Here is a 72,089-nt window from a genome sequence, read left to right as displayed (position 1 = left end):
TTATATCGGAGACTGTTGCTTGTTTCAAGCATTAGTTCTTGAAAAAGGTAAACATCATTATTAACAGAATATGATATTTATATATAAATACATAAAACATCTAAAACAAGTAAACATCTAGTAATAAGTTAAATAATTTGATATTATTCCTTCTACAGTCTCATAATAAGAAATCTTAGGTATAATAATGAGATTTAAGATTATTGTATATAATAACAGTGACTATATATATTATACAATTTTTTGCAGTGTAGTCATGTAATTTTTGCTCTTGTTCTCAAGGCTGACTCTGTCTAACTGCATACTTAAAGCACAACCTACTAAGCAAATACACATTGTTCACTGATGATTACAGCTCCAAATTGTCATGCTTCCAACAAACTCCCAAACGGACTCCATTTCACAGAACTCCACGGGAGATCATGTGACTGCTCAGCCACACTCAGGATCGGACTCTGACATGAACTCCATTACCCAGGGTTCTAGGAGAACTCACGTGACCTCTGACTCTCCTATCAGCGGTCGCAATCCCCAGAATTCTAACCTGGTTCACCTGTGTAGAATGTCTTGTGATTCATAGATTTAGTATGTAAGCCTGGTAGTATATAAGCCTTAAGTATATAAGCTTAACTTAGGTTAATTGTGAGGTATTGTTTCTTGTGAACCACTGAGTGTTTCAATCTGACTTCCATTGTTTTGTGTTTTTAACACCTGCTTATGACTGCTTTATCCATTTTTGTACCTTTGCCTTTCTTTTTCTTGTTTATGATTTTGTCTTGCCCCTTTTTACCTTTTGGAGATTAAAACATCTCTTTTACTGTGATCTGCTTGTGTCTGAATTCTGTTGCCATGTCACAGAATACCTTGTCATTGGCTCAACTGGTGGCTACCATTAAGGGATTGACAGGCCAGCTACAGAAGATGAGCTTTGCTGAACCAACTACTAGCACTGCTCCTCCCCCGCCACAGAAGATTAACGTCTGTATTTCTGGTTAGTAAACCCAACAGGTTTGGAGGCAACCCTAATAAATGTTGAGGCTTTTTACTACAGTGTGTGTTTTTTTTCTCCTTTAAGTACCAATCAAGCTAAGATTTCTTTTGTATTATCCAGGTTAGCGGATAAAGCTCTGGAATGGGCTACTGCTAGTTGGATGAGCCTGCATCGCATGTCTTATAGTTCATTCGTAAAGTAGTTCAAGTTGTTTTTTGATCATCCATATGAGGGCAAGATCAGTGGAGAACTGTTATCTCAAATATGCCAGGGAAAACACTCTGTGGTAGACTATTCGTTAGAGTTTAGGACTCTAGCTACGAATAGTGGATGGAACGAGGCTGCTCTCCTCATCATATTCTGTCAAGGACTTAACGCGGATATTTTGAATGAACTAGCCAGCTGAGATGATGAACTTACCCTGGATCAATTAATCACCTTAGCCATCAAATTCAATCACTTGTTAAATTCTAGAACGAGACAGAGAAATGAACGGACCAATAAGAGTTACCTTCCTCAAGTCAAAGTGAACAAAGAAACCCATGATGCCCCAGAACCTATGCTGTGCAATTCCTCACATCTCTCCCAAGAAGAAAGGCGGCATTGGCTTCTGCATCACTTCCATCTATATTGTGGTCAAGCGGAACATCAAATCCAGGACTGCACAAGCAGACCCCACAAAATCAAGGTGCCAACCCCTGGAAAGCATGTGGAGTTCAATCCACAAAGGGGTTGTTTTCAAAATCGGTGATGTTCCTGTTCTTATATACTTCCAATTGCAGTCTCTTGTTGTTTCAGCCCTAATCGCCGAAGGGAACTTCATCCATGCTCAACTGAAGGAGATCCCCATCAGGACCCTCCAAAACAACTTGAAGGTCTCTGCCCTGGATGGGGAACCCATTAGAATGGAGACGATTTCTCATGCTACAATCCCTTTAGTTTTACAGGCCAGTGCCATATATCAAGAGAAGCTTGTCATTTCTTGTACTCGAACAGTCAGAATTGGACATGATCCTAGGGCTTCCCTGGTTAGAGAGACACCACCCCACCATTTCATGGCCAGAACGCAGTCACCCACTGGTCCGAGTACTGCCTTCAAAAATGTGTTAAAATCCCTGACATAGTTGTTAACTCGACCACTATCGGAAGCCCCAATTCTGATTCTACCTTTGAGATTCTTCCTGAATACGTTGTTTAACAAGAAGAATGCTGTTGAATTACCTCCTCACAGACATTATGACTGTTTTCTAGAACTGAAGGAGGATCCTGTCCTTCCTAAAGACAGAGTTTATCCCCTGACACATGAGTAACAAAAAGCCCTTGATATCTACATCCAAGAGGCACTGGACCAAGGTTTTTTAAGGCCTTCCACATCTCCCATAGCTTCCAGTTTTTTCTTTATTAAAAAGAAGGATGGAGGGTTGCGCCCCTGTATTGACTATAAAGCCCTGAACCAAATTTCTAAGGCTTATCCGTATCCCCTACCTTTAATGATGGTTGCTTTGGAACAGCTTCAAGTGGCCAAATTTTTCACCAAACTGGATCTTCATAGTGCCTATGACTTAATCAGGATAAAGGAGGGCAATCGTCATGGATGACCACAAAGTGGAGGCAGTTGTCAACTGGGTCAAACCCATAACAGCCAAGTAACTGCAGAGATTTTTGGGATTTGCAAATTTCTATTACAGATTTATCAGAAACTTTAGCACTATTGCTTCTCTGCTTACCTCTCTCTTGAAAGGGAACCCAAAGAAACTCACATGGACTTACAGGGTAGGAGAGGCATTCTAGGATTTAAAGGAGGCCTTCACTACAGCACCTATTTTGATTCACCCTGATCCCACTCAGCCATTCATAGTGGATGGTAGATGCTTCTGAAACAGGGGTAGGAGCCATCCTGTCATAGTGTTCTGGTCTTTTGGCTAAATTATATCCCGTTGCACTTTTTTTTCCATAAACTGTCATCCATCCATCCATCCATCCATCCATCCATCCATCCATCCATCCATTTTCTAAGCCGTTTCTCCATCAGGGTCGCGGGGGGATGCTGGAGCCTATCCCAGCAGTCTTCGGGCGGAAGGCAGGATACACCCTGGACAGGCCGCCAGTCCATCGCAGGGCTAAACTGTCATCCACTGAGGAATTACAGATCTGGGGATAGAGAATTGTTGGCAGTCAAATTGGGTCTAGAGGAATGGTATCACTGGTTGGAAGGTGCCAACTATCCTTTCACAGTGCTGATAGATCACAAAAACTTGGAACATCTTCATACTGGCCAAAGCTTGAATGCGCGCCAAGCCAGGTGCTCTCTTTTCTTTTTACGTTTTGATTTTAATATCACTTATCAGCCTGAATCATGTAACACCAAGGCAGATGCTTTGTCAAGGATGCACCAACAAGAGAACTCCAATGGACCAAATGAGAAACCAGAAACAATTTAGAGCCTCACTGATAACCTGGTCTCATTCCTCCCTCACCTCAGGTCATCCAGGCGAAAACACGCTCTCTCAAGTTGTTAACTAATAGATATTTGTGGGAGTCCATGAACCAGGATATTCATTCTTTTGTCACATCAAGTTCCACATGCTCACAGTATAAGAAACCCAAAGTTTTGCCAGCAGGTAATTTGTTGCCATTGCCCATACCTAGTCAACCTTGGTCTCATATTGCAGTTGATTTTGTCACTGATTTGCCCATATCACAAGGGTTCAATACCGTCCTGACAACTGTAGACAGGTTTTCACTGGGAGTGGGTTTTGTGCCCTTTAATAATCTCCCTAGTGCATTTCAAAAGGCGGAAGCACTGTTCCAGTATGTCTTTCGACTCTTTGGTATTCCAGAGGACATTGTTTCGGACCGGAGCCCTCAGTTCACATCCCAGGTATGGGCGGCCTTCTTTGAACATTTCGGGGTCTCTGTGAGTTTGTCTTTGGGATATAATCCACAATCTAACAGACAACATGCGAGGGTTAATCAGGAACTCGGGAATTCCTAAGACTATATTAAGAATCCTTCAGAATGGTTAAGTTTTTTGTCTTGGGCGGAAATAGCACAGAATTCTTTGACTGTCACGCATCTGACAAACTCCAAAACGGACTATATAAGCCTGGGTTTAACTTGTGAACTTAACTTGTGAACGACTGAGCGTTTCAATCTGACTGCCATTGTTTCATGTTTTTCACCCCTGCTTTGCTTACCTGATTATGACTTTGTGCTTTATCTCTTTTTGTACCTTTGCCTGTCTTTTTGGATCCGTGTTTTGACTTTTGGCCTGTTTCTCGTTTACAATTTTCTCTTGCCCCTTTTTGCCTTTTGGAGATTAAAACATCTCTTTTACTGTGATCTGCTTGCGTCTGAATTATGTTGTCATGTCACACAAATGTTAATATCGGTCCTAGGTTTTCAGCCATTATCCACTTGAAGGTTCTTTAAAATCATTAACTTTGATGACTTTTGCACTATTTTTAAAATGTCTGTATAGCAAAAGAACAAGCAGCGCATGTAAAAGCAGCTGTATCATACTGATTTGGAATAGATGATATTGAAAACATCTCTAGATGTTCTTGTTTGAGAAATAATGAGAGTATACAAATACTGACCAGAGGTCTGGAGAAAGTGAATAGAGATATATGCATATTATGTCATAACAGGCAAACAGTTTGCCTTGCTTGATCAAGTGTCAGTGTTGTGCAATAGTTGGCCACATCTTAGGGGCAGACTGAAGCCAATCATTTTCAGTGGTGCATATAAGCTTGCAAACCGTTTGACTGCTGTCAGCCAGTTGTCTGTACTGTGTCTTATAATGTGTTATTTGTGTTGGAAAAGTGGTGGAACAAGCAGAGTGGTCTCATTTAGCTGCTTAATGAGGCTCACCGTCTTTGCATAAAAACAGGATATTAGGTATAAAACTGCCTCATCACTAAGTCTGTAAACAGCATTTACGAGAATATTGCCTTATTTTGAATATTGAATATTTTCGGCTTATTGTGTGCATGTAAACAAAGAGGATAGGGCAGGTTTCCTGGAAGGTGGTCCACAAAGGGGATTCTAAATATAGAATCAACATTAACATTTTAATATGGCACAGAGTGTGGCTTAATTTGTGTCTAGGGAACAGTGCATAGAATACAATGTCTGTGTACAACTGTACTAGACTACATACACATCTCAGTTACGATTTTGTTTTTTGTTTATTATTTATTTATTTATTTATTTTTTTGCTGTTGATCTGAAGCCTGTCTGCATCTAATTGCACAATACATTGCAATCCAGTGTTCTTTGTTGATTCCTATCAAAATTTGGATGCTGTTTTGCAACTTAAAGGTGCACAATGTGAGATTTTTGTTAAAGTTGAAAGCAGTATCATTACTGAGGCAGGAGAAAAAACACATTCAAATATGCTGTGTTATAAGTCAGTCAGCAAAGCCTGAAATAATAATTTGAAAGTCAGTTACATCAGATTTTGTGAGAGTTTTTCAGATGATGTCATATATCTTTACATATTAACATCATATGCACAGCAGAATCAAAAAGACGATTTGGCTTGATGTTTAGGTCTCAAATACAAAATACTGATAAAGATGTAGTAACAATAGTACAGTAGTTTTCAACCTGTGGGTTGCAGTGGTACTGCCAGGATGCTGAAGCATTGCTTTTCAATGTATAGATGTTTAACCAAATGTAATTTTAAATATGACAAACATGTATATTGTGATAATTAACTGCAAAATATGTAGAACTGTATAACTGAGCCAGAACTCCGTTCACAACTTTCCTTTCTTCAGCCTGATACACAACACTTAGTAGTCGCCAAACAACATTTCATTAGGTCAGTTAGAACACACACACACACACACACATACATTTTCTAAGCTACTTTTCCTGCTGGGTTGCGGAGGGGTGCTGAAGCCTATCCCACTGGTCTCAGTTAGAACATTTTCAGATATTTTTTGGTGTTTATTGTGTTGGGTTAGATTATAGTTTAAAATCTTACTTCTCACTTTCAAAGCTTTGCATAACCTTGCTCCCCCCTACCTCAGAGAACTGCTGACCTCTTACACTCCCTCTCGCTCTCTCAGATCTTCTAGCAATAACTTACTTGCTGTTCCACGCACCAGACTTTCCACCTTGGGAGGGAGGTCCTTTAGTGCCATGGCCCCCAAGCTCTGGAATTCTCTTCCTCAATCCCTCAGGGACTGCTCTTCTCTTTCTTCTTTTAAATCTGACTTAAAGACTTTTCTGTTTAATGCACATTTTTCTTCCTCCTCCTCTGTATAGTTTTTTTTTCTTGCTATGTGAAGCGACCTTGGGTTTGTGAAAGGCGCTATATAAATGTAATTTATTATTATTATTATTATTAGAAAAACAAGTAAAATTTGACAGACTGCATAGACTATTTTTATTATATTTGCATATTAAACAATATGGTCACCACAGAAGCTTTTGTGGTTGGTTGTGTGGGCCAAGAATTGCAAAATTCTTGCAGAGAACTGTTACCACTTATTTGTCTCCAAGTCAGGGGTGTAGCCATAGGTAGGTCTGCAGACTGATCACATCACATGGGACAGAATACTTATATACCCAATTTTTTTAAGATGCAATGTAACTTTGTTTTCTATGAGTACTGTCACCATTTTCTGACCAAATCATTACACTCTCTGCCTTATTTTCTCAGTCCTCTAGTCACTACATGGCAACGGTTACAATTAGCCATTGCCTCAAACCTTTAGTTTGTTATCAATGTGTCGATGTTTGAACTGGACCTTTGAATTGCTGTTAACAGACTAACTGAAGATGTTTAAAAGTGAGATTCTGTCCCTGGAGTATGTGGTTTTCTTTGCCAGTTTTACTACAAAGGCTGAAATGGGCTTTGTTAAAAGGTCAAACATCTAACATTGCTTCAATGAATCAAATGTAAGACACAAAAACCTAAATATAACCATCTAAGTAAAAAACATACAGCTCCAGCAAGCGCTAATAATGTTTATAAACCATGTAAGTTGGCTGTGCTGCTTTTCCTTGTCTTTGCCCATCTCAGCTATCTGATTATATCCTAGTTGTAGCATCTTCTTTGAGTTTTTAACATAACTTAGTTATGTCATCTCCATCAGGCAAATGTGCCTGTGGCAAGCAAACACATGTTTATGGTCTTTATAGTGAAGGGTGTTGCAGTGTTGGTTGCGTTTATGTGAATCTAGTATTCTGGTTGATTGCAAGAATATGATAATGTTACCACAGGGGGTAGAAGCTTTGGAAAAGGAAGGGCGATGACTGCATGACTGCATCAGAAATAATCTGAAGTATGATTTTATGACACTGCAGGATATTAGTGAGTTTGGAAATTGTGTCTATCAAATTGGCCCACACAAATTAGGCCTATCTAAAACTCTATTTCTGCCTAGGCCACTGCTTCAGGGAAAAAGTCTCCAGTTTTTCAAAAGCTGGCTTGTCACTATTCACTAGGCATGGACCATGTGTTCTTTCTGAATTGTTACTTCAGAATGTAAATGTGCTACAATGAACTGCAACTTAAATATTAATTTCACTTATATTAGACATATAAGTAGCCAGGATTTTAAAAAAGCTTAATGAACTTGTTCTCCATTAGTCAGGGTAATACAATGTTAGTAATACTCAGAAAACTTGGCGAAGCTCCCATTTAAAGCTGTCTACAGAGCAGCTAGTATTTTAGGTCTGTAATGGTTGATGCCTCCTTTTAATTATCATGTGCCATAAACATGGGGGGTAGGAGTAGTTAATTGATAGATGCAAGGAGAAAAGAAGGTCTTTGAGAGGCTTAGATCAGGGCCAGTGACATTTAATCATAGCAATTCTACTGAGATACTGCCTTATGTCCCAGCAGCCTTAAAAATGATTTTAGTTAAAGGTCATTTTATAACCTGTCCTAAATTCTACACCAACTGGCCACTGGCTCTTTTACAGATTGCAGTCCATCTGCTTTCTCTTCTGTTAGCCCCCTTTCACCCTGTTCATCAATGATCAGGACCCACCCACAACCCCATCACAGAGCAGGTATTATTTGGGTTCATTCTCAGCACTGCAGTGACACTGACACGGTGGTGGCATGTTAGTGTGTTGTGCTGGTACAGGTGGATCAAACACAGCAGTGCTGCTGGAGATCTTAAACACTGTATCTACTTACTGTTCACTGTCCAGTGTGTTAGGCACTCCTACCTTGGTCCACATTGTAGATGTAAAGTCAGAGACGACAGTTCACCTGTTGCTGCACATTTTGTGTTAATGAAGCGCAAACAAGGCAGCTAATCTAAACAGAGGTTGTTTGCATACAAGTCTCAAACACAGCAACAAGAACAGCCAGATTATTTCTAAGAGATAAAGAAGCATTGGAAGAAGATTATGTACAAATGAATTATGACTCTATTTGAAACAGCCTAAACCCACATGAATGTTATAGGAGGATCTCAGAGACAAGAATAAAATACAACATATAAAATCAGATATATACAATAAGAAATAAGTAGGATATGGGCCCATTAAATAATCAATTAGTCACTCTCAAAATGATAAATACTTGATGTATTGATTAGATTTAGGACAATATCTTTTGCCAAGATATTACTTTTCTGCAGATTGTGCCATTTGGGAGCCCAGAGCCTCAACTCATTTAAAAATGCGCAGGGCCCCATTCCAGTCTTTTGCCTAGAGCAATAAAATCACTAAATCTGTATCATCACACCTAGATCAAAAGAGCTCTCTGATGCCTTCAGAAAGAAGGTTGTAGATGCCTATGAGTCTGAGAAAGGTAAATCAATCATTCCACTGTCTTCAAGATCGTCTACAAGTGGAGAAGTTTTAAAATCACTGCCAACTTGCCAAAAGGTTCTCCCAGAAGATGTCAGAAACTAGTAGACAGTTATAGGAAATGCATATATAAAGTTGTTTCTACCACAGGGGGCAGTACCAGTTGTTACAACTGAAATAATGTTTAGTGGAATAAGGTGGGGTTTTTTTTGTTGTGCTATTACACAATGTTTATCTATAAATGCGGTTTAACTGAAGATCAAATACTAAGATGTCCACAAATGTCAAAAAAGAAACATTTCATGAGGTGCACTTACTTTTTCACATTAGCTTAATTTTTACCATGTGTATATGGTAAATGGAGCTGATGAAATGGACAATGGGTGTAGATATGAGTTGTGTCTATATTTTTCCCCATGAAAAAGAAATATTTTGTAATATTTCTCAATATGTGGTACATTTTTGTACCTATAGTTTTACACATAAGCTTAGCATACTTTGCAAATATTTAATAAATATTATTTTTTTGATTCATTCAAATAGCAAGTGGAGTTATTTTTGTACTGATAAAAAATAGCGATTTCTTTGTGTTTATATACATTTATAAATAGAATTTCTCTTGGTTTGCCATTTACAATAAGCATGGGAAATAGCCTTGGGCTGATAAATGATATTAAGGAATATTGTGATAATTTAAACAAGTGGTTAAATGATCAAATTAGCTTATTAAATTAAATCTAATATTGTCATCATATTTTCATCAGTATGTTGTTTTCGGGCGGCACGGTGGCGTGGTGGGTAGTGCTGTCGCCTCACAGCGAGGAGGGCCTGGGTTCGATTCCCCCAGCTGGGCGACCAGGGTCCTCTCTGTGTGGAGTTTGCATGTTCTCCCCATGTCTGCGTGGGTTTCCTCCGGTTTCCGTCCAAAGACATGCAGTCAGGCCAATTGGACATGCTACATTGCCCCTAGGTGTGAGTGTCTGTCTGTCTGCCCTGCGATGGACTGGCGACCTGTCCAGGGTGTATCCTGCCTTCTGCCCGAAGACTGCTGGGATAGGCTCCAGCACCCCCCACGACCCTGACGGAGAAGCGGCTTAGAAAATGGATGGATGGATGTTATTTTCGCGTTTAAGACCTAAACATAGGGCCAGACCTTCTGAAGTCTGTACATATGGTATTAATATTAGTATTACATAAAGAGCATGTTTTTTTGTCATAAAAAAACAAAACTTGTGTGTCATAAACCTGTATGTTAAATGTTTCAGTGGTTGTGTACCAGCGTACTAACACACTACTGCTCCTTTCATTTGCATGCTTCATTTGCATACTACTCGATATCATATCTTGGAAAAAGTATGTCACACAGCAATGACTGATCTACTGACATTTGCAGTGTCTGCTGCAGGGACTGTTTAGATAAAGATGGTTGTAAAAAGCTCAGTTTTCCCCTCCATATTGGTTTTATGTGGTGGTGCAGGATCACAGTGTGAGAGTTGGCGAGTATACATCTAACTGAGGACAAATGTCTGTTGAAGCAGAGCCAATGATGCTCTGTCATAAAAGAGCCAAGGAACGTAACAAAAATGAGGCATTTGGAATGCTTCTGCTATACTTTTGGCAGTACCAGATCATGCTAAAACAAGCAAGATGCATGCCATCTTCCAGGGAAAACATGTTCATGTCCAAATTCTGCCTGCAGGCTTCAGTTGAGCAAACAGCTAAAATGAGTTTCCTGCTATGGACAGATCTGTCATACTGATGTGGTAGAGCCTACTTGGCATTAATGAATGCATTACACTAAGTTGCAGTTTATTAAGTTCTGTTGGAACTGGATTAGTTTTAACAGAGGAGGTCCTGTAATATAAGCTGTGTCTAGAGCTGGGTATGGAAACGGAATACATGTAATGGCAAAATGCCAAAAAGATAGCTGTATTCTGCTACAGTTACAGTAACGCAATATAATTACTGTATGCCTGGAAATAACTGCCCAAGTCATTGCCACAATGGCCACTCAGTGGACAGACTTTCCTATAAGGATAACATAGCAAAATTTTATATTCTATAAACTACATATGTTTTAATAATAGCTTTTAAACAGTGTGACCACAGTTTACTGATTAAACGAGGAAAGTTGGTTTACAGATTTATCTTCATCTTTATTTATCTTCACAAATCTTTTTGTGTTGTGGTAATAAGAATGATCACATTTGAAAATCATGCAGGTTTATTTCTTTTAACAGGGTTTCACTGTTTGCATAAAAATAACTACAATTGATTCATTTGAAGTAGGTTATCAGAATTGCTCAATTCATAAAAAGAGCCAATCAGGCTGTCCTATGGCAATCCCTTTCCAGTAATTGAAGGGGTACGGGGAGCAAAATTGTGCAGCAACAGCTGCTGTGAAGTCAGTCACTGTAATCCTATGAAGTGTACCTAAATTGTAGTTGTTTCTGATGAAATGGCCATTGAGTACAGCTAAAAGATGTATAAGGTGGGTACCCAATAAACTGGAAACACAGTGTATTATCAATCATGTCTCACATCTTCCGATTACTTCTGATTATTGTCCCACTTCCCGGAAGTGACTTATGCATTACGAGGTGTGTACACAAGGCAGTATTCAATAGCTACAGTTCTAAGCTGAGTCAGTGTTAAGCTGACTCCTTGTCTGACTGTTCTAAACTCCCCGAGCCTTTGAGCTTCCTGTGAGGACACACGGATGCCACCGCGGCGACGTCCAGCTGCCCATTCCCAATCAAAATGACAGAGCACAAAACTTCCGTTAAAGCCAAGCTGTTGGCTGTCCTCGTTTTCTCTTTTCAATTCAGAGGACATTAGAGGAAGCAAAGAGAGAGAGAGCAGAAGATAGAGAGGTTCACCCTGCTGTTTTATCATCTGCATACAGATAGTACAATAAAGTAAACCCCTCAGAAAGACTCTACATCCAATAGCACATAAATACATACTGGAACCTGCTAAGACAAGCAGCCAAAATCAACCATTCTTCTTAAGCAAGTATTTGTGATTCATATGTATAAAACATTTTCCTTTAGGCTCACCTGCTTGAAGTGGAAATTGGCTTATTTAGAAGCACAAAGCTTTAATTAATTGATTGGGCTTCCTCTGGTGGCTTCCCCTGTGTTACTTTTTGTTCCAGGGTGAGTGTCAAGGGAATCACACTGACAAATACAGCCTGAGAACCTTTTTCCTTTTCCACTTATGTAATCAACAACAAGAACCCAGAGACTGAAATCCAACCTGTTTCATACTCGCTCTCTGTGAGACCTGTTGCAGCACAACTTGGCTTAGGATATTGTTTTTCTACATTTTAAGGACAAAATGTTCTGATTTTGTCAGAAATCCAGACAAGAAGAACAAGGTTAATATACAATATTGAAAGCAATAAAATGGTCTGCTTTTTACAAAAGCTACATGTTTTACTAAATGTTTTACTAAAATTATGCAGAAACCTAACCAACAAACATAGTTCAGTATTTATTATGTCCACTGTTTGCCTTCATTACAGCACCCATTCTTTTTAGGAAACGTGCTTTTTTGAAGAAATCTGCAGGGATATTTTTTCACACCTTGAAAGTTCAGTCTTAGAAGTTGGTTACATTATCTGCTCTTCACAATACATACATAATACCAAGCATACTCCTGGATTCTGGGGTGATCAGTCAATTGTTCTGAGAACACCAGCAATTTCTTTGTTTGATTTGCAGAATTTCTTCTTATTGTCTGTTGCCTTTTCTCAGTAGCAGCTTCATATCAGCTTCACCTCCTTTCAGACTCATGATGTTGAGTTGTGTTGTCACAGTGGAAGCAAGGAAAGAAACACCTGTGGGTTGTTAACAGGTTCTTTAAGTACTATTTAACTGATGCTGACTTTTTGGGTGATCTAGAAGGTTTGGACTACTGCTAGAGGTCCCATTTTCCATATATCTTTTAATTATTTCTTAAACTCCAGTTAGGGGAAACTCTTGTTTTTTCACTAATTGGCCACTTCTGTCATTTTCCTTATGCAATCATAATGAGTATCACTAAGGAACACACTGTAAGTGGGTGGATGTGTATAAGCGTCATGCTTTTCCACACCACTTAACTCTGTGACATCAGCATCAGATGTGCGGTGGCTTCAGCTGCTCTTATTACTTCATCTCTGCTCATGCATCAGAACAGTCTTTTCAAATTCATGCAAACTTTGAAAAGTTATGATTGGTTATGTTTAGGGTTAGGGGCTGATTTCTAAATCACTCTCAATTGTACTATTCTTTTTTCCCAAAATTGAGTTTGAGTGATTTTCCATTCCAGACCACTGGCATATTTATGCTGCATTCCACTGAATCTGAATTTCCCACCTCCGACTAGGCTACTAGTGGTGCTCTGTGGGCGACCAGACCCATCTACAGTGATAGCAGAGAAGGGAAAAGTTCAGCAACCTCACTGCTGGGCTTTAGTTACCTTTAGGGTATCATACCTTTCAAAGAGGGGCTATAAGACAATTATTTATCATCACCCGGTGTTAATTCCTTGGTGATAAGCAATTATTTGCCAGCTTCTTGTTCGAATTTTCCTGTTCCACCTTAAATGGTTCATCAGTTACATTCTGGCACATCAGGTGTCAGTACTGCTAGACTATTTAAGGTGGAACATGCTTTTATGCTTGTCATGAAGAAAATGATCATAATACATTGAAACGACATTAAACTAGATAATACGATACAATAAATTAATACGATGAAGATAATATGATGGTTATTGTCATTTTTAACAGAGAAAATATTTACATTTGTGGGTTTCTTTTGCTAGTTTTTCTTTTTTTCTGATAACACTCTGTTTGGAGTGAGCCTTTGAAAAATCTCTGTTTGGAGGGTCATAAAGCCCTAACACTTTGCCCTACCCCTCTATCTCAACAAAAGTTGGGACACCCTAACCCTAACGTGCAAAACAGAGGGCCAAGGGTTTAATGGTAGGGGCAAGGGGTAAAATGGGATTGGGGTGATTTTTTGGCTACCTTCTAACATAACTGTGTGAATTATGATGTATGTCATGTAAATTATATGTAAATGAGATACTGGTAGGCTGGCACTTGATTTCACGCACTGAAGCTTCATTATTTTTGCTCCCCACTTGTTCCCACGTTGTATAGAACTTTCACTAATCAGATGCAGAATAGTTCGAACATCTTTAAAGCCAGTCAGATCTGTACTCTTTTTTTATGTAACTTTGATGAATATAGGCCATTGTTTTCAGAATATTGAAATCCAATCTGCCTGATTATTATGTGAATTCTAGCTAGCCATATGAGCTAGCCATAAAAGTATGAAGTGTGTCACAGAGTAAAGGTTGTTCTGAGGGCAGAGTGAGAAAGAAGTTTCAGTTAAACCTTGAATCTCAGTTATAATTTAGATTTTTCTGTTGCCCTGTACACCATCATTATAAGTGTTAGGGCTACATGACCCTCCCAACTGAAGAATTTCATTTAAAAAGCCAGTCCTGTTAAGATGTTTTAAAGCTGTTGGTGTTAAAATGTTTTCATTGTGAAGGGCTTTCTAACGTTTCCTTTCTGTTGTCCTCAGGGACACTGCCATGTCGCTTGGTAAGCAGAATTGTCCCCTTGTGGCTAACGCATGCGCCCCTGACTGATGATCATGCATTAGCTTGAAATGATCTTTAATTTCTAATTAGCAATTCGCAGAGGCTGGCTTCGGGCGCAGACTGAGAGGCGAATGGCAAATTCGGTATTTATGGTGACATCTGTCTTTTCCTCAAGCATCTGCTCAATTACCCCGTCCCTCTGCTGCCCCTGCTCTGCCTTCTTCAATTCCTTCTTCTTTCTCTCAGGCCACTTGTATAACGTGGAAGGTATTTTTAAAAGCCTGATTAGCATAGTTCCTCTTCACTGCAGATTACAGAAATTAGAGATGTTATAGAAGGTGTGTCAACAATACCTCCACTAAGCCTTGGTCTTACTTTGTATGTTCTCCTGGTTTTGTATGGCAGGTAAATATTAATGACTCCATTATATTTTTGCAAAAAAGTCTGTCCATGATATTATTGCTTCCAGGAAGAATTTCATTCATAGGCCTAGTGTATATTTCTTCTAAGACGCTCGTGCCCCGAAATAGAAACAGACTCTGATCTATTCTTGCCAAGAGCGACTGACCAGACACAATAACTCACCTTAAGCCAGGAGGCTGCCTGCAAGGACTGAGGAGGCTATTTCTGGAGCAGCAGATGACTAAAATAGTAACCAAGCACAAAGAATTAGAGATAAAGCCTTAATAGTTTTACCTTCAAAACATGACTTTTACTTAATATTAAAAATACAAAAAGTTACTACAGACAAACTGGCAAACTGACCCAATAGAATGATATTCTCAATGTCTTATGGCAATTTTAAAGGTCCAGCAGTACATTAATATTAAATACCAAGCTTGCGATTTTGAATTAGCACAGTTTAGAACTGTGATACATTAGCTCAGTAACATAATTAAGGTTTTAGATGGGGAATCCATTTCAACACAGGATATTGACGCACAAGACATATTTAGCCTTGGGGCTGAAGATTAATTAACAGACTGTAGAAGATCCCCCATGAGACAGATATGATTCTTTAACACAATTGAAATCATTCTCAGGAAATTGAAGCTTAGGGAAATGAGCAAGGACATTCAGGTTTGACTGACATGATTGGCTTTATTAATGCTAACACGTCTTAAATGGGAAGCAGCAAATCAAGCGATCTGTTGCAGGAATAGTTTGACAAGAAATTGATCTTCCCCTATACAAATTAGGCATGTGGTGTGAAAAACGTGAGTTTCTGCTCTTCTTACTGCTGTGCTGTGGCCATAAGAGGGATGTGATCAGATCAGGTCACCGGAGCTTGGGAAAGCTCTTTAGCAAAGACAATGGTTCTATATGTAGAACCCTGAACAAGCAACAAGCCAATAAAAAAGCATAAGATGTGGTCTGGGCAAAAGTTACACACAAGGCTTTGACTAACAGCAAGCTCATTAACATTAGCTCATGTGTACACTTTCTCACTTCCAAGCTCCAACTGCCTAGTTCTTCATGTTCTAATGCATAAACAGGAAGGCAAGCCCCACCTTCACAATAACAGTCTTTGTTAGAATGAACCCACAAAATAACTGCTGGAAAACAACAATCCAGAATAAACATAAACATAAACATAAAACCACATTGCTTGAACACTCTACAATATGTTCCCTAAGCAATTACATTTATGGTTCATGATCACTGTATCATTTGCTTTTAGGACCACTCAGGGCAGGTTGAAAATGCTGCCTTTATGATTACATCTTTATAACATCTGACAGTTCAGAGATGTCACATTGATAAACGTCCTGTAGACCTCCAGGCCCCCTGACTGATTTTAATAACAGTGGCCATATGGTCAGGTGGAACCCAATAAAAGCCCTGCTGGTGTTTTCTCACTTCAACTACACCCAACTCAGACCTCACTTCTCACTTGCTGTGTTTTATATGAAAGGTACTGTAAGTAGAATTTTCCATTTAAGCTTTGCTAAATAATAAAGATGGAACAATAGAAAGCTTGGAACAGTCATAAGACCAGAAGACACCCAGGAAACAAAGATTCATGTGAGTCTGATCTTGTCGTGATAATAGCACTGAAAAATGAGCCACTTTTGTAATCACAGCTTTCAGGGCTGTTATAAAGAACTCCTTATTGACTGAATTAGCACTTTTTTTGAACAGGATTATCTTCTTTCATTAGTAGTACAGCCTCATAAAAGCTCATTGTTCCTTCTTTTTCACACTAATATTTGGTTAACAGAAGCTTTAGCTTATCTCATCAGATAAAGGTGCAGATCTGGAGGTTGAAGGACTTCTAAACTGAGATGTTGGTGCTGACCTCCCATCACTTTTGACGGTGGAGCAGAGGGGAGCTGGTGTCACAGGGTGCTCTCATGCCTGTGCTACCTTCTGGCTCTCCCTTATTAGTTAAGGCATTATGTAACTTGTTGGGGCAGAGTGTCCGCTAGCACTGTGGTCACCGTATACACCATGGGGTTTCATACTGTGCTCTTACACAGATCTAACAGTCTTGTTGTCGAGTTGTTGGTGGCAGTGTAGCATTCTGTTGTGGTTCCCCCTGTCCTCTGTATCTGCTTGGCTGCTTGGGGCCAACTGAATGTGTCTGCCTCACTTGGATGTTCTCCAATGAACGTGTAAGTGGTGACTGGCTTATTTCTGTATAATCTGATTATAGTCAAATTATTCAAAGTCACCCACAGGAGGATATGTTGCAGTTGAGTTTTAAGATTTTGAGGTTCGTCTCAGTGGGTGGGTTTACATGCAAACTAATCATACTATCATTATCTGATTTTGTCAGTGACCACAAAGAACACATCTGGATTTTAGCTCAATAATTGGGTTATTCAGTTCATGTATACTATTAATCTGATACATTTCAGTTTTCCAAATCTATGAACACAGAATCAGATAAAATAATAAACATCCATCCATCCATCCATCCATTTTCCAAGCCGCTTCTCCGTCAGGGTCGCGGGGAATAATAAACATTACAGACTTTATTCACCACTGAACTAGGAAGTGTGAACACACCATTGTAAATATATATAAAAAAAACTAAGCCCTACCGTGTGCAGTGGACCAATCAGAATAAATGATACAGTGATTAGGACCAATTACAGACTGGAGGAAATCTCAGTACAAACAATGCGGCATAAGATCTCAAACCATAATGTCATTTTGCCTAAGAAGACATTGTTTTACTTTGAAACATCGTTTTTGTTTGAAGTATACTGCTACATACATATATGCGCATATACAGGTGTATTCAATTGGGAGAGACATGTTTAGTGTCAACATTTTGCTTCTGTAGGTCAGTGCCGGAGCTACACGATTTGCATACATCTGAGGTTTACTCATTATTGGAGTGCTTGTGTGGGTTTTCTAGCAGATTGAAATACTGAAAGTTCATCATAAATTATGTTTTTCTACACCATGCTCAGTGTAAAACTGCACATATCTTTTTTTTTCTTTCCCCAAATTACAACATTCAATTTGTTGCCATGTTTTCAAGCCCATGTTTTCAGTAGGTGGCACATAAACCATTAATATAGCATGAGTTTCATTGCTCATTTTCTGACAGGGGGCAGTAGAAGAGAGTCATCATTCAAAAGAATGAGGCTTGAAAGGACACAAATGGCATCATACATCATAAGACTTTTTTTTCCCAAATGTGACAAAACCTGGACTCCAGACAAGTCCTTTGAGATGCTCTTTGTGTAACGGCAGTAGCACCAATGTTGTTGTGTGTTGGATATTTAATGACACTAGTTCACCCTTTCTTTAATCCTGCTAATTTTAGAGCCAAACAGGTGTCACAGCATTTTGTGTGTGGTCTGTTATAGCTTTGCTGAAACCTCACATATCAACAAATATCAGCTTCAGCACCCATTCAGACATGACCCTCACCCACTCAGCTGCCAACACTACTGAGGATAAAGGTTCAGCTAGAGTGGGAGACAGATAAAAAGGCTGAAGTAGTCAGTTTTGGCCTGTGCCCAAATGGGCTAACAATAAACCTGACATTGAAATGAGTAACAGACCAAAAGTAGCATGGATTTAAACTGCCCTAAGGGCCTGGATGCAATAGAATGGTCCAAATGACAAGAAATTCTGGCCCCAACATCTAATACAATGTGATGAGCAGGAAACCCTAATAAACAGAAAAAACACTTCCTGACACCCAGCAGTACTTTCAGCAATTCTGGATAAACACATATAAGCACATATACTCATTCCCTATTTTATCAGGTCAACTACTATTTGCTAGTGTCAGAACAAAACCTAATGTCTCCATTTTTGTCGTTTTTTAGTTTTTGACATATTTTGAAAATTCCTGTTTACGTTGTGTTTAAAAAATGAAATTGCCCACACTGCCTCATAGCAAGTTAGACAAGGCATATGCAGCACCACAATGGCAGCACTCTACCCATAGCTTTGGCATGTCACCACTATGAGCACACATTTTATTTTGAAATTGAGACAAAACAGTAGAAAGAATATTCCCACATTAATGAATCCAACTACCTATACAACACATCGATACAAAGCATGCATCTATTTTGTTTTGATAAGAAAAGCAAAATTGGACAGTTTCATTGCACATAAATATGGAAAAAACAGGAAACTTAAAAATCCAAACCATCAAGCAGCCCAAATATATTGAAACAGCGAGTGTGTAAATTGTTTTTTTTTTTAATTATTTATTCATAACTTATCTCTGATGAGTATCCCTTACCTCTGTCAAAATTCCAGGCCTCACATTTACAGATCACTCAGGCACATCTTTTGAATACCTGGAGCTTCATATTCACAAGTATATTCACAAGGATGCTAGTGCAAAGTACCCCCTTTGTGGCTTGGGCCCCTTGGCATGCCTCCATAAAACCTATTGGATGATCCAGGTCTGATGATTATTATATGCTTTCTAATTTTTCCTAACAGCAAAATATTAACTGATTGGAAATGAAACAACAGATGGTCTCTGACTTTTGCACAGCACTATAGGTGCACATTGTAGTTCTACAATTACAGATTGTAATTCTGTTTCTCTGAGTAATTTGGTATCCCCTTTTGACTGTTTACCCCCACACTCACAAGATCACCACAGAGCAGGCATTATTTGTGTGCTGCATCATTCTCAGCATTGGAGTGACTCTGACATGGTGGTGGTGTGTTAGTGTGTGTTGCGCTGGTATGAGTGGATCAGTTACAGCAGTGCTGCTATTGTTTTTAAACACACACTGTTCAATTGATTAGACACGCTAACCTTGTTGGTCCACCTTGAAGGTGTAAAAGTAGAAACAATCTTTTATCTGTTGTTGCACAGTGTTAATCATCCTGTAATTTTTTGTCTGATCCACTCTGACCAGCACAAAACTAACTAACTCACCACTACATCAGTGTCACTGCAATGCTGGGAATGATCCTCCACCCAAATAATACCTGATCTGTGATGGTTCTGTGGGGGTCCTGACCACTGATGAAAGGGAGAAAGGAGGCAAAGTATGCTGAGATATAGATGGCCTACAATCTGTAATAAGATTCACAAAGTGCACCTACGTGGTAAGCGAAGCTCATAAAATAGACAAATGTTGTAAATGCAAGCTAGGTATAACTAACAAAGTGGCCAGTGATTGAATATTACAGGTATTTTAAAATGGCATAAATCAGAAAGTGCTGTTTAAGACAGTAAGATTCTGAAAGAAAGATGTCATTCACTCTATTTATTTGATATGTGCCTTCTCTCTGAGAAGTCCATAAAGCATGACTCATGCGTTTATATATATATATATATATATATATATATATATATATATATCCCTTGCTGACCTATATAAACATTTCAAAGCCCAGTGTTTTAGCCTTGAGTGGTTACAAATGGAAAATTCATAGCATACTAATTTTCTCCTCATATAAGGTAGTGAGGAGTCCATTAGTCCTCAGTATGAAAGCATGGCTGCTTTATTGCAAGAGTTTAAAACACAGCGCAGTGTTTTTTTTTCACCCCTGAGTAATTATGCCTTTCAAAACGGCATATCTTTCGCCTCCTGCCTGAGAGGAGAGGAGGAGATTCTGAATGGATGCTATAGCAGTGCGGAGCCTCAGATGGCTGTTGCCGTAGCAACATGGGGCGGGCAAGCAGAGAGAGGGAGGTATAAAACCACCGCCGGTCCCTGACTGAGACTCAGAAACTCTGAAGCTGCCTATCAACAAAAACCAAAGCAGTGCCAAGACCAAGGCTGTCACACTCGCTCTTGTACCCGTGAGGCTTCACCCGGAGAAGAAGGCACTCTGCTATGCTGAGGCCCAAGGATCTGTGCCAGGGCTCTGGCACTAAGACCTTCCTGGATGCCATGAACAACGGCAAGGTGCACCTGGCCCGCTTTGTGCTGGATGCCCTGGATGGGCGGATCATCAACTCAAAGACAGAGAGCAGCCGCACACCACTAATGTTCGCAGTGTGCCTCCAGGATCATGGCACCAGGTCCAAATTCACCCATCTGCTCCTAGAGAAAGGAGCAGATGTTAACAGTCGAGATGAGCATGGACGCACGGCCCTCAGCCTGGCCTGCGAGCTGGGTCACCTGGATGCTGTTAAGATCTTGGTGCAGTTCAACGCCGACCCTGAGATCACCGACAGCTGGGACAACACCGCCCTGATGTATGCTGCCTACGGAGGGCACAGCCAGGTCCTGGAGTTTCTGATCAGGGCTTTCAAGAGGCTTGGGTTGAAGCTGGACCGCACAAACCATGCAGGGCACTCTGCCATCCAGGTAGCCGACTACTTAGGACATATCCAGTGTGTTCAGGTGCTCAGCGGTGTGGGGAAGAAGGGGGTGAGTTCCATCGAGCAAGCTGAAGAAAAAGATGGGGAAGTGCAAGGAGAAACTCCCCAGCCCAATCGTCTCCCGAAGCAAATCCTGGAGCGATTCTCAAAGCAGTTCCATGGCAAGAATGAAGAACCACTGCCAGCTCTGTTTCAGAAGCAGATGTGGATTGGGGATAGTAACAATGAAAAGAGGCGCTTCAGTCAGCAGCAGTCACCTGACAGAACAAACCCAAGCTACCACCAAAGTTTGAGCAGATTCTCAGAGAGCCAGTTCACAGAGGATGACCAGCATACCCTCTTCACCTCAAAACAGATCCAGAACTCTGCTCTAAGAGAGGTTGGTACCACAAGGAAGCTTAACTTCAACTCTCAGAAAGTGGATGACAAGGATGATATGCGGGAAAACACACCCATGTGGGGGAAAGCAAAGTCATTTAACTTGGACCTCAGGACAGGTAGAAAACAGTCCTACCAGGGAGACATGCGAGACATGAGCCAGACAGCCAGCAAACTCAAACGAGCCTCACTTCAGGATGACAAAGCTCTCATTGCCAAGTTTCCCTGCCACAGCAGCACTTCCTCAAAGGCAACATACTTTGAGAAACTAACCAAACCGTCGACAGAACTTCAAAATGGAGGTGAAGACAGAGACTTAAAGCGAGGCACTGCCAGCAAATCTGGAAGGCACAACAAGCTGCTCTTGGGTAGAGAGGAAATTGCACCAGAGAGAATTAAAGCTCGGCCTCAGGGTTTTGGTGGACTTGGGACCAGGCTGCTGCGACGGTTCACAGCACCTGAGTTCATGAGGTTGGTCAGGGACTGCCCCTCTGCCACGGGCTCAAGCAAAGGGAAGATTGCTCGATCAGAGACATTCCCTCTCTCACACACCCATAAGATGGTCAACAGCCAGCCCAGTGTTGACAGCATCAGCGGTGTGAGGTGCGAGTTTGAGGGTAGTCCTCCTGTGAGTCGTCCTACTCCACACTGAAGTCATTTTAGTGGCCATTGGGTAGCAATAACCCAAAAACAGTTCTACAGGGATCACTTGCAGGGATGTCATTTGAAGGCACTTGTTTCGAGCTACATTAGGCAGTTATCAAAAAGGTAAAACCTGCTGTGTAGTTGTGAAGTTGCCTAGGTTACCAGTATATATGAACTTGAATATAATGAATATGTAACAATATGTACATTTGTCAGTTGTGTGTGAGTATGTACATGCATTAGTGTCTGCTTCAATTTCCTGAAGTCAGACTGAAAGATTTTTTAAAGCACTTTTATGCCACAGGTTTACATAAAGTTATCTAAAACTTAGTGTTTGCTTTGGTTTTTAGAAGGCAGACTTAATTATTTGTGTATTTATATATTTATTTACAATTTCATGACCCAGGCTTATGTAAGATAAGTTGTCTAATCCTTTGTGTTTTTAATAGTTTTGCGCCATAGGTAAGAAAAGTGTCTAATGTAAAATTGTCTAAACCTTCTAACTGCTATTTCTAATCATTTATGTTATGATATCTATTCATGTAATTTACTGAGTTCTTGTAATTAATGCAATTTACACTCCTTACTCTTTACAAGATTTCTGTAAAATCAAGGCTTTAAATGTGCTGATATACTGCATTGTATATATTACTGTTTTATGTATGTATGTTATGTATTATGCTTAATTTGTTTGCAGATAAGAGAAATATTGTGTGTAAAATGAACTCCAAACCTTGTGAAATTCAACTGTGGAACCAACATGCAGCAAGCATAAGTGCATAGTTGTGATCCTGTGAAGCTTTGCTTTGCATATTTAACTATGCATATTGCGAATGTCAATCATTTCTATTCTGTAAATAAAAGTTAAACACATATTCAGTACATCTTATTGCATACATTTGTGTGTGTGAGCCAGAGAGAGAGAGTGAGCAAGGGAGAGAGACAGGGGCAGCTAAAGGTCAGACCTCTGCACTGCACCTGAATATTCAATATGCATCCTTTATTCATTTTACAAAATTAAAATTATGTTTCATTTCTCTTTCATCATGAACAACTGACATACAAATACAACCACAATGAATCGTGTCAAGTTGCTGAAAGAATTCAAAGGTGACGTACATAATGTACTTAGCTGGTGACAGACCATTCAGCATGAACCAAACCAGTGTGCTTTACCTACACAAACGTAAACACAGTCACAATCTCACATATTTCCATAGCAGCACACGCACACTCACCTACTGGAAAAAAAAATCCATGACTTGTTAAGAAAGTAAGTCAGTCACAGTACAACAGGTTGGATGTGGAAATGCCAACATGTATGTTACATTCCAGGTGTAAACATACCACACATACACACTGTAAACAAACATACTGAAGCCAGATGACTTATTTCATGTTCTTTTTTTCACTCAGTAATTCAATAACAATGATCAGAATGCAAACACAGTATGGTTATCCATTTAAAACTCAAATCCTTTGAAGCTGAGATGCAATATTTACAATTTGCACATTCTACAAACAATTCACAACACCTTTCAGAAAAGCAGGTGGGTCAGTCCATTGAAAAAAAGAAGAAAATAAAAAAACTCAACAACAAAAAACAACAAAACAATAAATAGCTAAATAATTATTATATATTCAGTTGGTTCCAATGGCTCTTTAAAAACAGTTGCCACCACAGTAGCAGAACGACAGTCGACGTCAATGTTGTAATGTTCATCTCAAGTCATTTCACCAAACTTAAAATCAGCCTACATGTGCCACTGCATAGGCATGCAAGTTGATCCTCTACAAGGTGCAGTAGTATCTCTGTGCTAAGAACACTGGTAAAATATCGTCCCACAGCTTCATTCTTCCTCTGAGTCACGATAATACCTAAGGTTTTTCGCCTAAACATGAAAGAACAACTCTAACACTTTCAGTTGAAGATATTAACACTCTCATATTGTCTAGGCTGCCATTTAAGCATTTGTCCTCAGTGACGTCCTCTGGACAAAGTACATTTGTCACCGTCCTGTGGCGTAACTTCCTCCCACTCTACTGATGCCAGTTGACTGCAGTCATCATCGTCTTGAACGCACAAGGACAAAAGTGCTTGAAGTTTCTGTTTTTTCAAGTCTGCAGCTGCAAAACAACCTCTTCTGCTTGCCACTTTGCAACCAGGACGTACTTATGTAAGTCTGGGGCACAGGGAGCCTCTGGACGAGGGAGCCTGAGGCTCTGCAGTGGTGTAGAGACAGCCTACAGTGGGCATAGTGCTGAGGAGAGAGGCAATGGTGGGCTCAGCAGCGGGACATGCGCTTGCGATACTGCTCCACTAGGGGCACTAGGCACTGCGGAGAGCTGCTCTGCAGGAGGAAAGGGTGCTCGAGGAGGTCAGTGGCGCTCGCCCGCTCCAGTGGGTCTCTGGTCAGCATGCGATCCAGGAAGTCCTTCAGCACTGGAGACACCTATGAGAAAAAAGAGCATTGTAAGACAGCAGTATGGGTTGTTTGCATTGGTGGTGATTATCCAGATGTTGAGTTTATATATGTTTAAACAATAATGTTTACAACACCATCATCAGTAAAAGTCACAGTTGCCCTTGCTTTCAAAAGCATGGTGAAATTTTATATTTCATTCAGAGCACACTGAAAAAAGCAGATCAATTCTCTCAAAAGTGCACATTCTCAACATTCAATCAATACCATTTTTGCTTTAGTAGAGTGGAAAGGTGATATTTTGTTTTGATTTAAATTTAACGTTATTCCACATAGAGTCTCATTTACCACTAAAGAAAAACACATACTTTATATTTTGATATATTTTTGCCATATTTATAGTTTTGGTCATTCGAAAAATGGGGGAAAAAGTGCATCCTGTGTGTGTGTGTGTGTGTGTGTGTGTGTGTGTGTGTGTGTGTGTGTGTGTGTGTGTGTGTGTGTGTGTGTGTGTGTGTGTGTGCGTGTGTACCTGCTGAATGTTTCGGATGGTGGGTGCTGGCTCATCTCTCAGCCTCTTCATGGCAGCCACTGGAGTTTCACTGAAGTAAGGAGGCTCTCCATCCACCATCTCCACCACCATGATGCCCATAGACCACACATCCACCTGAATCAGATTTCAGACCATACAAACCATACAGGCAGTATAATAAACATAGATTGCAGAGTAATTTGTATTTTAAATGGTATGACAAATGTCAAATTGTACTTAATATTACTAGAGACATGAACAAACAAGGCAAAAAAGTCCATTTTGATTTCAGATTGGCTTTAATTATTTCTTGCTTCTGACTCACTTATTCAAACAATTAATGTAACTGTAATTTCTTTGAAAATATAAAGAATATAAATTGTACATGTGAGAAAAGTACTATAAAGTGACAACAATAACAACTTCTAAAGACCACATGATAATAATTCATAGTTGTAGTTGTAAATAGTGTGCATGTTTTAAGGTAGTCATAAGTTATTACACAACTAGGTAAGTATGTAGCAGCCAAGCTGTTCTTCCATGTATTTGCTGTTGTACCATGTCATGTTGGGATTCATTACCTCAGTGCCATATGGTGACTTTGAGATAACTTCAGGGGCCATCCAATATGGAGTCCCTACCAATGATTTCCTCTTAGGAATATCTTTGCTGATCTGGGCACAAAACCCAAAGTCTGACAGCTTGATCTAAATGGGAAAGAAGCACTCTGTTATCATTCACTCACTGCACGCAAACATCACTTTCACATAATTCACTACAGGACAGTGAACTCACCCTTCCATCCAAGGAGAGCAGGATGGAGTCACTTTTGATATCACGGTGGATGACGCCCTGTGAGTGGAGGTAAGCCAGCGCCTGCAGGACAGCCTCACATACTGTGGCAATCTGCTCCTCGCTTAGCCTGCGCAGGCAGTATAGCTCAGTCAGTACAGCAGATCACAGTCTAAACTTGGCACCTGAGTCTAGACCATGTGAACTCCATCCGATGCTAGACCATGTGAACTCCATCCGTATATTGAGATGTCAAAGTGATGGTTTATTTAAGAATAAACACTTTTAAAAAGATTTTAAAGACATTTAAGACGTGCTTTCTGTCTGAAATCTAACAAGTAATGCAAGATTATAGCAACCAGTTTAGCATCATGAAAACTAAATCACACATTGTTAGTGTTGGAAGTAATGTGGCACAAAGTAAAGCGCTACTGCAATTTGAGATGCAGTTTAACATCATGAAAACTGTATCATAGATGTATCAAGAAAAGCATAAACGGCTAATGAAGATGGAAGTTGCTCAATTACTGATTTAGACTTTTTTACTACATGTTCATGATATTCATCATAATCACTGTGATCCTTAATTTCCCAGGCCTGTTCTGAGGTCTGTTTGCAATTTCTGTTTATTTCATGTCAAAGCAAAGGGACATTTTATTTTATATAAGCAGACCAATGAAGTAGTCCATACGCTCACAGTGGGGAAAGTAACATAAGGTAGACAAGCCCTGATCCGAAGTGCCAACTGCCTTCCAACATTTTGAGATGTATCCAGTTCATTTGTAGTCCAGTGCCTGACACTTAGGTCAGCATTTGTCCCATTAACATGCCAAAGCCAATTTAGAGTTGAGTGCTTAAAGAAAAGAGAGTGTTGATGATACAGGCTACAGAATGCCGCATCACTCCACGTAGTGTTGAGCTGGCTGTTTTTGCTTGTGAAAACAGTGCAACTCATACATTAGAACAGGAGTCTCCTTCATGTCATCACAGCACTGACAAATCTGATTACGTAACTGAATCACTGTCCCCCAGCCACAGAAATGGGGGTTACATGTACACAGCAGCATTAGAAGGAACAGTGACTGTCTACATTTCCACACAGCCTCATCAGATGCTGAGTTAACAACATACTGGCCCCTTGTGGTCGAGATAAGCAGGTACATCAAAGGTGCTTGAATCCAGAACACCTTCAGGGACACCTTAAATAAACCCCGCAATATGACATCATCACCCAGAAACCCTCAGGTGCTGTTTACACACAGTGAATAAAGGACACAAATTTTCTAGAGTGGCCATTCATCTCTTTTTTAACAGGCTGAGGTAGGAGTAAAATTAGGATTGGGTTTAGTAGATTTTAACTCAGATGTCAATGAAGTGGCGCTAAGTCACCAAGTCTTTGGGAAATAAATATCTGCAATGTTTTCATTTTCCTGCATTTTTAATTCTACAGAAATGTTACAGGTTATATTTCCCTGAAATGGTAATCCTGGTAGATTCAGTTCTTATTTCTACATATTGTGTATTAATGTGAAAATTATGTATCAGCATGAGCAGATACAATGTATGCATTAAACTTTGTTAATTTTCTAAGTGAAAATAAGGAAACAAATCCTCTACAGAAAAAAAAAAAAAAAAAGGAAAGAACCATTTTAAATGCACCCAAACCGTTTCATACAATTGTGTGTACATGAAAAATATTAGATAACGGCATCACTCACGTTTGAAGTACAACTGCATCCCTACCATTTCTGATTCCCTATAGAACCATTTTTGTAAATGAGATGTGAGTTTAAAGAGACTTTCTGAAGGGCGTCTACGTAAAATAAAAGTGTTACACCAGTTAAAGTCTTTTCCGAGAAATGTATGTTTGTGCCAAGAACCATTCAGGAACCTTTATTTCTAACATTGCCACAAGTACTGATACAATAATCATTTTAGACTACATCAGCTATGATAGCAGGTGTTGCTTTTTGCTTTAACTCTGTATGATGCCTTACCTGGTTTCAGACACTATGTTAGTGAGAGCCCCTCCCTGGAGATACTCCATAATGACCCAGAGCTCCTCCTCCACCAGTGCACTCTTAAACATCTCCACCACATTCTTATGCTGATAGTCCCGCATGATTACTACCTGCAAACACAAACACAATCGTTTAGCCAGTCCAGAAGGGCAAGAGAATTCTTATGCTATAAATATGATTATTATTATTATATAACATTCAAAGGTTGCAGCCATGTATATGAGATACAGCCAATATGTAAATAAAGTTTAAATATATTAGAAATAATAGAATAGTAAGAAACTATGCATGAAGTAAAAGTAGAAGAAGTAGTGAAGTATAGTCCATGTAGAATGTAGGCCCCATAAGTCAGCATTGTTAGGACGTACTGTTTAGCCATCCCTGATATAAGTACACAAGGTGTGTCCAGTAAAGGACTTGCAACTGAAATGACTGTCACAGGAATTAGTGTCTTATATATGTCTAGTTTACTATAGTTTTACATGTTCTGTAATCTTTATCTCTAAAACAGATACATGTATGTGCGTGAATATACCAAATACTATGTGTTCACAACAGCTTTTAATGCAACGAAATTAGAGTAACACATCTGTACAGTGTACTGGACATTTAAAGTGATGTATAGAAACTTTACATTGTACAACAGTTCTAATAATAGTTTAATAAGGTCCTTTAAGCTCAAGACATTTTTTTACAAAAGTGATTCTTTCAAACAACTATTGACCAAACAATTTTTCTCAATTTGCTCTTCAGGGTCCCAGAACGGTCCATAGTTTTTACTCAATTAATTTATGTTGTGGGGATTGATTAAAAATGTGGACACCGCTTTAGGACACTAAAGGAGTTATTTTAATAGTTCTTCTACGTCTGTCTAAAGCCCCTTTTTGGCACCTTCATTTTTTCTAAAATAAGTTATATGACTACATGAGTGAGGAATTGATGTGTAATTCTTCATTTTTGCCCTTGCGAGTGAAATCAGAAGATTTAAATCAAATTTGTTAATTGTCATATGACTTATTATCCAAATAAACTCATTTAAGGGTTTAATTACAAGACATAGAAACTTTCTAACAAGACATACCAAATTCCTCTCATTTCACTACAAAGAATTCCTTACTTCATTGAAGAGCAGTTCCCGCCTCTGCTGCCTCCTCAGGTCCATCATTTTGACCGCCACCAGCCGGCCGCTATGTTTCTCACGAGCGATGCACACAACCCCGGTTGAGCCCTCGCCAATCTTTACAAAGTTCTCCAGGTAAGAACGTGGGTCACCCTTGTCCACCACCATCTGCAGCGCAGCTTTGAACTGCTCATGGGTGACTTTGGGTGGGTCAGGGGGCGGGCGGGGTGATGGGTGCTGTGGGGGTCTGAAAGCAGGGGAACATGTCCCAGGAGGGCTGGTAGCTAAAGATCCAGTGGGCGAGGGGCGTGGCTGTGACGGGCTGTCTTGTCTGGGGTAGAGTCCGGGGTTAGGGCAGCCTGAGTGCCTGAGGAAGGGGTCAGGGCCAGCTGGGCGGAAGCTGATGTTGGGCGAGAGGCCGATGGTGTAGCTGGAGGACGAGCGCACCGTCCTGTGTGGCCGTGTGGCGCTCACCAGAGGACTGCTGGCCCCACTGTGGAAGAAACCTGGTTGCGGCCTCAGAGCAGTGTCTGCCTGAACCTTCAGAAAGACAGGCAAATCAGCACTATTATAAGAAACTCAAGGTGATTTTGTTTTGTGTTCTTTTTCACACCATTTGAAAATTCCTCTGTACCATAATGCTTATCTACACTGCTGTATGCTTTTTTTTTCAACAAATGTTCATATCATCCCATAATATTCAGCATATATTATATTTCTCCTCAATTGTACAGTCACTCCTACTGTATAGACATATGCGTCTCTTTTTAAACTCCTCTCATGTTGGTTCTTCATGAAACTTTTTTATTCTCTATTGCCTTTATTGTATTATTTGATTTGTCCCTTAGTTAAATATTTGGTAACAGTCTGTGTGGTTGTTTGGTCAGTTCTGTATATTTCAAGTCATACATGTGTACTAATAAAGTGACTCTGATTCAAACATCATTGTAGAACAGTAACATTTTATCAAATAGTAAAACCCTTTTCTACTGAGAAACACAAATGTGGTGTCACGATTGAATGTCCAGTGTGCACTTTTTCTACAGAATTTCTCTGCTTGTTTCATATTGAATTCACATATAAATTACACAATTCTTTTGTTATCACTAGCAGTAACTGTGACTTCTAAAGGTTAAACAATAAAAACTTATCATCAAGTCAAGACTCTCCTTCCTCACTCATTCTGACAGGACTTCAGCACATCTTAGAGATTTGGTATATCTTGTAATTATCTCTTAACCATTTACTGTATGGTGTTACCTATACATATAACCCATATGGCAACAATGCTTTATTTTTGCCTGGCCACAATATAACTACAATGTACATACAATATGCTTTTTTCTCACACACACATCACATGGTGACACTGAGCTAGTTTTTTCATAACTAAAACCAGCTTAGATTTGATCTTCTTCTTCTTTCGGCTGCTCCCTTTAGGGGTTGCCACAGCGGATCAGCTTAGATTTGATGAATTTTGTATAAAATGGCACACTATAACTGTCTGTAACTGTCTGTAATCTGCAGTGCATACAATGCAAGTGAATGCATAAACTGCTTGGTGGTGCAGTGGGTAGTGCTGTTGCCTCACAGCAAGAAGGTCATGGGTTTGATTCCCCAGCTGGGTGCCCAGGGGCCTTTCTGTGGGGAGTTTGCATTTTCTCCCCATGTCTTTGTAGGTTTCCTCTGGGTGCTCCAGTTTTCACCCGCAGTCCAAACACATGCAGTCAGGTGATGCAGTAAAGGTTTAAAACCTAAGGGCCTGCATTTGGGCCCACATCCCCACATATGAGAATTTCCCATTCTCATAACTATATATTAGTTTGTCACAACTTAGTATCAGTTTCATAGAAATCACTAAATAATTAATTGTAGTTAATAGTGGTTATTGCATAATAGGCCTTAAAATTAATAACTTCATAATAAACCCAGACTTTAAAAGGTTAAAGACATTTTTTCTTCATCTTGTAGAGTCATTGTTTTGCCAGGTTTTATTACTATAGTACTGAAATGTTGGCTGCTGGCCAAGTGCTCTGCAGTATAGCTGCATGGTAAAGAAATACTGCCATCATCTCATTCATTGCCTTCCCTTGTATTCTGCTAGCATGCTGCACTTTAAACATTTACTCTCAGGAGTGTCTGAGGGCTTCTAAAAATAGCCTGCTAGCACCACAGGGACATTGCTGGTCTAAATGCTTTGCGTCACGTTTTATCACCTTGAGAAACCATCAAAATTAATTAAACAGGTTTACACAGATTGGGGAGTGTGTTGGCATACTTTATCTTCAAAGACACCAGTAATATAAACTACACTGTAAATAGGAATTAAAACCTTACAGCTCACACTGAAGATGTAAAATAGAAGATCTAAAAGATTACTTCAAAGTTACAGTGCTGTTCTCATGCATTGAATGCATATTTAAGTTGTTTTGTACAGGATGTGTATATGAATTCTTAGGTGTTGTAACATAATTAAATGCATATAAATGATCCACTACATGACTTGCAACTGGTTATCATATGTATATATGTATACCTCAATTACACGAAAGTCGGGACAAATATGTGAAATGCAAATAACAGCACAAAGACAAGATTGATATTATTTAATCTTATTGACTTCATTGTTTTTGCAAATGTATCCTGATTGTGAAAATGATGCCAAAAGCACTTTCCAGCACTGAAAAACATCCCGTATACTTCTGTGATGGATATCACCACATGGGCTCAGTTAAGTTAATACTGTGCTGTGCACAGTGAAAGTCACGTCAGCAATGTCCAGAAACGCCACCAACTTCTCTGAGCTCAAGCTCATCTAAAATGGTCTGATGCACAGTGCAAATATGTATTGTAGTCTGACAAGTCACCTTTTAGTGGACATCATCTTCTTCAGTCCAAAGAAATAAAGGACTATCCAAATTGTCTATCCGTCTGTCATAGTATGGGGGTATTGGTGCCCATAGCATGCTCAACTCTAAAACAACCCAAATGTTAAGAAGAGCCATTTTGTCCTGACAATAAAAATCAAACCACCTTGGGAGCCACAACACTGTATGTCCATTTTACCACCTTGGCTGTAAATATGTCTCAGTATGTACTAATGTCCTATGCTATATACTATATAATATAGGCTATAGTTCACCTATAGCTGTTTCTATTGCATCTTCGGTAGGAAACTTCTGCAGTGGAATAGTTTCTTATAAAATGCCTCTCCACATTGTTCAAATTGTGCTGTTCCACCTTAAATTGTGCCTGTGGCGAGGTGAGAATGTAACTGAGGCACCATTTAAGCTGTTTCACAGTTTCCTGTTGCAGATTAACTGTATCAGAAAACCAGCTGATTGTTTATAAAAGCAAACAAGCCCAGTTGTCAAATTGTCAATGTTCATCTTCGCAATCTTTTAGTTAGCTGCTAGCTAGGCAAGACTGTTGTCTGTCGCTATGTGAAAACATCAAAAATGAATACATAATAACAGTTAATACAGGTAAAACAGAATTCACTACTCACTGCTTTCTATTTTCATTAGCATTTCGCGTAGTGTCTCAACGTTTTTGAAATTGAAGTTTGTAAATATGAATTCAACCTAGGCCTGTTAAAGCTTCATTTCACAGCTTTGTTTCTCTAGATGTAAATCTCATCTTTTATGCCATTTCATCATGTTAGAACCTCTAGGTTTCCGATATTTGACTGCTTCTTGTGGTACGACTTGCTGTGCAAAAAAGTGTAAAAACAGTGTTGCAGCAGCCCTTGTTCATTTCAAGCCATATAGAGCACAACCACTTAAACATATGCAGCGTTAACAACACATTTAAGTAAAAACGGGCTCCTGTCTGGAAGGTGTAGCATCAGCTATCTGACCTTGGCTGTTCCCAACTCTTATGCTTATGTCTATTACACTCATGTGTACAGTTCCTCTTTTGCTGAATGTACATTTGCAAGTGATCTGCATTTTGTAGGATCTGCAAACAGTTAAACGTGGAGCTGCAACACATGAATATGAATACAATTTCTTCTCCTTTTTTTTTATTTGACTACATTTTTAGACCTTTTTTCGAAGACACTCCGCTTGTTTCTTCCTCACAACTGACATTTCAGCTGGCAGAAATTCAAACCTTTAATGCTGAGGTTATAGACGCCACTCACATAACCTTCTGCTTCATGTCAAATTTTCCCGAATTTCTTTATGTAGTATGGTTATCCTTGCAATGTTGACATGATCCTTCAAAGTATCCTTCAAACTCAGTAAAGAATCTTGGAGAACCATTTTGGAGGTGGTTCTGTCCTTAATTTCTTTCACATAAACACTAAGAACTGTGCAATGCCACGAGAAACGCTCTAACCTGGTACTTTTTTGAGTGTAGCTTATGCCTAAGTAGACAAGTTCAGAGTACTTTTTTGTTACTCTTTGCTGTTTTAAAAGTTAATAAATCCTCTTGTATTAGGAAACATATTCTTTAGATATTAAATTAGTTACTTTGCTTAATAAACTGTCAGATGTGATTTATTATTGTTTTTTTTGTGATTTTTTTATCAGCCAAATTGGCTGATTTTCTTTTTTAATACTCAACACTCACACTGTATAGTGTACCAGAACATTTTATTAAGTTTTGCTCCATAATTTTCTCTTTAACAGGCAAAACTGGCATTTTAAATATAAAAAAAGAAATCAGGCTATTTAAATAACATGAACCAAATGAAGTGCTTTACCAAAAGCAAGATATAACTGGCTGTTTAGCGCAATGTCTTATGCCTAATTATGCTACAGCATTTCGGTACAGGTGTACCAGCAGCATACAGACACAACATGAGTGCATTTACCTGCCTCATGTAATTTACATTATAATATACACAGATCAGCCAAAATCAAAATAACAAGCTGGCCAATACCTCATTGCTTGTTTGGAGCTATAACTATTATGAATTGAGAAAGAACAATTAAGAACAACCAAGTACAGTCTGACTGGTGGAGAACATTCTAAAACCTGAACCATAGATTCGCCCAGATGGTCCACATTTTTGCTCCAACCTAACTCACAACACATTAGGAAGATGGAAAAATGTGGACCCTTTGGGAGGCTGAAGATCACTACTATTCTAGAACTTTGGGAAGGGAGAGAGAAACAGTGAGAAAGAATAAAAACATTCTAGAAAAGTGTGAATGGAAGAGAACATCCTAGAATGGTGTGAATGGGAAGAGAATATTCTAGAAGCACATACATTGAATTGGGAATTCTGGAACACTGTGAATGGGATGAGAACATTCTAGAATGATCTGACTGGTAGAAAGCATTCCACAACCTTGTGATTAGACCAAATCATCAACTTCTAGGTAGATAACTTGCATCCAGTCAGCACAGAAGCAGCTTAATTGATGGCACAATTTACAATTACATATTAGTTTGAGACCATAATATCAAACATGCTCAAGTATGTAATCGATTGTATTAACATTTTCCCTGTTTTCTAGTGCTTAAAAGAAGGTAGAGCTGCTATAAGAAGTATTAAACCCATTGAAGGATTCTCTGTCTTTGGTAAAACTTACAGCAGAAGCCTAAAACAACTTAACAAATACTTTACTTATACAAATGAAGTTGCCAAGCATTATCACATGAATAATAAGACCAACAGAATGTATTTTTGGAATTATTACTTTGTAGAGAGTTTGGCACAAGGTGACTTCAGCTGTACAAAACTAATGGTATTAGCAATTATGCCAGCAACCGCACAACTATTGTTGTTGCTCATATTTTTACACTCAGCAGAGAAAAAGTGAAGCTTTTTCCACACAATTCTTTTTAAATGTAGACATTTGTGTCTGTGCGTAGAACAGAGCAGAATGTTGCTTCATAAAAGCCAATAAAGGTAAGCTAACTGGCAAGCAAGGTAGTTAATTAGCCAAAAGAAATGCTCTAAAGTGACCAAAAAAATTAAAAGTCAACAAAAAGACCATTAAACTGTTAACTGTGCTTATTATAAACAGTTCCACCTGTCTCTATGGTACCTGTAAAATGTATTGTTCATGAACGCGCAACAGGAAAACACCTTCATAAAATGAATGCTTCTTTATTAAATCTTGCCATGTAATGTGTGGCAATATGTTCATGATTATATGACAAAAACTAATAACACAAACTAGAGAAGAAGCTTTGTATATTCCAGTATCTTGGGTAAATAAATCTCAGGATTAGTACAAAATCCTGTTGTACCAGTGCAGCAACACTTGTGTTTTCCATACAGAGGTAAGCTCTTTGCTTTATCCTATAGGAGTAACATTCTAGATGCATAGAGGAGAACATTCTAGAGTCTCCCAACATTCTCAAACAGGTGTGGCATACCAGCCAAACATTTGGATTTGTTGGTGTTTGTTGGAGAACATTTGGTTGGTGTGCTCTGGGTTGAGTGACACAAAGTAGTTTACCTTTAGATCATATGAAGAGTATGGTCTCCCGGGGCTGTTCTGTGCGTGAACCAGCAGCCTGTCAGTGGTCCTCAGGTCTGGCGGGAGCCCCCCACTCTCTCCTTGGGCATGTTGCATTGGCATAGTGGGGCTGTAGAAGCAGGAAATCGGTCTAGGGTTGTGAGAGAGCACTATGGGAAACTCCCTCCTCATCATTAGTCTCTCATTAGGGCTCCCCAAATCCCCGCCCACGTACACAGGCCGGGGGGGCACAGGGATGGGTGGAGGCGGAGGAGCCGGCAGTGCAGGTGGAACTGGGCGACCCTCCAGGGAGCTGACGCTGACCTCATAAGTGGACTTAGCCCTGGGCAACACACCATTAGGTTGTAGGGTGATGCTCTTCTTCATGCCCATGTATGGCGTCCCACTCTCGCTGTGGACATTCCGCGACTGGTCCCTCCACTTGGCCTGGGCATCAGCCTCAGGGTCACCCTGCTCCAGGTCCTCATACTGGTAGGTATCGCCCTCGATCACCTCCCCCAGACGACCCAATGATTGTGCCCTCTTGCGGGTCGAAGGGCTGCTCTTGCGCAGCGAGTTGGAGCTAGTCACCGACAGGCGGCTCATATCCGACAGCATGGCTGAGATGTAGTCTCCATGGCCCACGAAGCTGCCCCGCACGATTGTCTGAGAAAGAGAGAAAAAGTGAGATGCATTTTGATTAATGTGAGCTGAGCAGTGCAAATTCACCTGGGAATGAGCTTGAAATCACACTTGTTTAAAGCAAGGCTATTCTGGGGTACAGTGTACAAAAGATTCTTTCACAAATGTATGCTGCCTGACAAAAGTTTGGAGACAACTTGCTTTTCAAAACGTATTTAACCCCTTAAATGTCCTGGACTTGCTGGCTGTTCCAGGCTTCTACTCATAACTTAATAGAAACACAATCATATTCCATCCTTTTCATATAATTTCTAAAGAATAAACCCTGGGGTTTTTATTGCTCATGAATTAAGGGCTTTTTTGTTTGTTTGTTTTCAAAAGCTTAACATATTAACACTGCCTTTCCGAAGATGCTGTGGGCTTTGCCTTCTTTAAGCCATTAAAGTCTGCCGCCAGAGTTACTGGGGCACATTCATGTCCACACTGGGAAGTGAATTGGAAGAGCATATGGAGCTTTCTATAAGTTACTGTGTTTCTATCACTGTCTAAAAAAAGCATGATGCTGCCTGTCTGAAAAAGTATGTACAAATTCAGAACAGAATTCTCATAACTAGGTGCTTATTATTGATTTTAATGACAAAATGTGACAAAAGTGTGAAGTATAGTCCTTTTCTAATGTTAACATTTATGCTTAGATTTTTTTTGTTAACAACAGCAAGAAAACAGAAGTCAGTTCCTCCTGTACTGTATTAGATTCAGATAAAGCTATAAAGCTTTCTTCCAGTGCTAGCTTCATGCCAATCTCTATTTCTAAGCAAGTTGGCAAGGGTTTTTGGCCACAAAGGACATTTTCTGTCAACTGTCATGTGAATCAGTCACTCTGTCCTTGAAGGGAGGTATAAACGTGCCCTGAAAGAAGCAGTGACGCACAGCACCAGTGTGGCTCAGGAGCACAGACTTGGTTAACCTATCAGACAAAAGCCCAGTCCCCCTTACTCAATCTTGAATGCTTGATTTCAGCGAGGCCACTGTCTTTTGGGGGTGCAGGGAGGGGGCATAAGTGTGGGGGAATGAAAAGAATATGCCAGCCATAGGACCACATCTAAAACCATTCAACAAGGTAGTAGCGTAAAATGCTTGCAAACAGTTTTTGTGTGAGACCACTCAGAAAAGCAATAAATTACTGTACCTATTGCACTTTACCTACTGGCCGCTGTGTAGTCTGAGTTTGAGACCCCTGGCCTAAAGAAACCTAAAAATATTTAAGTCAAAGCTTTTAGTCTCATAGTTTTGACCATAGACACATGTCTATGGCATCATTGCAAGGCATCATTGCACTACAATCATGGAGAAAGCCAGGCTGGTTAAGTTCTACTCCTCTGAATCCTTCCCTTTGCTTGGAGGTGCAGTTTTTATCCCTGAGTCTGACACTGGTGACTAGGCAGCGTGGATCGTTATTAATTGCCAGCGTGGAGTAATAAATCTTGGTGCCCTCCAAGGATTCCCATCCTTGAGTTGATGTACATAGCTGGCTTGTTAGCTGAGACCCATGATAGATAAGAAGGCAATATGACAGTAGGGTAAGAAAGCTTGTGTTCTCATCGCTATTACCTGATCCAAGAGGTTCTCTTGGGGGAAAGAAATGCTGTCGCAGCTTTGAAGAATGGAGCTTACAGTATGTAGAAGGAGGCTCAAAGGCTGAGCTGAAATCTATGCTTGAATTTAATGTTCTGACCTAAAGTCCAGAACTATGACACAGTTTTATAAACCAACATCACATTTTCAGCTCTTCAGCTACTGCCTGGATCATTTGCTTCCTGACAGCCAAGAACAGCACCATATTTAACAGCACCATTGCGAAACACCACCCCACATGTTCTGCTCCAATTACTCCAATACTGTCTGTAGGATCACTTGCTATGTGAACAGGGAAACTGCTGTAGACTGAGTGGTTAGTCATATATTACCATTCAAAAGATTGTAAACAGTGTTTTTAATAATGTAAAAGAAGTGTAATAGCAGATAAATGTAGCAAATGATTCATATATATATATATATATATATATATATATATATATATATATATATATATATATATATATATATATATATATATGTATATATATATGGCCCGATCTCAAAACCACTTGGCCCTTAGCCCTTAGTGTGATCACGTCTTGGGGTAAGGTGTCCCAATTTTTATTGAGATAAAGGGGTAGGGCAAAGTGTTAGGGCTACATGGCTCACTTTTTTGAGAGACAAATTCCAAACAGACAATTATAAGAAAAAAAAGAAAAACTGGCAAGATGGCTGGGCAAGCGACCAAAAACCCCACAAATTTAAGTATTTTCTCAGTTAAAAAAAATTACATTGACTATCGTATTACCTTAGTTTAATGTCATTTCAATGTATCATGGTCCTTTTATTTATAACAGGCATAAAAGAAATCACTAATAGAATGCTAATGTCTCTGTAGCTAGCTAGCTAAATTTCCCATTCCACCTTAAACAGTTCAGAAGTTCTTCCTGAAGTGACAGAATGTAACTGCTACTCCATTTAAGATCCAATGGGAAAATGTGAACAAGAAGCTGATGAATAGCTGCTTTTAGCTTCAAATCACAAAGCATTAGTGGTGGGTGATAATATCCCCTCTTTGAAAGTATATGATCTGCTTTACCCTCCTCTGCTTTCACTGGGTCACCTACAGAGCACCTCAAACAGCCTGATAATGAAGTAATATTCTTATTTATTTGAGGGTTGTCCTATTTCATAGGGGAAGATTTCAACCACTACCCCTTGTAACTACATAAACTATACATCCTACATCCTACAAATGGGATTGGGCCTAACTCTTTGCTTGCATCTTCACATTTTAGATGTGTCCAGAATGATGAACAGACCAATATATGATTCCAAAATGATGACATCAGTATTTAAATTATAATACAATTAATATTAATAATACTTTGTAATTCAAAAGTGACAAACACATCTCAAGGTTGATAACTTGATAAAAAAGCTCTCTAAGTAGATCCCTATAGTATATAGTTTATTATTTAGTAACTTTCTAGTGTGGCAAAATACTTCTAAATAATTAAAAAAAAACATATGTAAAGAGTTTTAAATTTGCACTGTGTAAGCTGTTATTGTGCAAAAAAGATGAACAAAAATTATTCATGAAAAGAAATTCCAAATCATCACAAATTCAAAATGTTTTGGGATTTTTTTGTGCACCTTTGTTATGCATTCATAGATTGTACAGCTGGTTGGGTGTGTGTTTTGAAACATTTACAATTTAAATGTTTTCACATGTACATCAAACTCTTTCTGGAAAAAGCAAGATCTTTTTTCACATTTAAACTAAATTAAAGGAATCATTGTTCTCTGTTTTTGTTCACACCTGACATATTTTTCATCTGTAGAATTCCTACCTTCTTTGGTTTCAGTTCCACCGGCGTTATTCTGGAGGGGTCCACCATGGGTTTGGGTCTTCTGAGGTTTTCTATAAGACTCTGCCATTGTGTTGGTAGCCCCACAAACACTCCACGCTTTGCGTCGAAAGAGGTATGGACTCGGTGCTCAAAGTTCTTTGGTGCAGAAATTTCTGGCCTCTTCTTTTTCTTTTTGCGGAACATTGTCTGGTCCTATACTGACAAACCTGTTCAAAAAGGAAAGCTTATTTTAAAAAAGCTCAAACTTCTTAGGCTGCTCATCAAGAAGGCAGTTTACACTGCTACAAGTTTGCAACTTATGGCAGTTTTGTTAAAATACAGTACTTTTTGAAGCCGTTATCTTCACAAGTACATTTGCATCATTGTCAATAGTACACAATGGTTATCCAGAATATGAGTGCTTTTCTTTTCACTGGAGAAAATAATGTAGTCAATATATGTAATATTTCTCATTTTATTATTTTTTTGTATTAGCTTGTAAGGTTATTCACTTGTTTCTTTTAACTTCTCTTAAGTAATTTTATCTAGTGATGTACACTTATTTGAAGTATATCTTGAAATGAGGTAAATTATCTGCCGATACCAGTGTTTTTCACAGGTCTGAAATTAACCTGGGTGGGAGGGTGGGGGTAATAGCGGGACAGGGTGAGTAGGGGAATAGGGGTAGGATAAAGAGGGGGTGGTATTCTTATAAACAGATATCTCAGTACTTTTTTTTAATTTAATTCAGAATTCAAATAAAGTGTGTATGGTTTGGAATAAAAAAGTTAAGTACATGAAAATACAGAATAAAAATTATACCATTTAAAATATTTGGGAAGTGGGACAATATGGGGTGGAGGGGGTCATCCAAATATAGCCCATGTCTGGGAAACACTGAGAATAACATAATTTCACTAGCTAAAATTAAGTAAAATAAATAAATAAATAAATTGAATTGTCTTATTGCATTCTTACAACAATCTCAGAATGAGAAATACTGTACTTGCTGGCTATGTTCAGACTACAAACCTCATTGCTCAAATCTGATATTTTACTCAAATCAGATCTCTCTGACACGATGGTTTACACTCATTCAGGTAAGTGATTCAAATCTGTCATTAATGTGAACGAACCAGCGTCTTGAAACGACCCACATGCGCACATCCTACTCAGTAATGTAACATAAATGAATCACGTGCATTATCAGCACACAAACTAATGAGCAGAACGAGAATGAAGATAATTAACTCTGATCAGTTCTCAGCTGTTCATTATCAGAGCGAGACTGACTGATTCACACGGCCACAAATCGGATGCATATCTGATCTAGGACCACATATGAAAGTGGCTCAGGTTGAATTTGAAAAGATCAGATTTGTTTCCATACAGCTCTGAAAATATCAGATCTGAGTCACATTAGGGCCACTTCAACCTGGTAATGTGAATGTAGCATTACTGACTAGATCTGAGACGGTTTCTCTTCTTTTAGCAGCATTCATCATGCTGAGCAACTGAAAAGTCAAGAATCATTGTTTCAGCTTCAAAATGTGTCAAACTGGACCTTGCCATCTTTCTATAAATGTGATGCTTTCCAGGAATGCAGATGTTTTTAATTGTACTGCACATTGCAAAGTCAGCCCTTTGCTCTTCTAAAAACCAGTGAATTTCTTACCATGGCTTAGGCCTTCAGGATACTCTGTCACATTCGGCTGTGTCACAATTGAGCCACATCTAGCCAATATACAATTCACTGCACACAATAAAATGGATGTCAAGCCCTAAGTCTCTTTGTTCTTGGGACAGAAAATCCAATACAGACATTTCTCCTGGCTGTAAAGAAATGTAAGCGCTCTGCGCTAGAGGCTTTCTTCATGTTGAAAATGCCATTTCTGTCTGAAATGCATATCCTCCTTTGTCTAGCCTTGCTGTTGTTGTGTTGTTTTTTTTTCATGCTCGAGAATGCTGCTATTGGCAGGGAGTCAGACACATTTGTGTTCACATGTGAAATGAAGGATAGCTGCTCAATTAAGGCTTACTCACTGCGTCTGCCCTTTAAGTGACTGACGGAGAGTACACAAAGGGCCCGTGGCTGCTGCCTCAGGGTTAAGAGTGCATTAGCAGGATGAAAAGAATCACAAAGGAGGCAACCTTCCTTCACCCTGAACAGTGGCTAGCAATTGCGGATGAGCCTTTCTTTCTCTGATTTCCAAGGAAACTGACCGTTCAGGCCAACAAGGTCATTTATTTTTCCTCTGTACTTTGTGAAAGCTAAGGACATTCAGTGACCTTTCTCTATGTGTATTTTCATTTTGTTGCTTTTTTAATGTACAGAAGATTTGTCAAGGATATCTCAGTTTCTAGGCAAGCCTCAAATTCACAACAAGTCTGGATTTAGTGATGGTAATAAAATGCAGTATCCAATGGCTTTAAAGGACAAATGTCTTGCATTTTTACTTGTGTGTTTGTGTGGCTTCATGTAACAAAAGCAGTCATACTTAATTTCTACATTACTATTCTCACACTGGTTTTGCTACTGTGCCCTTCAGACTGACATTATTAAAGGAGCGCTGTTCTGATTGGCTTTATTGTGCCAAATAGTCCATGCCCAAATACACCTTAAAGATTAGAGATAAACTTCTGAAAACTGTACACGCAAATGTATGTAAATGTGCTGATTTTTGTGACATCACAATTAAATAAAATTACAATAGACTGTTTTTTGCAGCTTATATAACATAGGCCTAAGGTCTATGGTACAGAGATTGTAGGGTATAGTATGGTAGGGTATATACATTTTTATTTATATATTTCTATGAATTTCTATTTATTTGACTTTAACATATTGGAAAAAACATACAATATAAAAAGTGGCACATCTTTTATGTGATGTGAGGCATGGCAGTGTGTTTACTTCATTTAAATATGGCAGTAGCGATTCATAACACACTCCCAAAAAAAATAATACCTGAATCACTCTGGTGGTAATTTTCCTGGTGACATGCCAATTTGGATTAATTGATATTTTACAGTGTTTCCAAACATTTCCTGACATTTGGCTTAACATGCGTCAAATCACGTATACACTCAGCTGATTAATTAATATATTCAAATGACACATTTTGATCTCTTTGGACAGAGCAGCATGACTCTAAACCTAACTGCTATTGTAGGAGAATGTAGAAAAATTTAGGTCAGTAAAATTTATCACTGCAATTCTACTAATTCTAAATTATTAAAAAGGCTTGAAATATTACTAACAAGAACTGAACTTGTAATTACTAAATTCCTACAAATAGTCCTACATAAAGGTTACATTTTAAGATGTTCTAACAATTTTTTACATGCCATTTTTCATACTAAAATATGCTTACTTTTTCCCCCAATATGTTAAATTCAGCAAATAAACTGTCACACATCCCTTAGGCTCAGAGGTCTCTAGAGACTCCATTTCCCAGAATCTTCAGGGGGATCACATGATTCTCAGTCCTCCATCTTGCTCCAATTACTGTTCTCCGTCACCTGAGTCCTAACTGGTTACACCTGCTCTATGATAATTAGTTTAGTATAAAGCCCAGGCTTTTAGTCCAGTTTGATGTGAGGTGTTGCTTCTTGTTCAAGAGTTTCTGAGTGGTCTTTCTTCTGGTTATTGTGATTTTTCCAGTTTTTGACTCCGTTTGCTATTTTGACTTCTGCCTTTTTTTGCCATATGACCTTTGGACTTTGTTCACCTGGTTATGTTTGTCTTTTTGGGTTTCTTGTCTTTACTGGATTTGACCTTTGCCTGTTTTTTGACCACGATTTTGGATTACGACTCAATCATTAAAGCCTCACTCTCTTTTTTTCACAGTGAGAGTCTGAATTATTCTGCCATGTTACATAAACAGTATTTATGTATTAAAACATGCATAACTGTACTCTCTGTAGGGGATGTGCACTTAATGTTACCTAGAAATTGATAAAAGGCAATAATTTGACCACACTTTTGTATATGACTATGTTTTAAAACTTGTGTAACAGTGCTTACATATTACATCAAAAATGTTTTGTGTCAAAAAGTGATGAAAATTCTGTTTTCCTTGATATATGAGCCCTTTAAAGAGAGGCTAGGATATCTGCCCCAAGGATATCTGGTAGCACATTTTGCCTACAATCCTGCTAGTGCTAGTGACATGTAGTGTCAGCTACATGACAAAACCCTGTCTCATACTAACTGATGCTAGTAGCTCTAAGTTAGAGTCTAGACTGTATTAACCACTCTGAGATAATGAACCAGGCTGGTGAGTAAACAAATGATCATGGCTATGCACACCACCACTACAGAGAAGATCAGGGGTCAGCCCTGCTAGTTATGTTGCGTGCAGTGATGACTCATACTCTGGTCATACTCTGCATGAAGGTTGCCCTTGGGTGGGTCAAAGAACCAGCTTCTGCTAGCCAGACCCAGACCCTAATGTCACAAAACAAGGCAAAACCCAGCTTCTGATCAGCAGCCAAGGACTGATACATATATGTCCCTCCTTCATTCTGTCATACAAGCATACAAGAGCAAGTGTAATTCAATCAGGAACTAATATGTTAAGTGTTGAGTAAGCATTGCGCTCTGTGTGGAGCAGGGGGAAATTTTAATTGCATCTGACAGGGACACTATGGCGTGAGGTTACTCTCTTGGAGGAGGTGGGGGGCTGGGTGGGATGGAGAGAGAGAGAGAGAGAGAGAGAGAGAGAGAGAGAGAGAGTGAAAGTGAGAAAGAACTGAAGCAGGCCTCTGTTAAGACAGACATTTTTTCCCTTTCTAAAACATGAAAACGCTTTTTGCTGCTATAGATCTCCTTCAGTAGAGAACAGAGAGTACACTTACTTGATAAAGGGTGACAAGACAATATTTTTTGTGCTCTGTCTAACACACTGAATACAAAGTCACACTGTCCTAGCATTATAAATGGTACAAATACCATATATAGCACTTTGAGAACTTAAAATACTAGCCAGTAATTAGAGAAGTGTTTTTTTTTCTTTGTATAATAGACAGATGGAGACAGATGGAAATAGTAAACATTAGGGGCAGATTTACTAACTTACCAACTTGCGCTTTTGCCTCATACATATTTGAAGTCTTATGTCATTCTGTAGTTGACGTCAAGTCCATATTAGCACTTACAGTCTAAAAAAACATTGCTTTCGCACCCTGTGATATGCAAAAAATGTAGGCACCTGAAACTTTTCACAGTAGGTGAAATGCCTTATAAACAGAAAGAGGTGTTGGATTGAAAACAGCACAAAGAACATGTATAACAAATTTTACTATCCCAGCTTTATTGATTTTTATAAATATACTGTGGTGTGAGAAGCTTAAAGGGTGTGGCCATTCCAAAATAATTAGGACAGGATCACTGAAAGACTGGGAAGTTTGTAGATCAAAAACGTTCGACAGTAAAACAGGTAACAGGTGATGCCATTATGATTGGGTGTAAAATGATTCACAAAAGGTTCAGTCACTACTTCGCGAAAAACTGTGTGAGGTAATTGTCCAACAAAATTGTTTAAGAACAATGTTTTTCAACGCACAATTGCAAGGAATTTAGGGCTTTTACCACCCGTGAACTTCTAATTCTCAGACAGCACTGCATTAACCTCTTAAATTCTCAGGCTTATGACATACTAAGGCTTATTATTCAGTAACTACTGGGACTTCAATGCAAACTGGTAGAGCTATTCTCTATTACACAATTCTATACAAATATAAAACTTTGGATGTGCCAGCAGTCCCTGGTTATTTAAGGGATTAAAAACCAACATGCTCATGTCATGAATATAAACACATAGGCTCAGATGTCATATATCAACAACTTCCAGAAATGCTGTTCACTTCTCTGGGCTTAGTTCATCAGCAAGACAGTGAGAAGCCACATTCTACACGTTACAACATCATGGCTCATAGTAAGAGAGTGCAGGTGCTACCCTGGCGTGCCTGCAGTCCAGACCTGAGTCCCATTGGAAAGCGCAATATATGGCAATATACTGTAGACCACTGAGCAACTGAAGTGTTACAAAAAACAAGAATGGGAAAAAAAATTCTTTCACAACTACAACAATTGGTGTCCTCACTAAAATTTGTTAAAATGAAAGATGATGATCACCTAGTAAATATGCCATTGTCACAACTTTTTTGAAGTATGTTGTAATCGACACAGGTCAAAAAAGAATTTGCTAGTTGGGTTTGTATATTTTTCCACAGAATGTCTCTGAATTATGAGCTCATTATGGAGCCGAAATAAGAACATTCCTACATCTATGCTAGTAAGCTATTGTGCATTGGAATGACATTATATGAAAGTAAATCTACTATTAAACATTAACACCAGCTACTCATAATGTACTTTATTACTGCCAAAACAACTTAGCTACCACACTTGACAAAGCTTGCTGGTCTGTGTGGGGTATTTTACAAAGGTTGTTAGTTGTATGATGTCAATTCAGTGTGCAGCAGTTTTAGCTTGCATGTAATATAAATTATGTTAAGATAAACATAAAACTCCTCAGTGACTTTGTAATTCAGAGGATCCAATGACATTCAGATGAAAAAATATATATGAAACAAAAGATAGCAAGTTTGGAATAATTTTGTTAACAACAGGGCATTTGATAGCAGCGCTTTTTCCAAAATCCCATTCATTCCCATACTTTGGGTAGATTTTGCAACAATATGCAAGAGCAGGTTTTGCCTAAATAATGATTTGACAGTTTTTTTACTTTCTTCAACTTCTGATGTACTTCAACTTCAAAATAATCTCTTATTTTCTCAAAACAATTTATGTGTTAAAGTTATCACATACTTTCTTGACAAATAGTAACTCATTGTTTTCAACTTCGTCATTAATTTGTCTTACTGTACATTATGAGTCCCAGTTTGAACCTGAAACAGAAGAATAGAAATCATTTTCCTACAGAAAAGATAAAAAAATGGATCTCCTTAATATCTTTGTAGTTTTCTAGACGAGACCCAAAAGAAGAACATTGGTCTGACCGGCTGCTTATATATTCAGAGTCCTGGTCATATGTTAATTAGAGTTTATTTGTTACTTAGTGTTCATTTGCATAGACATTCTTCATGGATAACCCAATAAATTGGACAGTCACACAGGCACAAACTTAAATCTCTGTTAGTAAATCTGTGAAAGTGTTTTCTACAGGCTCAGGCCACAGCTGATTTACTCACGTGCTTAACAAGGTAATTTGTTCTGCTAATCGTATATGAAAACCAACCTCTAAATGACCCTTCCTGGTCACAGACTACATTTCTGTAGATGATATGACGGTGAGCATTGTTGTGTGTGAACTCCACAGATGTCAGCTCTGCCAGACCAAATATTTTGCCTTGGTTTGTTTTACCTGTACAAGCAGATCAATGTGTATTTACTGGAGGATGAAATCTAAGCCAGTTTGCTCTCTGGCTGCAAGTGATAACAGCCCCTACACGAAACGACCGCAAACACAATCCATGTTCTCCAAATGGGCTGCGGTTTGGACTTTACCGCTATTGATTTTTTGAGGCATGACCACCCAACCACAACCAAAGCTAACGCCTTGGATGCCTCATTCCCTACATCCGTACAGTGTGAGCATACAATGCTGCCTAGTTTGTTCTGAGATTTACAGGATGTAGCCTATTTGACCATTTCATAGTGAGGGTCCCCAGTTTTTATGGACATGCTAACATTGGTTTGGAGGCAATTTAGGCCCAAATTAAACCTATTTGGACAGCATTTGCAAAAATTACAGCTTCAGAAATCCAACAACTTTCATTGTACTCCCAAGCATTTTTAAGCACTAGCTTGGTGTTGTAGCAGTTTAAAGGTCTTTTCAATGACAGAACACTGTAGAGTCATAATAGGATTTTAAATAGTGTCTGTAGTTCTCTAGAAACGACTGCAAATTAAATAGCCTTAATCTTACTCAAAATTTCTGTTATCAGCCACACAGAGCCGAGCAAGTTTATGACTGTCTCCAAAGCAATGAATCATTGATTTCACTGAGTGCATATGGAAAAAATATCTGCACTAATCTTGACTTTTTCTTGCTGTGTTAAGAATTTACGGCCAACATAGGCTTACATCTAATCCTCTGAGATATGACCTTGTACAGACCTTACCCCATCAAAATACTGCAAGCACACACACACACACACACACACACACACACACACACACACACACACACACACACACACAAACAAACAAACAAACACAAGCTGCCAGGTCTAAAGAAAGGCTTTCACTTCAGACAGATATACTTACATTTGAATTGGATGCCCTTTTAAATGCTTCAATTGACCTGAAAGAAAGTAATGGAGAAAATCCAATCAGGATTCTGCCCTAACAGCAGGTAGCAGAGGGATCGCTTTAATGAAAGCTGTAAATGAGCTGAAATCAAATGTTCATTCCAACAAAGTGTCAATGGTAGCTCTACCAGACTGCAGCCTCTGACACTATTGACCATAAGCTACTCCTACAGGGTCTGCAGAAGTTTATCAGTCTGATACACCCTAAATAGGTTTTACTCTTGCTTGACTCTGTGACAGTTCACAGAGTATCATTCATCAGAAAGAACAGTCTTCATTCTTGCATGGCAGCCTTTAATGCCAGGGCCTCTCTGTACAGGTAGTGTTTATCTTGTGACTCATTTGCAAAGTTAGATAAGATACAAAGTCATCAAAAACATCCTTAAATTGTCAGTGTACTTTGACTTAAAGGTGCAGTGTTTAAGATTTAGGAGGATCTATTAGCAATTGGAATATAGTATACCATGTTTTCATTAGTGTATAATTACCTTTAACTATGAATCATTGTGTTTTCATTAGCTTAGAATGAGCCCTTTATATCTACACAGGGGGCGGGTCCTCTTCCAACAGAAACATGTTGCGCAACCATGTTTCTACAGCCCAGAACAGACAAAGCAAACAATGGCTCTAAAGAGTGATTTTGCATTTTCACATTGAAGCAGCAGCTTGAATTTGGTAGTGCTATAGCACTGGATGGAAGACGCAGAAAGAAAAAGGATCAGTGTTTTCTGACGATGCTAACCATTTTGTAAGTTTGAAAACCCCAATTTTGACAAATGGAGGATGAGACTTTTAATTTAGCACACAAAAAAAAAAGCCAGGGATAGTGAATCCTCATCATCAAAGAAGAGAAGACACCCAAAAAGCAAAATGAAGAAAACAAGGCAGAAAACAAGGATAAACTTTGGTGTGGCCTTTCCCAGGTAGAAATCGCTGATGAGGGACAAATGTTTTCAGAGTGATGCCGATGTTACCTGTTTTCTGCTGGAAAGGTAATTTAATGTACCGATCTAAATGCAGTGCACTTGATAGACAACATAAGTTATACTACAAATTCAGAAAGGGAGGGGTGAGGGAGGGAAATTCAGTCCAATCTGCAACCTCTCCACAAGTTGCCATTAAACCTTAAACACTGTTCCATTAAGACTGCTGTTCTTTCAATCAACAGTGCCTGTAGTTAGTGATACTGTGAAATAGATTTAAATACAGAGCTCATTTGTTTTTTAATTGTAAATCTTTCCACATTTATCTTTAATATGAATACTTTAACACATCAGATTATTATATATTTGGATTATTTATTCACAAGTCTCATTTAAATTTGTCAGCTCGGTTAGTAGGACAGACAGCTGTATGCACTGATCATTGTTTATTAGGCTAAAGTAAACTTGTTTTATACCAGAACGAATGGCAGCATGGCAGCAGATCTATTCTGAACATACTTCCAGTGGCACGTCAAGCAAAAGAAGATCCAAATCTTTGAAAGTGGTAACCGGACAGCGTGCCCCTACTGTCATCTAATATGTCACAGTCGCATGTACCTGTGCTTGCTGCACATATAAAAGTTCATGCTGGTAACATAGGGGTGCTTTGCAAGAGTCAGAGTCAGGGGTGCAGAAACATTGTGGTTCCATGATCTAAAACACAGAAAATCTTGGCATTGACACACCTCTGACACAATCGCAATTAAAATCTAATTAAGCCAGTTTATTTCTGAATGAAAAATCTTTCAAATGTACTCTGTGTCTAAAATGGCTGTGTTTTGCCAGATATAAGCCAGATAAGTGTTACAGACGCTACCAGGTGGCCTAAGTTTGACAAATGCAGCAACAACTAAGGGAGATGGGAGTTTTGCAAATGGCCAATAAGGGCCAAGAACACACTGTATAAACTAAGAAACATTCATAATGACAGAAAATTATACCCCTGGTTAACCCGACACTACATAGGGCAAAAATGATAATTGACTTGTCTAGCTGTCCAGGGAACTCAGAGGGAAGCATAACTCTGAACTCAATATTAAGTTGTGCATTAATTATTTAGAACAACATGTCTCTTCATCTTACGAATATAAGAACAGCTCACCTATATCAAATAAATAATATATCATTTACTGAAACATTTCTTTATGTCTACAACACATGTGCCCATGAGTGATATGACTTTAACCCATTATATGGCCAGGGCCCACCGGCAAGCCCAAAATTTCATTACATGCTTCTATAACCTAAAAATTGCTCAACCAGTTTGCACTGAAGTCCTTGTAGTTGCGGAATACTAAGGCTTAGTGTGTAATAAGCCTGGATTTTAAGAGGTTAATGCCCTGTAAAGCAGGTAACTACTTTATTAATAATAACAAATTATGAGACTTTAAGGCAGGTAACTACTGTACAACACTGGCTAGGTGGTTTGTTTAAGGTGCTAGTTTAAGCCACTGAAATCAATGGAACCTTTTGCCTATTGCTGATCATTTGCACTTTCATAGTTAATTTGTACAGCTTAATGTCAATATGCTGGGCCTAATTAGATCCACTGAGGTCTATTTAGAAGCAAGCATTTCAGTAACTCTGTTAGCTTGTGATCTCTGGGATTTTTCTCCCAGTGCACAGAAGTGTTTAAAATTCAGAAATCAAACAATTAGCAATAAGTCAATATATTCAATAAACACAAAAAGGCCTGATGGACATAACTTCCCAGCTCATACACTGAAGAAGAAGCTGAAATAATTAACTACCACACAAGGTTATGAAATGCAGTGTTAGAGCACACCACAAGCCCAAGTTTACAAAGTTTGAAAGCTTAACGTCTGCATAACGTCTGGCTGTGTCAAAATCTGTTCAGGAGCTTCTATAGTAATTCTAAACACTTTAGATTTGAGTCTCAGCTGTGCCATGTGTGTTCTCTAGACAGAGAGCACAACTGACAGTTTTTTACAAATATTTTTTTTTAGTTAGTTAACATTTAGTGTTGCAAACAATAATAGCAATAATTGTTGCTTGTTAGTGATGTTGTTTACTGAGTTATCAGTTGCCATTGCAGTTCCATAGTCAAATCCATTCTTTGCACAATATCTCAGACCTCACAGAGCTTATACTTTATACTATATTGAACTGGTTAATTAGAATCTACTTGCAATTGTATTGCCTGATGTCACTATTATTATTGTTATTGTAATTACAACTTTTGCTGTTGTTAATAACATAATTATTGTTTGTTTGTTGTGTTGTTTACTGATTAAATTTACTCTTAAGGCTAACAAATAAAGTCTACAGTCCAATCCATTCTCTACAAGTCCACATTAGCAGAGCATAACAGCCAACCTACACACAGTAACTACACACGATAACAAATGTTTTGATAGCCATATAGCAACCCTAACATTGGTTTGAGAGTACCTGAATACATAAGTAGCCCATGTGTGTGTGAGTGTGTGTGGGAGGGAGGGGGTATAAAGATACTGCACAACAGCCCTGAACTGCAAAAGAGCCAATAAAAAAAGCTTTTCACTTTTGCAGACATGCAGTGATGCAGTTGGTGTTTGTAGGCAGGTACTGCAGCAGTGGTGGGATCACTGTGGATCACATCCTCGCTGATTCAATTTTAGGACTACCACTCACTGCTTCATGCAAAAAAAATCAATGTCAGATTGCAAGGAGTGGGTGGGGGACTCCAGCTCATCCTGTCTTTGTATTCGTCGAGGCAGGAATAAGCATAATCTCAGCCAAATTACACAGCTGGATTTTCTGGAAGCAATTGAGAAATACTTGCATGCACATGTGACTCTGCAGTGGAGTGAGACAGTGAGAGTTTTCCTCCATCACATTCATTATTGTGACCGGTTCGCCCTTTGAGTGTAATGACACTGCAGCATGTGTGAGCATGTGTATGTTTGTTTTTCTACATTTTCAGGACAGAAACCCAGAGAAAAACAGAACGAACAAAATGGTCCTAACTTTAGAGTTAAAAGTTGTAAGTTTAAAGTTGTAAAGTGCTTTTTGCAAAATGTCTATATTTTAACAAGATGTTATGGCATGCTAAAAACAGCAAATGCTCTGAAATAATAAACCGTAATTGTGTTTTATAGTTATTTCATATACCTCTTATAAAAGACCAATAAACAGTTACATTCTCAATACTCCACTTATCACACTTAGATAAGCTCCACTTATCACACTTAGAAATGAAATTTTCTGCACAATTTAGTGCACAATTTATATTGAATTTTTCTTTCAGAAAGTGAGAGTGTGGACAACATGGACAGGCTGCTGACTGGCTACAACTGCTACATGAGAACCCTTGTGACACGTGATATTTTAAACATCTGGTATTTGTACATTGCTGTATTGATAAAAAAAAAACAATAATGCATTGGGTGTATATATATATATATATATATATATATATATATATATATATATATATGTATGTATATATATATAGTTTTTTATACATTTAATTTCCTGACAATTTATGAAAACAAATAACAAATATGCGTGGGTGTGTGTCACACTCACACCTAGTCGTTCTAAACTCTGGTTCTGCTGTTTGTTTCGATGCTGATGTTTTTCACCTACCATCTCTGCTTTTAGATTTTAGCAGTCTTGTAACACACTCATGAACCTTTAACAAGGCAAGGCAGGGCAGGGCCTTGAAAGAGTACATTAAACTAAACTCTCTCTACTCCTCATTCGACAAAGACACACATTATTTGCTCCACTGGCCTGGAATTTCATTTCAGATAAAACCACCGGATATATGGAGTAAAACTTTAAAGCAGTGCTGCCTTCTCCAGCAGATAAGTGAGTTATGCTAGATAACCTCTCACATTAGCATCTTATCAGTACGTTAATATAGACTTGTTGAGATTGCTTTGATGGACACTGAGTATTGGGACTTTTATATGAATTTAAAGTTTTCTGCATTTGTTTGCACATTTGGTTGTTCAGTATTGTGCACAGTTGCCTTATTAACTAGGGCTCTGTGGCTGAGAAACCAAAGCATTATAAAAGATTACCTTTCTCAAGGGAAAATATATTTATGTATGGTATGTCACTGACCAATGTAGTTTTTCCAACTTAATCTGAATAATAATGTGTTAATCCTGGGTGACAGTAATATAATTTGCCTCATGTAGCACATCCAAGAAAGTATTTTCCTCACATTCTAGCAGCCACACTCAAAAAATGAAACAGCCTGGTTGTTTTAAGGACAAACAGGAAAAATGTCAACATTAATTACAAAAAACCAATTCCAATGAAGTTGGGACGTTGTGTAAAACATAAATAAAAACAGAATACGATGATTTGGAAATCCTTTTCAACCTATATTCAATTGAATACACTACAAAGACAAGATATTTAATGTTCAAACAGATAAACTTTATTGTTTTTTGCAAATATTCACTCATTTTGAATTTGATGCCTGTAACACGTTCCAAAGAAGTTGGGACAGGGGCATGTTTACCACTGTGTTACATCACCTTTCCCTTTAACAACACTCAATAAGCATTTGGGAACTGAGGACACTAATTGTTGAAGCTTTGTAGGTGGAATTCTTTCCCATTCTTGCTTGAAGTCCAAGTTCAGTTGCTCAACAGTCTGGGGTCTCTGTTGTCGTATTGTTGTCCCAACTTCTTTGGAACGTGTTGCAGGCATCAAATTCAAAATGTGTGAATATTTGCCAAAAACAATAAAGTTTATCTGTTTGAACATTAAATATCTTGTCTTTGTAGTGTATTCAATTGAATATAAGTTGAAAAGGATTTGCAAATCATCGTATTCTGTTTTTATTTATGTTTCACACAACGTCCCAACTTCATTGGAATTGGGGTTGTATAACTGCATTTCATATTAAGGTAGCAGTCCATATTTGCTGACTCTGCTCTATTGGACTGAATGGAATGTGTGGATTAATTAAATCATATGACTTCTTTTTGAATGCATTAAACACCCAATAATGCAGCTGAATGCTGAAGCACTTTGAACGGCATTGATCTCTAATAATACTTCTTGTCTTACATTACTTAATTTCTTTTTCTGTGTAAATGTTTTCCGGATGGACTGGAGGATTTGCTGAGAAGGAAAAGAAGCCAATAGGAAAGAGAAGATATGGCAGGCTTCTCTGTACCTCTCTGGTTCGATTACTTGCTTACAGTTTACATCCCTATATTACTGGTGATGTTATGTCTACACATATCAGGCCTTTTCTGAGGACTGTGATTAAGCATTCTTCTGTGGTTTGCAGCACTCTGGATGGAAAATGTTTCGAATAAAATGGCTTTTATCCAAGAGGAAGCTCGACTGCGGCCCAAGAAAAAGATATGCAGTGATTGCTCTAGTTTCTGGAACTTGACAAAAGGGATTTTGTGGCAGAAGAGTTTCTGACAGTGTTCCTCTGCCTAAGACACAGATACAGTGGCCCTGTGCTGCAACTGGGAGAGAAATGGGTGGCTTTAAGGAGCTTACAGATCATTTCAGTGCAACAAATACAGTACTTTTTTTGTGTTAAACAAATCCAATTCACTAGTGCCAAGTTCATTAAGACAGGAAACATTCACCAATTAGTATGGGTGTAATAATGCATCATAACAATGCACTGTGATTTCACAATGCATTGAAATGTGACAACACATCGCAGAGAATGGACATACTATTCATTCTGCCTTTATAGGTGCACTAATTGTTTTTTTGTTTTGGTTTTTTTGTGCAAAGATGTAAAGCAAGATATAAAAAATTTTAGGAGCAAAAAAGTTCTGGGAGTAGAAGTCCCTAGGAACAGTGTTCTGGCTCAGATTTCAAAAGTTTTTATAAGAAAACTATATATTTGTTTAACTGTTCTGAAGTGTGTGCATAAAGAGAAGTGTCTGTTGAACACACCTCAAGTTCTACCTACAGCCCATTCAGCCAATGTAAAGTCACAGCGCTGCAGTAGGGTCCACCTACCCAGTCTCCATGGTAACAACAGTCAGTACACTGTGTGTTCAGAACATGAAGGCAGACGAATCCTCCACAATCAGAATTAAAAAGTGGTGTTTCGCTTCCTAATTTTCCTCCAACTGTGGTGGCATTCATTTGAAGATGTAGTCTTATCACTGTAGTAATATTACTTGATGAAACTTGTGTTTACTGCTGATAATTTCAGTCAGTTGGCTCAGTTTAAAACAGCCACTATTGTTTAGCACATTAGCTAGCTAGCCTGACAGTATCATTAATTGCAAGCCTGATATGTAAACATAAACGTATCTAACATCAAATGAACTGGACACTGAACATTTTTGACAGTCAGAATCATATAATGAAAAGAGTTATTTTGTATTTCTGATGTGATAATAGTTGTTTTGACCATTTGTTTTGCAGTCTCTGTCTTGGAAAGCTTGTTTTGATTTCTGCATGCAGGGCCAGATTAGGTCCTCTGGTGCCCCTGGCCATTGGATTTATCTCCATGAAATCTGCATCTCACTATCACACACACCACCTTTTCACAGACAGTGAGACCTTGCAACAGCTTGCTACAGAGTCAGATGTGAGTGTCATTCACAGAGTGAATGTGAATCTTGCCCTTTACAAAAAACTGAACTAACTTAGCTAAGGCCTTGTCCAAATCGGCCGAGTATGGCAACGAGAGGGTTGATGAGGATGAACATCATTAATGTAAATACAATCACTAAAATTAGCGTTTTATACAAATAAGCCAGTGTCTAACAGATTCAGCAGTAAAAGATACGTATTTACAGCTGGTTTATTTGACAGATACTGACAGGTCTGGTGTGCAAATTTGAAGTGAACTGAATGTCACAACAGGTTTTATCTTAATAATTTTTTATTATTATTTTTACTTTATTGTATTTATTTTCTGGCAACCTTTGGTGCCTCTGAACATTGGGTGCCCCTGAGCAGTCACCTAAAAAAACAATCCTAGGGCCCCCCCCAAAAATGCTAACGATTTCCACCCCTGGTTTTAGCAATGGCATCCGGAAAGTGTGTTATGTGCCTAAGAAACTCAGTTTGGAAAACTACATTACAGGTCTCCTGTCAGTCATTTTAAGATACTCCCCAATGCTACATAACAGTAAACAACCTACCCAAGAGTACTAGAATGTCTTCTAGACAGGTATGTAAATGCAATATGTATAAAGCATCGGAATGATTGAATGGCACACTTTGCATAACAAATTATGACAAATTAAGTACAAAGACATATTTGAAGAGTACTTGAATATCATGAATAGATGAAAAGTCTCTCTGAATAAGTGAAATATAATGGTATACTTTCTCATGGAAGAGCAGTACTGCAGCTCTTTCTTAATGAATTTCTTAATCTTTGAAAGCAAGTAAACCACCCTGGGATAAATGAACTGATAGTCACTGTTGTTAACAACTTGTGTTAGCAACGAGCAAAGACCCCGCTCAATGTGCTTTACTGAGATGCACGCTGTATTGAATATTCTGATCTCATCTCAAGCAACATTATCATTATGCTGTACTTTTATCATTTATATGTAAAGAATTAAGAAAAGCAATACTTTTAACAGCCTATCTTATCACTAGAAAGTCATAACAATGCTTTTTAACAGCAAGCGCTAAAAAAACTTAGATGGGCATTGTCATTTCTAGTCATTCCAGTGTTGTTGTAGTTCACCTATTTAACCATTAGGGGTTGAGAATCATGAATGTTGACTAATGCATCTTTAATACAATTGCATGGTTTGAACACAAAGGCTGCAAACAACTCAACCAATCAACAACCGTGAAACTGTGCCTTAATTGCAGTGAATACTATAAAGACATCTGAACTTTTAAGCCTTAAACAGCTAAACGTGACAAAAGTAACATGATTATAGCCATCATTTTCCTTTTTTGGAATCTGAAAGTAACTCCACTGTCTATCTGGTGTTAACACATACAGCAGGGTCTAAAGGTCTGAGACCACTCGTGAAAATGATTCTCTTATATTATTGATCAATTTGAGAGAAAAGTAAAATCTTTGAAACATTTTCCTCAATTTCAGAATTTCCAAGTATTTGAAATATCCTTCTTTTGCTTTAATGACAGCCTAGACTAGATCTGGCATGAACTCCACAAGCTTGATGAGTAGATTAAGTTGTCTGAACACATGATTCAATGGAAGAGGGAAAGGATAAAAAAACCTAACATCTGCCACAACTATTACATAATAATTTGATCGTAATTATTTAATCTGACCAGGGTCCTCTCTGTGTGGAGTTGTGCATGTTCTCCCCGTGTCTGCGTGGGTTTCCTCCGGGTTCTCTGGTTTCCTCCCACAGTCAAAAGACAGGCAATCAGGCCAATTGGACATGTTACATTGCCCCTAGGTGTGAGTGTGTGTGATTGTGTATGTCTGTCTGTCTGCCCTGCGATGGACTGGCGACCTGTCCAGGGTGTATCCTGCCTTCCGTCCAATGACAGCTGGGATAGGCTCCAGCACCCCCCGTGACCATGAGGGAGAAGCGGCTTAGAAAATGTTTGTGTGTGTGTGTGTGTGTGTGTGTGTGTGTGTGTGTGTGTGTGTGTGTGTGTGTGTGTGTGTGTGTGTGTATTTAATCTGATTTTAATCTGCAATTATTTTCCATTACCTTTTAAAATTATGTTTATGTGTGTCACCCATTGAGTTGAATCAAATATATGTACACCTTTAGGGGGCAGCAGTGAGTAATGTTTGTTTACTGGCTGTTTGTCAATAACACTTTCAGAGGGCAGCATTGAGTGGTATTTCTATATTTCATGTTTGTTAATAACATCTTTAGAAGGCAGCAGTGAGTAAAGCTTGTTTATCAATGTTTGTTCACAATATCTCTGGGCAATGAGTAATGTTTGTTTATTTGAGCTCGGGCTGTGTTGCAGTCACAATTACAAAAACAAAAAAATGAGAACTATTAATAAGTAATTGTATGACAATTAATCATCAGCAAAAATGTATGATCATGACAGACCTAAGCCTTAACATGCTCAATATTACAAATTCGCTCACTTTTAAATATTTATCTAGAAATTATGCAGAATCTAATGAAAAAAAATCCCAAATTTTCATTGTGAACAGTGAACCCACTGTATCTATCAAATATCTATAAAAATCTATTTTGAGTCATCTCATAAACACAGAAAAGGGGTATAGGAGTGTATAATTAGATAGTAAGACAACTTTATTACTCCTTTTTTGTTTTGTTTTTCATTTTATTTACAGAGCATTGTGATTATTTCATGATAAGTGGGCTAATAGACTCCAAAATGATTTGGAATAAAGTCCATTTGCTATGATAAGATGTTAAGGACATTTCTACTTCTCCTATAAAGCTGCCACTTTAGAGATTTATGTTTAAAGTTTATGTCAAACAGTTACCACAACACACCCATTTCCAAGCTAGAATCACTTTTTATCAGTAAATATTCCTCAAATGCAGATCAGACAACAGACATGGGCATGCCTAAAAAATTCAGCTGACTTCATCTTTCAACCCATGTAGTAAAAAATGAGTCTGCGTGTCAGTGGATAAAGAAGTACTCTCTCAGTCCTTCACCACTTTGCTGGATATCCTCTGTGGTTTCCATCTGGCCCTTACGCAGTTCTTTCCTCTTGGTGGAAAAAGACGTATCATCAGGATGTGCCCCACAAGACAGGCCAAACCGGCTTACAGGGTGTAATTTATTGATAGAATGAGACTCCCACCCAAGACCTACTGTAGCATGCTTCTCTGCTAAAGGGCAGGATTCATTTGTTCATCTCTTGTCTTCAGTCTGCCTCTTTGTGGGACAAAACAGCAAGACTTTTTCAACAACTGTTTCTTCAGTGCCCACTGAGTTCATGACTGACCCGTCATGAACTCGACAGGCAATGAGAAAGTATGAAGCTACAAAGCTAACCTTTTATTAGGTTTCATTTGCCTCAGGGAAGGGGTAAAAGCTACCATCCTTGCATTTTTTTTCATCTGAATCCTTGAATGCATACCTCAGGTCCTTAGCTGTAGTTTCCACTGTGACAGTGGGATGCCCATCTACTTTTCAAAATCCAGTTTTCTAACCACCCACTTTCAAGGTTAGCCAGGCACTGTGGAGGAAACTGCTAACAGCATTGGTCAGCTCCTGCAGCCCAAATGATAGAACCATGATGTGGGTTGCTAGTCCACTGTAGATACGTTGTATATGCTTACCTTGCAACTTACATCGAAACAAATATCTATGAAATTCACCTTAATTTTGCCCTCATCCTCATGCTAACCCTGACCTCAGCATGATCCCAAAACCTAGTACCAACCTGGTACTAAGCCAAGCCAGACAGTTTCACTACATAGTTTCTTAATAATTCGATCCAAATAACCAAAAACAAATTCTGAAGACAATAACTATTTCTGTGGTTATGCTAGAACTAATTTGTTCTGAGAAGACTTATACTGTTACTTGCTGAATACTACTGCAGTAAAGAAACTTGTTCTCAATATTCAAAACTCTGAATCAAAAAAAGAAGAAGAAGAAAGTAGATGTAAGTAAACTAATAACAGGATAAGCTACACATTAACAGATAAATGTAGTAAAATAGGCTGACTTATTTAGCTAATGTTAGCTGGTGCTAACATTAACATTAGCTGTAGCCATACAGATGGCATACATGGCATGTTAAAAATGGTTAGCATGTAAACATGAAAGCTTTTAAGGCTTAAATCTAAAACTGTAATCGTGCTTGGTAGCTGTTAGTCACCTTAATCTCTTAATGCATTTGTCTCTCTTAGGGACTCATTTTACGGACACAGATTAAGCCTAGTTCTGGCCCAAAATGGATTTTCAATGAAGTAGAGCAATTGCATCGAAAGCAATGCTTAATGTGTATCTACTGGACAATTATGTGGCTGTGCAGGGACAACAAACAAATGAAAGACCCTTTCTCCAGTGAAGGATGGCAGGTCCTGTTGTCTTTTGGCCGTTCCTGCTAAGCTAGGTCCAGTGCCATGGTGGAAGCAGTCACACTCTGCTGATGAAGTGCACCGTGAAGCATGACCACAAACGCTCTGGGGGCCAGCGAGAGATCAGCACTGACAAAAACCTTAATGTGTGTGGAAGGCTTGAGTCATGTGCGCTCATGCCTAGCCCTCATCTGTAGGCCTCACCTCAACTTCCCATCCTTCACTGCCAATCCTTTTTTCCCTGTCCATCGCTTCAAACTCTCCCCAGGCTCTCTCATGAAGAACGAGTCAGTGAAGAACCTGAGAAACCTCAGCCCCAGCATTACTGACTGTTAATTAAAGCCTTTTGGGACATGAAGGCCATGTTGAGGGGTTAAGAGGTTTAGCGGTATTCACTCAACCCTTCTTTCTAATGATAGATAAGTGTCTTGATTAGTCCTAACCCTTTGAAATTGATCCTGCAGCGAAGATGAGCGAGTCTGTCAATGTCACACATTTACCATCCTGGAGTCCAGCATGCGCTTTGGAACCAAAGATTGTGAAAGAAACATACAACTCTTGTACAAGAGGGCCAAGTCACCCATGTTAATGGGCTCAAGAAAAACAGAGTTAACTGCTAGTCCAGATGGCAGTAATCAAATCAGGTCAATCAAATTCAAGTCAAGATGGCCTACATTGCAACTCCTGGTGACATACTGAAAAGTAAACAGTAGTTATAAATGGCAAACATGCCTGACAGAACGCTTTTTAAGGATTTATTTAAGGATCTTTAGATCTTCTCTCAGGCTGAAAGCAAAACTATATCAGCCGCCTGATCACAGGCATCTAAAAATACATTCCTGCATTGTGATATTCGCAGCTTTGTTGGAACTTGCGACTTTGACAACCTGACAGGCGCACGCATATCTGAAGCTCTTTCTGAGACATGGCCTAGTCCCACAAATATTTGTTTCACATGTCTACTAAGCACATCTCTCTAGGCACGTCCACCTTGTCTGTTTGATCAGACTAAATCTGTGCGCTCATGCTGACATTGGAGATGTGGGATGAAGCAACTATGTGTGTTTTTCTCTTTTCTAGCAGTGACACAAGTTAGGAGGTACAGTTTTTACTCTAATCCAGGAATACACTCTCAGAAAAAGTGTACTTTTCAGGGTACAAATGCTGTCACTGGAGTGACACCCTTAAGGGTAAATCTTCAGTACCTCATGTTAGGGAACATATTGTTTTATGTTCTGTTAAAGTTATGTGTTTTTAAGTTGCATTGTCTCTTTACAATCAGTTTTGACTCCAGGTTTTTTATTTTATTTTTTCTACTTAAGAAAAAGTTTTGAAAAGGTGCAAATACGCAACCTTAATCTATGAAAGTAAATTTATTGTATTGTATCTTTAAAACTAATTTAAGGTAACTGCAATTGGAACTTAACAGCCATGTTGTACCCCTGATGATACATTTATGTTGTTTGTACCTTGGGGAGCTAACATTTGCCTGGACAGAGCCCTTTTTTCTGACAGTGTAGGTTAAGTTAAGCTCCTTGTTAAAACTTTTAGAACCTGGTCAAGTCATTATTAGTGCAAGTATCAATTCGAAAAAAGCTGAGACAGCACATGAACATCTGATAAAAACAGAGAGCAGTCATTTATATTGTATATTGCTCCAAAGCGTGTACAGCTGTTTCAGTGTTAAAGGGGCCTTTGCAGATATGCAAGTTATGCATGACATGAGCACTAATATACTCCTGTACCATGACAGAACCTGACTTTTGAACTTTACACTGGTAACAGTCGGGGTGGTACTTTTCATCTTTGGCTTGGAGAACACAATATCCATTATTTTGAATTTGTGGATGCAACGACTAACAGTCTTTATTGACTGTTCTGTCAAAGTATTTCCAAGCCCATGTGGTAATGTCCATCACAGGAACATGCCTGACTTTAATGTGCCATCTGAGGGATCAAATGGTCATTCAGCTGTGGTTTTCAGACTTGCTATTTACACACAGAGATTTCTCAATCTATTTTGATAATATTAAGCACTGTAGAAGGTGAAAGACTGGCTAAGGAATGCTGTTCTTAAACTGTTGGAATTTTCACTGACCCATCCTTGCTCATAAAGTAGTAGGTCTTATCTGGATGCTCCTTTTACTCAAGGATGATTGCATCACTTTTTTTAAAAGTTCTGTGAACATTTCACAGTGGTCCCAGTATTAATTTTTCCTGTGACATTGCTGTGTCGCAGGCATCAATTTCAGATTTAAATTAAAAAAGTGAAACACTAAATATCTTTTCATTGTGCTATTTTCATTTAAATACAGGTCAAAGTGGATTTACTACCCCAACTTTTTTGGTATTGAGGTTTATATGTTCTTCAGTTGATATCAATGGAATGCTAACTACAGCTACAGTGTTATCAAATCACAAGCATTACAAAGTACAATCACTAAGTACAATTACCGATTGTGATGTTTCTGATCTGATAAACATGAGGCTTATTAATGGTGACTGATTTATGAGACTGAACTATGTTTCTGAAACCAACATGAATTGGTGCACCTACTTTAGATGGGTTGTTTGGTTATACAGTGCTGATACATTTGGTACTGCAGTGTTAGGAACACAGCACTTCTTACACCTTGTACTTCTTACTGACTCAGCCAGACGTCGGGAACGTTTCTCAAGCATGTGTGCAGCCTGCTGCTACCCTGACCAGATCCGTTCACCTGAGTGCTCTGCTCTGCCTACAGCCGATGACAAAAACGCAGCATGACAGCGACAACTGGCCCAGTTCTCGGGCAGCTTCCAGCCTCCCCCACGGACCTCCGGCTGCCATTTACCAGCTTACACGAGGAAGGCCGAGAAGAGGAGCATTTCAGTTTGATCTCCGAATGCAGGAGCCTCTCCATAGGGTGGCTGCTATCAGGCACCACAGAAGGAGAGAAAGGGAGAGTGAATAAGAGAGCGAGAGAAGGGGAGACAGAGAGGGGGGAGGTGTGGTGGTGGTGGGTGAGGGGAAGGTGAAAGCACTTCCACAGCCGCTGCGGTTCCCTCATTTAGCCCTTCTCTTTCCCTCCCTCTTTCATCACCACCTGAGCTTGGTGCATTCTGTTCTCTCGCCCTTTCTCTCCTCCTCTGCTCTCTCCCTCTCTATGTGATGAGGTTTATTCCTCTCCTCATCAATAAAGCTCAGCCTGTTTTCCCTTCTATCCTCTCCCTTCTCCCCCTTGTCTGGAAAGCACAGAAGCCAGAAAGGGAAAGGGGAGCAGTGGGTGAATAAAGGGAGTCCAAATAGATAGAAAATTGTAGGCCTGCTTACTTACCTTGCTGTTGTGATGTGGGGTGATGCGATGAGCCTCTATGCAAGCGCGCTCCCGCGTCCACACACACACACACACACACACACACGCGAGTACGCAACCACACACACAAGCTCACGCGCACGGTGAGGAGGAGGAGGAGGAGGAGGAGAAGGGCCAGCTCTTAAGCAGCCTTGTAGCACAGGCTGCCGCTTGCCGCTTGTCTCTCCCTCCAGGCCATCTCTGAGCCTCCTTTGTGAGAGACGATGCGTTTCCTTTCCAGCCGGCCATGGCGAAGAAAAAGAGGGAAGAAGCCTCACACAGCCGCCTCACAGAGCTACCTCCGCGCTTTCCTTTCCTTCCTCTGTCCCTGCGCTCTCTCTCTCTCTCTCTCTCTCTCTCTCTCTCGCTCGCTCGGTGTCTCTCCACCCTCCCTCCTGTGGGCTGTCTCTGCTGAACCCCTTTCAGAAAGCGAAGCGAAGCCGTTACCTGGGAGACCGTTTAGCCACCTGAGGACAGCCGCTCCAGCTATGAGTTCAGCAGCGCTGCGCTAGTTTTAACGCACCTTTCAACATGACACAAACTACTTTTACCCCATTTTTATTGGCGCTAAATAGCTAACGCTAGCGCCAAAATATCTGCCTCCCCGAGTTATTCCACGGAACATTCAATAAGAGAAGCTGCTAGGTTTTTTATTTATTATTAAATTAATTCAAAGTCACTTGAAAATCAAATCTTCGCCGCGTGTATCTGTTTCCACAGTATAACACTGTATATAATAGGATATTAAAAAGAAATCATATAAAGAAAAATAAAATAATTTAACCGTTAAATTGTACTTTCCCCTGTCATCTCAAATATTTTTAGAGAGTAGCGTCACATTAGCGGTGTATCAGAAACAGTTCCCTGATCGCTATGCCGTGTTTGTAAAATCTGATTATTATCTAAGACACTATTAAAAGGAACAGGATTCATGATGGTGGTAAACGACTGCAGGCACTACTTTTATACAGGTCTGCTCTTTACTTACAGACAAAACAGTGTTTATGGATCCACTGGGGCACATTTGTTGTACATATATTTGGGTGCGTTGTGGGACTGTTGAGTGCTCAGGTTCTTCTGCATTATGTTATTGGATACCACTACAAACCCCTAAAGAGTGCAAGGGTTCGAACTCATGCACGTCATTTAACCATTTCTGCATCCTAGACAGGGTCCATCAAGCATGTTCACCCTGACACACAAATTAGATGAAGAAAGCATTTAAAATGACATGTTATTCACAGAAGGGTCAAATAATTTATTAATTTACTGTTTAAAACTAATCTTGATAACAGGACGTGGCGGCTGGTTTAGCCTAAAATATTCCACCCTTGCATTCTGCTCTGTCTCAAGCTCGCCATCCAAAATCAAATGCAGCATCATGTAGTTTTCACTAAATGGTGTACAGTTATAACTGTATCTAGATCATACAACTGATGCGTACTTGTTGGCTATGCAAGATATCTTTGTTTTTATTTTTATTTTTTTCAACCTTATACTACCATCAGGTTGCTGCAAAGGAGTGATGTCATGAAAACAGATGATAAAATTCTCCTTCGATAACATTTAACAAGCTCACAAACCTCTGTTCACGGAAGCCCGAAGCACAGCCAGCATGTAATTAATCTCCAAATGCCCAAAACTTATGTAGTGCAGCTTTATGTATATTTGAGCTGAGAAGAAAAATAGTGTAAAATAGACGTATTGGCAACCTTGTGCTTTACTTTATCTACATGCTGGTCAAAATGAAATCCTAATCAATATTTTGTACAGTGCAAAACTGGCAGCACAATTTAAAATATTAAGGAACTGAATTTATGATTTCATACCCTAATGCTGCACAGATATCACATTCTGTCACATACAACAGCGAATCATCAGAATTCTCTGCCTGCTAGGGTACATTTAAGGAACATTTTGGCACTGTAAACATTTTTGGAGACATTTACAAAATAACAGTATCTCAAGAAGACACTGTGGCAAAAAGGGTAGCACAGTTTTGGACTTAGCTAACAACTCCATTTACAGATCATTTAGTCTCTCTACTTGGTCTGAGAAACAGCAGGTAGGCGCAACTTGGAGGTGTCGTGCTACAGAGGCGATCAGCTCATACATAATCTATGCGATGATCAGGGTCATAGGAGACAGTGGAGGCTGCTGTTACGTGCACATGCTTATGTGTCAGCATGAAGAGGCATTACGGAATTCACAGTGGACCCTGTTCATATAATAGCTATCAGAGCTAGGGTGGCTGCTGCATTCTGCATAAATGTGCTACAAATGAATAATTAAGACTGATACAGTGTCAGTCTGTCATAGCTTCCTTGGAAGAGTATAAGAAATGCAGTTCCAAATGATCTGATCTTTTTGAACAGGTTAATCATAAAAGAGCCCGTTTAATCAGTAGCTCCAGTCACAGAGGAGAGGGGATTGTCATTTGCATCTTAATAACTCCATTCTCTCCACTGAAGAGCACAGCATATGTGAACACCCACCACTCTTCCCCACTGAGCCACACTAACATCCCCAAATCCCTTCATCATCAAGTGTCAGCACAGAGTGACCCTCTGCAGGACATAGGACATCTGCAGGACCTTTTACATAGACCTTATATTTATTGTCCTTCTTCATCTTTTACATAATTTCTCCTGTAAAATAACTTTTTGGGAGAAATTTTGTTCTGACAGCGACGATATGTCACTTCAGATTACTACATTTGTATGTCAGTATGCTGGATGTCTAAGCATTAAGGCTGAGTAAACCATGACTTGGCAACAAGTGACTTGCCATGTGCATTAACTGCAGTTTCACTGCTGGTCATTGAGCCTATTGTTATGCTGGATTGGGCTCTGAATACTGAAGCTAGAGATGAAGACAAGACCCTTAAAATAGACTGCGGGCAATTACACATCCAAAGAATGGAATAACACTGGGCTTTTTAGCTGTCTTTGTGCTCATTAATATGAATGGCCATCTTCTCTCTTCCACTGAAATGCCAAATGTTTTAGTTTGTGATACAGTTCATTATGCATTTAAAGAGGAGGTAGAACAGAAAGAAAAAGGCCAAAAAAGATGAGGTAACAGTGAATAACTTCTTTTGAAATACATCTGTAAAAAATGAATTGCTGTGAAAAAATAAAGCTATAGATTGAATGAATATGGTATGTGCATGACTCATCAAATGTATTTGGCAAAAAATGAGAAACTGCTGAAATGTGATGAATTTTTCTATGTCCGGTCATCCCCGTTGTGTCTCTTCATACACTGTTATAAATGTACTACTATTGTGTTTTTAACAGGGGTGCTAATTTTTTCTGAAAAATGGGGGTCAACACCAGGTGTCTAAAGCTTACATACAGCAATTTAAGTGTAAAACTATGTAAATACAGGACCCCTACATATGTTTATTAAAATGATATCTCATGCATTATATGTCAATATTAAAACAGAAATAATACTGTTAACAGAAATGACAACATCATACTTTGTCAGTATAGCGATACGGTTTTGTTGCTTATTATAATGCCAATGTTTTCTGTCTGTATGTTGCTTTATTTAAGCATAATCCCCAAATATGACATATATGATGACAATTAAGAAGATAAAGGATGTAAGAATGTACATTAAAGAAAAGTTGAAAATTGCAGGAGGATGTTAGTGCTTCATTTTTGTCATAACTGACTATAATTAAACAAAACAAAAATTGATTTTGAGATTTAAACATAATTTTAATAGCTAGCCTATATAATAATTGATATATGACAGCTTGTTGGCCAAGTTAGCTATGAATCGTTTTCCGTGACTCTCAAAAAAGTGGAGGGGACTCACCCCCAAATTAAACAGGCAGTTTTTGTTACATACTTATGTATGTAAATTATCTCTCTGCTGATTGGCTGCCCTCTTTCAAAAAAAAAGCAATCCTTCCCGAAACACTTCTTATAGCTTCACCAAGAATACCTGAGGCTAAACTGCTGTAGGCTCAGTATGTAAAAGTGATGTTTTTCGTGACATCACAAGAACAGTGAATGCAAAATGAGCTGTTTTGCAGCTTAGCACACCCTTTACATACAACATCAAATTCTTTTATTTTAAACCATTGTAGCTTTCCATGATGTGAGCCTTTTAACATAGACACCACAACAACAGTATACAACAACAATAACACTGATTAAAAGCAACCAAAACAGTAAGTGACACTGTATTAGTTTGTTTTTTGGTTGGTTGTTACAGTACAGCCTGACAGGAGAAGGCCCTTGCTCTTGACTTCCTGATAGCTGAAGAGCAGATGATGACTTTCTCAGCAGACCTGATGACATGTTGTAATTTGCCAGGAGCTGGGAGAGTTTTTTCAGCTGCTACAGAATGTACATGGTCTGCTTCCCTTCTGTGCTTTGCCATGTCGCCGTATATAATTAGACCCATGAGAGCTGTAACCTCAGTAAGTTTAGTATCCTGACCATAGGGTCACTGAAGGCAAAGTCCCTGGTGTGGGCTACATAAGGAAAAAGCACACAGACATGTGAGGCACCTGTGCTGATGGCAAGGCAATCAGAGAGGTAAGCTGTGCTGCATATGCTGTAGAAATCTGTGCATCTATGGACCTTTATATTCAAAATATTCCAGTGTTTTCATTACACGAATGTGCATCATTCTGCAATTTTGTCTTGAGAAAAGTGTGCTCGCCATGTATGCCATAATAACATGTGAGGGCTCAGTGGGTGGTTTTAGGGGAAAGATGTGAGTTACTATATAGTCTCCACTTCGGCCATTTGGATTTCCTCAGATTTGCTTTGATACAATTTCAATGTTTGAGTGGACTGAAAGAAATGTCTAACTGCATTTCTTGTCTTTGGAGCCCCCACACACACAAACTGAAAAGAATGCAAAAATGAAAATGCAAAAGAACTTTAAAGGGTCAATGTTACAGAAAATTTCCTCACTATTTTTGCGCTAAATGTTTGATGTAGTGTGTAATCATTTTACATCATGTTACAGTTTCAAAATGTACCATTCACAGTCCCTAAAGTCGATATATGGACACCAAGCCTCAAATTTGCTTGTTTTGAATTGAATGTTTTTGTGATGTCACACAGAGCCAGTGCATTTGCATGCATCTACCTATTCCGTCAATAGCATTTTAACCCCTCCCACTCTCACTGAAACTAAAAAAGTGTTTCAGCCTAGAGTGGGGCTGAAAATTGGCAGCCAGTCAGAATAGCTCATTTATACACATCAGTCTTATAAAAATACAGGAACAAAAACAGCCTGTTTAATTCTGAGGCATAAAGAAATGAGCACAAGGCCACTGTGCCCAGTGTCAAGTGTCAGCTAGAGGGGTATAAAGCCCCCCAGCAGTGGACTTTGGAGCAGTCAAACTGTGTTCTCTGGAGTGATGGAGCTCCATTCAATACATTTAGGATGAATTGGAATGGTGTTTGTGATCCAGAGCTAATCACCTAACATCAGGATCTCACCTCACTAATGCTCTTGAGGCTGAATGCAACCAAATCCTCTCATCAACCTAGTGTAATGCCTTTTCAGAAGAGTAGAGGCTGTTACTGCAGTAAAACAGGGACAAACTCCCTATTAATATCCTTGATTTCAGAAGAAACATTAGATAAACAGTTGTCTACAAATTTCTGTATGTATAGTGTATATTGCAATACATACTGCAATTGCAATCTGGAACAATATATAACTGTGCAGCCCATGTCCTGATTAGCCACTTAGAATTCAAGTAAACTTTTGCATATAAAATAAAACAAGGGACTATGTAAACAAGCAATAGAGAAATAAAAGAAAATAAATGGTAAATTCTACTTGACCAGACTAGACCTTTTCAGCACAAAGAACAGGGTGCTGAATGAGTTCTGGGTGGCACGTACCACAAGACACACAATATTTAGAGTGCACAAAGCTCGGTTTAGCAATTATGTGTAACTGGCCCCTATGGACATGTTTAGAAACACAATATTAAAATATCTATTGGACATGAAAGAAACACGAATGAAATGAGAAATGGTCTGCTGCCAAGCTGAGCGCTGCAGTAGCTTATTAAGCACACAGAACAGGGACTTGTCAACGACTCGCTCTGAGCAGGAAAGCTATGGATTTTCTGTCTGGGGATATATTTATCTGGATCAGTTAGTAGTAGCTTCTATGGAATGAAAAATTATCTTCACCTTTGCAAGTGCAATGTTAGTATAATGACACCATTCCAAATCACAAGAAACCGTTCATTAGTAACTTTACCAGATAAATGGGGCTCTTCTGTCAAATGGAAAAGAATGACTGAGCAGCAGACTGTGGCTTATGCAAAAGATTTACACAAACTAAATTACTTTTACCATGACAATAACCATAAAAATTTTTATAATGTCCATGACCATATGGTTGGGATTTTGAAGTGTCAGCAGAAGCAAGCAGGCTACTTACAATTCAGATGATGTAACCAGCAGTAATATGTTACTGATATGCAACTTACAAGTAGAGCAAAACTAATTTTCAGAAAAAAAGGCATGCAATCTGTTAGACAGTCCGAGTCCACTTACCATGTAGGTGCACTTTGTAGTTCTACAATTACAGAGCAGGTATTTTTTGGGTTGTGGATAATTCTCAGCACTGCAGTGACACTAATGTGGTGGTGGTGTGGCACAAGTGGATCAGGCATAGCTTTTTTAAGCACTGTCTACTCACTGTCCACTCTAGTAGACACTCTTGCCTTGTTGGTGCACCTTGTAGATGTAAAGTCAGAGATGACAGCTCATTTGTTGCTGCACAGTTTAAGAATTTAAAATTAGGTTAAGATCATTCATTGTGGTTTGGTGTAAAAAGCTCCACTCCAGATAAACTGCAGACATCTGTATCTTTATGGATCTTGCTTTGTCCAGTGGCAACATGCTTCACACCACTCTATCTGACACTTGGCATTATGTTTGGTGATGTAAGGCTTGCATGCAGCTGCTCAGCAATGGAAGCCCATGCCATGAAGCTCCCAGGGCACAGTTTTGTGTTGATGTTAATGCCAGAGGAGTCAGCAGGGCATTGGTGACTTTTATGCTCCTCATTGTGCCTCAGTGACCCCACTCTGTAACTTAATGTGGTCTGCCACTTTGTATTGCTTATTCCTAAACGTTTCCAGATTTCAATAATATTACTCATAGTTTATTGTGGAATATATAGGAGGGAAGAAATTTCACAAACTGACTTGTTGCAACAGCAGCATTCTATTACAGAACCACACTCGAATTCAGTGAGCTCCTTCAAATTCTTTCATTCTTTCACAAATGTTTGTAAAAGCAGATTTCATGGCTAGGGCTTTATACACCCGTATCTGAAAAGAAGGGACTGAATGAAACATCTTAACAGGTCTGTCCTAATACTTATACACTCACCAGCCACTTTATTAGGTACTATACTACTAGTAAAAAGTCGGACCCCTTTTGCCTTCAGAACTGCCTTAATTCTTCACGGCATATTTTCAACAAGGTGTTGGAAACATTCCTCAGAGATTTTGGTCCATAGTGACATGATAGCATCCCTGCAGATTTGTCGGCTGCACATCTATGATGCTGATTTCTCATTCCACCACATCCCAAAGGTGCTCTATTGGATTGAAATCTGGTGACTGTGGAGGCCATTGGAGTACAGTGAACTCATTGTCATGTTCAAGAAACCAGTTTGAGATGATATGAGCTTTGTGACATGGTGCATTATCCTGCTGGAAGTAGCCATCAGAAGATGGGTACACTGTGGTCATAAAGAGATGGACATGGTCAGCAACAATACTCAGGTAGGCTGCAGCATTTAAACAATGCTCAATTGGTACAAAGGGACCCAAAGTGTGCCAAGAAAATATCCCCCACACCATCACACCACCACCACCAGCCTGAACCGTTAACACAACGCAGGATGGATCCATGCTTTCATGTTGTTTACGCCAAATTCTGACCCTACCATCTGAATGTCGCACCTAAAATCAAGACTCATCAGACTAGGCAACATTTTTCCAATCTTCTATTGTCCAATTTCCGTGAGCCCGTGCTAATTGTAGTCTTAGTTTCCTGTTCAGGAGTGGCACCCAGTGTGGTCTTCTGCTGTTGTAGCCCATCTTCTTCATGGGTCGACATGTTGTGCATTCAGAGATGGTATTCTTCATTCCTTGGTTGTAACAAGCGGTTATTTCAGTTGCTGTTTGTTCCCCATTCTGATGCTCGGTTTGCACTTGAGCAAGTTATCTTGACCACCTCTACATGCCTAAATGCATTGAGTTGCGGCCATGTGATTGGCTGATTAGCTATTTGTGCTAACAAGCAATTGAATGGGTACCTAATAAAGTGGCCAGTGAGTGTATGTGTGTATATATATATATATATATATATATATATATATATATATATATATATATATATATATATATATATATATATATATATATATATATATTTTTTTTTTTTTTTTACTCCTCAAAACCCTCTTTAAAATGTGGCACCACTATACAATTAAGGCACAAATGAAATTCCCTAAGTTTACATTTTCATTCTGTCCAAAGACTTGACAAAAATATGTATGCAATGTGAAAACACACTGGATTGCTGCTTAAATGGTGTTGGTAGTGTTTCTATGTTGTCCATTCTCACTTCCCTCCCTCTCATTGGGAGAAAAAAAAAAAGCAGAAAAGCAGAAACAACCAGAATCCTAGCTAGCAAGCTCTTAGCTAAACGATGATTTTAAAAACATTTAAACTAAACCATTTGATGCCATTCGTGCACTTTAGCTTTCATTTTTTACAAAGCAGTCCCTTCAGCTCAATCGTTTTGGTAAAATCCATAGAACTTTCTTTAAATTTACCTTCCAGTCCCTCTTTTGCTACACACTCCCATTGGGCTATACCCTCTACCTGACCATTACATGACAGACCTTGAACTTTTCCTTCATGTGCTCTGTAACAAAGGATT

The 72,089-nt window shown here is 39.0% G+C and overlaps 2 protein-coding genes across 4 annotated transcripts; one reads left to right on the top strand and one right to left on the bottom strand.

Moving 5' to 3' along the window:
* The first annotated feature begins 20,529 nt into the window (after positions 1-20,529).
* LOC108430622 (ankyrin repeat domain-containing protein 50) lies at positions 20,530-23,048 on the top strand. The gene has a single exon (XM_017703218.2). The coding sequence runs from the start codon at positions 20,653-20,655 to the stop codon at positions 22,171-22,173; it is 1,521 nt and encodes a 506-aa protein (XP_017558707.1). The 5' UTR covers positions 20,530-20,652; the 3' UTR covers positions 22,174-23,048.
* Positions 23,049-23,145: 97 nt separating this feature from the next.
* LOC108430618 (serine/threonine-protein kinase PAK 6) lies at positions 23,146-63,481 on the bottom strand. Of its 3 annotated transcripts, XM_037542054.1 has the most exons (10): positions 63,115-63,481; positions 47,843-47,879; positions 39,547-39,773; positions 35,474-36,139; positions 29,052-29,594; positions 27,911-28,044; positions 25,917-26,043; positions 25,703-25,828; positions 25,122-25,256; positions 24,452-24,619 (listed from the first exon to the last, which is right to left on the bottom strand). In XM_037542054.1, the coding sequence occupies exons 3-10, from the start codon at positions 39,748-39,750 to the stop codon at positions 24,452-24,454; spliced, it is 2,103 nt and encodes a 700-aa protein (XP_037397951.1). In that variant the 5' UTR covers positions 39,751-39,773; positions 47,843-47,879; positions 63,115-63,481. The 3 variants fall into 3 exon arrangements, with proteins under 3 accessions (XP_037397952.1, XP_037397951.1, XP_037397950.1); XM_037542053.1 differs by lacking the exon at positions 47,843-47,879; XM_037542055.1 differs by lacking the exons at positions 47,843-47,879; positions 63,115-63,481 and having other exon boundaries at positions 23,146-24,619; positions 39,547-39,750.
* Positions 63,482-72,089: the final 8,608 nt, after the last annotated feature.

This window comes from Pygocentrus nattereri, chromosome 10, assembly GCF_015220715.1.
Source record: "Pygocentrus nattereri isolate fPygNat1 chromosome 10, fPygNat1.pri, whole genome shotgun sequence".
Classification (NCBI taxonomy): domain Eukaryota; kingdom Metazoa; phylum Chordata; class Actinopteri; order Characiformes; family Serrasalmidae; genus Pygocentrus; species Pygocentrus nattereri.
The sequence above is the reverse complement of the archived record's forward strand: the minus strand, read 5'-3'. Positions and strand labels throughout refer to the sequence as shown.

What these genes read in the sequence shown, in the direction of transcription:
- LOC108430622 (XM_017703218.2), top strand. Translation starts at nt 20,653, where the DNA reads ATGCTGAGGCCCAAGGATCTGTGCCAGGGCTCTGGCACTAAGACCTTC.
- LOC108430618 (XM_037542054.1), bottom strand. Translation starts at nt 39,750, where the DNA reads ATGTTCCGCAAAAAGAAAAAGAAGAGGCCAGAAATTTCTGCACCAAAG. An exon ending in ACTCTTCATATGATCTAAAG is followed by an intron (nt 29,595 to 35,473) that starts GTAAACTACTTT and finishes GTCTTTCTGAAG; the next exon opens with GTTCAGGCAGACACTGCTCT. An exon ending in GGGAACTGCTCTTCAATGAA is followed by an intron (nt 28,045 to 29,051) that starts GTAAGGAATTCT and finishes TTGTGTTTGCAG; the next exon opens with GTAGTAATCATGCGGGACTA.